The sequence below is a fragment of the Nelumbo nucifera genome, chromosome 3, assembly GCF_055504915.1.
Source record: "Nelumbo nucifera cultivar China Antique chromosome 3, China Antique-T2T, whole genome shotgun sequence".
Lineage (NCBI taxonomy): Eukaryota > Viridiplantae > Streptophyta > Magnoliopsida > Proteales > Nelumbonaceae > Nelumbo > Nelumbo nucifera.
The window spans coordinates 37,311,219-37,365,064 of record NC_142651.1 but is presented as its reverse complement, the minus strand read 5'-3'; the positions used below and the strand labels follow the sequence as shown (position 1 = coordinate 37,365,064).

Sequence of the window (53,846 nt, the reverse complement as noted above, 5' to 3'; positions counted from 1 at the left end):
GATTCAAAGAACAGGGCGGAACACCAACTTCCTTCGAGCACTGATTCCTTTTACATTGCCTCCAAGGTATGTTCTCTGACCATCGAGTTCTTCCGCACAATTGTTTCTATGCTGTTTCAATGTCATGTCATTTTTTCTAACATTGTAAACTGTTTCCCAAAACATGGGAGAATGCTATTCTAGCGATATAGACCTTGATTACATTGTTCAAGAGGAATGTGGAGAATGCTTATTCTGATGTCATTTTTTTTTTCCTGAAAGATATTGGACACCTAGTTGTTAATAGCTCTCTTTCTTATAGTCCTATAAAGGGGTGGCTCACAGACTTGCTCAATGGGATCTCTTGGATCAAGGGACCTTTTTCTGAAATTATTGTAATGGTCATGCGATAGGTATTAGTGATAGATCACTTTTCGTGGTAATTGCTTTTTGGATTTTGAGAGGGGGAAAGTTGGCCAATGGGATTTTAGTTCTCATTCCCATGTTCTTTTTTAATACTAGTAAGTGTGCATGTGTAAGTCAATTCTATATGATGATAATGATAGGAATAGTGTATCCAAAATTTTCTATAAAATTCATGTATTTTTTTTTTATTTTTTGTTTTTCACTATTAATCGGATGCAGACCCAAAATCTTAATATGATTACACAAGCACCTTATATTTGGCTACAAAGTTTTGGGTATCCTTGGCAGGCCTACCTATTTGATTAAACTCTTCTTTTTTTAATGTTTTATTTTCTTAGTGTACACTTTTTTGTTTATTTATAAAAAAATGTAAGATTTAAAGAGAGGAAATTGAATGAGGTGAAAATTGTAGTTCAAACTACATTTTAAACCTCACAGTTAAATAGGGATTAAATTAAAAAAATGGGTATTTTAGTCAAAAGAAAGCTCCACAACTTTATTCATATTTTTAATAGTAGTGTAAATATGGAGTTATAGATGTGTTCAATTTTTTTTATAATTTTTTGTTTCCACGTTTGTAAAAATAATACTGTTATTTACACTTATTTTTTGTTTAATATGTTAAATATATGATATTATACATGTGTCCAAATGTTTTTTTTTTTGTAAAATTTATGTATTTGTTTATTTTATTTATTTATTTTTTATTTTATTATTTAATTATGACATTCGAGATTGAAAATTTGACCTAAAAGTTGAACTATTGATCTCTGCCAAATAGAAAAAGAATTTTATTTTTTGTTAGTTTTAGATTATGTATTTCATTTTCATCATCAATAAAAATAATTCTTGTTTATTACACTTATTTTTTTAATTTGATTAATAAAAAATATCATTAGTGTGTCTATTTTTCTACATTTTTGTAATTTTCTATATTTATTTTTATTTAAAAATTTTATTGTCTAACTATGATTTCATTGGTTGGCCAATTTGAGTTAGATAGTTGAATTGTTTAGTCATCTCTTGGATAAAGAATCATTAGTTTTTGAGTAAGTTTTAAAATATATGGGTTTATATTTTTAAAAGTATTGGACATGGATCTAATTAGTAGCACTTATTAGTGAAAAATTAACTTAAATATGGGATTTACTAAGAGAGAATATGAGCTAATACCATAAATACAAGAGTTAATGAGAGGTGATAAGCATTAATTTAAGTTACATTTTCAACCTTCATAATCAAAGATGGACTAAATAACAAATGAGGGCATTTTAGTCAAGAAAAAATTTACACCCTCATTTGTACTTTTTATAATAGTATAGATATATGTGGGGTTCATGAAAAGTTTATTTTCCTTGGTATCACTTACCTGGGCAAGTGATACCCATCTCCCAAGTGGGTAACTTTCTTGAGGGGTTGGGGAAAAGTTGACAACAATTGGATGGGACAAAATTGCCCCTTTTAATGATAGCTTTTTATGGCTAAAATGATCATTCTCTTATTTACTTGGGAAATAAAACATTATGGATAAATACACTTACCTAGATAAGTATTTCCGTAAATGCATTTACTCAAATAACTTCCTAAAAAGCCAACAGGGTCTTGGTATTAGAAATTTTATTACACTTGTTTTCATTACCATGTAACAACCAAATGGATCACTTTTGGTATAAATAATAGTTGTCGGTGATAAATAAATCGAATTTGGGTTTTCCACAATAAAAAACCAAGCAAAATCTATCTGTTTCGCTACTATGGTCACTATGAGTGCCTTGCGGAGAACACATTTCCTGCGTCCCCCAGTTCAGAACAAGCCTGAGACCCCAAAGTGAGTTTTGAACACACCAATGCTTTAATCAGACATCGGCTTGATGTGATATTTTGCCTTTTTTGCCCAACACTGGCGTGTTTAAAAGTCACTAGGGATTTCTGGTTTATCCTGTGATCCTATCGCATGAAATGTGTTCTCTGCCTTGGGTTGGATTTGTGGATATTTTGACCCAAATCCTTTTCCCCATCTACATGTTTTCTACAATTTCTATTTTATTAAATAATAATATTTTTCTTGCTAATAATAATTACACATAATTATTTCTGTTTTATTAAAGAATAATAATTACACTAATATTAATTATTATTGCTAATAATGATTACGCTAATAATTATTGTTTATAATAATAATGTTATTACACTAATATTAAGTTTTTTTGTTAATAATAAATAAAAATTATTGTTATTATTTATAATAAATTTATTCCTAATAATAATTTTAGTGTAATAATTACACTTTTTTCAACTAATTTTACCAAACTAATAATTATTGTTGCTAACAATAATTCTAGTGGAATAATAATAATTACACTTTTTCAAATTAATTTTACTACATTATTATTAGAATTTTGGTGTAATAATTAAATTACAATTATTATTGTAGTAAATGATTTACTATAATTAGAGTTTCTTCAAATTAGTTTTACTACACTAATAAAAATATTATTGTAATTTCTATTGCACCAATAATTATTTGTGTAATATTCATTTAAATAAAATTATTAGTTTAATTTACACAAATAATTTTTTCATGATTTCATAATTTTTAAGAAATTAATAATTGTTCAAAATTTCTAGTCATTTATTTCTTTAATTTGATAAAACTGTAATTACAATAATTTACTAATTATTGGCATACTTATTATTTTAATTATTATTATTAGTGTAATATTAATTATTAAATTAGTTTAATTTATAGATAGTTAATATTTATTTTATTATTGTAATTTAATGCTAATTTATGATTTTAATCATTATTTATTGAAAACTATAAAAAAATAATGGAATTTATTGTTATTCAATATTTAATTTTTATTTTTAATTTACTTTCATTTTCTGATTTTTAATCAGTAATTAATGAAAGTTATATGAAATTATTATAACTTTTTATTATATACTATTTATTTTTTATTATAATTTACTGTTGTTTTCTGATTTTTTACAATTAATTAGTGTAAAATTATCAAAAATTAGTGTAATTTATTTTTATTTAATACTTAATTATTTTATTAATTTTTAATTTATACAAGTTTTATTTAAAAATGAATTTAATACAAATTAATACATGTTTATTAATAAAACAACAAAAAATAAGAAAATTTAGTTTGCAATGATACTACATTAAAAGTTATTAATTTTAAGCTTAATTATTATTAACTTAAAACCTCCTAATCCATTTAAAAATAACTAAAATAAAAATATTTTTTTGTAAATTTTAAAACAATTTAGAAGAAAATAAAAACTAATACAATTAGGAATGTCACAATGCTCCTTCTTACGTGCAATTTGGGTGGGTTGGGTTGGGTTGAGGGTCAATCCAAGACCAACCCTAACCCTCAAATCTCAAGCTTAGGCTTAAGCTTGAGTTTACCAACCCAGGCCCAATTCAAACTTAACCTAACATTTTCAGTTTGGGCATGGGTGTGTTGAGCTTTGTAGTCTAATTTACAGGTGGAATAGATTGATAATATGTAGATATGTATATCATAAAATGTTGGATGGGCTCAGATTGGATTGAATCAGTCTCAGGCTACTCGAGGCTTCAATTCAAGCCCAACCTAAGTTTAGATTAGGCATGAGCTTTTTGGCCCAATCCCGACTTGATGTTCGAAAAGTCAAGCCCAAATGTGCAAAAGCTTTAGTTGAACTGGGTCGAACATGGGTTGGGCCCACCTAAATTGCACCCCCTAACTTCTATTTATGATGGGTTTGACGAGTCAGGATCTGCTATATATGCATAGGACACTACAACTAGGGGTGCTCACGGTTTGGTTAACTGAACTGTGGGGTAATTTTCTAGACCGAACCGATATGTTCGGTTTTTATATTTAACTGAATCGATGCAATTGGTTAACCGGTCGATCGGTTAACCATAGTTCGGTTTTTTTATGCCCTTAAAATTAGAAAAAAAGGAAAAACACTGTCGAAGAGAACTGGGATTGTCACTTCACTAGTTTCGCCGAGATGCAGTAGAGCCTCTGACCCGCAGCTAGGCCTCTAGTGTTGCCGAAATAGGAGGGATCACCAATGTCGGAGGCCGTTGGTGAATCAGTTGGAGGGCGAAGCGCCGAAGGCCAGAACTCAGAACTGGGAGAGTGGGAGTTTGAAAGGGTGAGAGTTCAAAAGAGAGAGAGTCCGAGAGGCGAGATAGAGAGAGAGCTCAAAGAGAGAGTTCAAGAGGCAAGAGAGAGAGAGAGAGAGAGAGAGAGAGAGGGAAAGAAAGGGATCCCTGCACAGCGGGTGTCAGACAACTCAGACTGTTAGACAGGTTGTTCACTAGTCTGGCTGCTAGTCTGCCAGACTGGTGAACCTGAAAGTCTTAGACTCTTAGTCCGGCAGTCTAAACACCCTCAGACTATTGATGTTTTTGTTAGATTTAAAAAAATAAAATATAATATATATATATTATATAAAAATATATTACTGTATATATATATATCGGTCGATTCAGTTAACTACTGGTTTTTTTAAATAGTTAACCGAAACCGAACCAAAGCTATTGGTTTTTTGAAAACATTGAATCGAAACTAAACCGACTATTTCGATTAACTGATTTTTCGGTTCAGTTTCAGTCGATTTTTTCGATCAGTTCGATTTTTTGGTTTTTTTTGCTCACCCCTAACTATAGCCACACGAGCAACAAATCGGCTCCTCAACTCTACTGATTATTTTCAATCTACAAATATAGGCATAAGTGAGTATGGTTCTGTTGCATTTGAAAGACTGTTTTACTTTCTCCATCAAGTGCCAAGTATGAATTCAAATCTCCTGCGTGGCTGTATCCTCTTCTGGTCTCTCATGGATATGGTGTGGCTTGTGAAGGGGCTAGTGATGTTTCAAAGCCCCCTTGACAGGCTTAACTACTGTAGTTTTCTGTGTTAGGTTTAGTTTCTTTTCTGTGTTTATAGTTTCTTTATCCATAGTTTTCTATCTGTTTTTCTTTCTTGTTGTTGCAATAAAATGTTTCTTCACAAAAAAAAAAAAAAAATTTAGGGTCTGTTTAATTTGCAGTTGGAATCAGAATTAAAATATTTCAAAATCGGAATATAATCTGTTTGGTTGAGAATGAGAGTTAAAATCAGTACGAATGAGATTTCATTTCCAAATAAGGGGCAGAGAATGACCATTCCCACAAATGAGAATTTGATTCCACTCAACCAAATAGTCGAAATTAGAATAACCTACCTACAATTCCAAACCCCTGTTGTGTTTATTGTGTTTAGTTATACACTAACCAATGAGAGAATTCCATCAAAATTTATGGGAGTAATTTTGATTGGACAAACTCTCAAAAGTGGAGTGACAATATTTGAGAAAATATTGGCTATTTGGGAAAAATAGATTCAACTGTTTGGGGGGTTTTCTATGCATGACACGTTACCATGAATGAATGAATGAATGGGATAACATTTATGCGGAGAAAGCTCCAACACATTGGCCCAAGCTGTTTTTTCTCAAACAAACAAAGTTTTTTCTATTATATGCACTTGATGGACCACTCAAGTAAAGTCTGTTCATAGGTGGGATCAACGTGTTTTATTCTGGTTGGTTAAACAGAGCATAGAATAGCCTGTGAAAGGGCTAAGAGCATAGTTGTAATGGCCAAAAAGGTCAGGTTTGAGCCTCAAAAAATTTATAACTAGATCAACTAAAATTTATAAATAATAAAAACCAATATGACAAACGAAGATAGAATGTCCAAGCGTCAATAAGATTTAAGTCTATAATCAACAAATTCTAGGATTTTTAGCATTCAATAAAATAACTACTAATCAACTAACAACCATAAATCCTTTATATTTCAAGATTCAAATCCAAATTTGTTTAATTGTTCAAATGACCAATAATAATGTTTTTTTATATATATAATAAGGAAATCAAACACGACTCCTACTACACACAGGCTGTGAAGTGGTTACAGCTGTAAAGTGAGTTGTGCTGCCCATGGGCCAGCATAGCTTGGCATGATATGGACCATGCCAAACATGGCCTGATCATTGTTGCAAAAAATAAAAAATAAAAAATATTATACATAACATTTTTATTTTTATTTTTATTTTTAGAGTAAAATACAAAAACCTCTCTTGAAGTTTCTGACAATCATAAAAACCTTCCTTATAGTTTTATTTTAATAAATACCTCCCCTAAACTTTTCAAAAACTCGACAAAAGCCTCCCTTCCGTCACCGTCCTAGATGGAAAACGTTAGACTGATGCACCAGTTTTTTCCAAATATCCATTCTACCCTTTTATAAATTATTTTACATACAAAATTACTGAAATAATCCCATTTTAACTCAACAAAAATACATATTTCAGTAATTTTGTATGTAAAATTATTGAGATGATCATTAAAGGAGGTTTTTGTTGAGTTAAAATGGGGTTATTTCAGTAATTTTGTATGTAAAATAATTTATAAAAGGGTAGAATGGGTATTTGGAAAAAAACTGGTGCATCAATCTAACGTTTTCCATCTGAGACAGTGACAGAAGGGAGGTTTTTGTAGAGTTTTTCAAAAGTTCAGGAGAGACATTTGTTAAAATGAAACTATAGGGGAGGGTTTTATGATTGCCAAAAACTTTAGGAGAGGTTTTTGTATTTTACCCTTATTTATATATTATTTTTTATATATAATATTTTTATTTATTATTTTTTATATCTATAATATATAATTTGTTATATCTATAATATATGTATGTAAAAACTCGATTAGGCTAATGAGCCGAGCTTTATTGGGCTCGAGCTCAGATCAAAGCTTGGTTTAAACCAAACCAAATCAAGACAGCTTGTGAAAAGCTTGGCTCGTGGCCACCCCTAAATAATACCCACCTACCATTCAATGACTGATTGGTTTTAATCAACCTCTGGCCTAGGAATTTGCTAATTTCATCTTCCACTAAGGACCATACTTGAGAAGCCATTTGGCAATAAATGAATATGTGGTCCCCATCCTCTAGGTTTCCACAAACTTGATAGTTTGAGTCACAATTGAGACCTCTTCGAATTAAGTTTTCCTTTGTTGTGAGCTTATTGTTCCTAATTAAAAGCCACAAAAAAGCTTTTATTTTCAGGGAGCATGTTATCTTGCTTATTCTTCTATACAATTTCCTTACATCTTGGTTTACTTCCCTTTTATTATTAATGACCAATCAAAATGTTTTAGATTATAAAAAATTCCTCATCATCAAACTTTGTTTCATTAGTGGGATCATATGATGAATCGTTCACATAGTTGATATTAGATCTAGTTGCCCAACAGTTAAGAAGAAGGTAAACAACTTAGTTGATTTATTCTGTGAAAACAAAACAGTAAAAATTGGGTAGATAGTATTTTCTTGTGGAGAAATTAGAGAAAAAATCTCACTTGATTTGACCAAGAATGAAGAGAGGATAGTGAAGGTTCTTTGGGCCCTTGTTGCATTGAATTCTTCTAAAATCCTAAGGTCTCATTCGTTTGTTGGAAAATTGTTTACTTCAATAAATAACACTTTCCCATGCAAAGACATTTACCTTTGTTCTTTTGCCAGGAAATGTTAGTAGGGTAAGTGAAGCAATTTCTCAAAAGACCCCTAACTTTTATGTATTGGTAAAGACATTTTAGTCCCACATAGTTTGACCAATTTTCCTTCTTTATGCATAAGTGATTTACCCACATGAGAGAATGGTAAAACTTATCTAGGAGAGTAACCAAAAAATTTATCAGAGAGAAAGTTCACTTTCTATGGGCCTTAAAGTTTCTGGCAAAAGAACATAAGGCCCTGTGACCAACTTCCCATTTCCCACCCCTAACTTACCAGCAAATGAATGGGCCCTAAGAGAAACTAATAAGAACACCATTTGCTTTATTGGCTTCTCATTTTGTTGTTTTTATTTGACCCATAACCTCATAATTGCCAATGTGTTCTCCTCTCATATGTTTTAAATTTAAAAAGAACATAATATATATAAAAACATTTTTTGTATTAATAACTCAATTGTCACTAGTTTTTTGGAGATAACGTTACTTACTGTAGTTACGAAATAATTCAGGAACCTTTAGTGAAACACGAACACGCCGAGATCACATCTTTGCCCCACAATGCCCCACAACACATCCTTGTTGTCTATTGAGAACATCTCCTGATGATGACATCATTGATTCTGTTATTATTATCGGGGATGTTTCCAATACATGGCGGGAATGTGCTGTGGGGCGTTGTGGGGCGGAGATGTGAACTCGAACACGCCATAGTTAAATACAAAATGATGCATTGAATTTATTGCAAACAATGGCGCATTCATTTTTTATTGGGGGTCGCTGAATTGTTTTGCAGTCACATTCGCAAGTCCAATGCCAACTTTTTTAACGCTTACCACTTTTTACTCCGCATACCTAGAGGTTAGGGTTGAAAAAAGGGGTCCGGATCACTTGCCCATGAGAACTCTGCCCACGCCTATCCACAATACACTACCCCCATGAATTGGGAACATCTCCCCTGCATAATACTATGTAGGGGATGAGATGTTCTCCACGAGATGTTCTCGTGGGCAAGAGATCCGAACTCTGAAAAAATTCCAATCCGATTGGAATCCAAATTCGATTTGGTAAGAGTCTTAATCTTAATAAATCGGGTTGAATGGAAAAATTGATACATTTAGTTAATGGATTGAATTTGAATATATCTGGATTCGATATTTCATGAAATATTATATTATATATTATTTATATAATTATATATTCTAATATATTAATGTATTATATAAATGATGAGAGGTAATTTGGTAATCCAAATCGCCTTGCGACACGTGGACTTCAAACGACACCTCAACATTGACTAAGCAAACCAGTTTGGCAAGTTAGCATAAAGCACCTCGTCTCGGCCAACATCCACCTCGGTCGGGCTGAGCTAGTAGGCCTCCTAGTTCACAATGACCTACCTTGAAAGACCGGCCGAGTTGTAGGAATATATGATGACCTGTGAGCAAGCTTGTTGACTTGTCTTGAAGAAACGTTACCAGCCCATGATCTCCAGAACATTAATGCCTTGACTGTTAGACCAGCTTACTGCACCGCACGCCTCAGAGTTACTCAGGCAGATCATAACCTCCGCGCTGATCTCATAACCGACATAATAATTCACTCGATTAAGCGGAAACGGTTCTACGAGAAGATGAAACCTGTTGTAAGAGGGCTAAGACCATTGATATAAGACACTCATTTCTACATGTGAAGGTATGCACGATTACATACTCTCGAGCTCTCTCATTCTCTCAAAGACTCTCGAAACACTCTTTGACTTAAGCATCGGAGTGCCCACCTCGGGTAAAGACAACCCGAGCACTCTAATCATTCTTCTTGCAAAACATATCAGCTCAACCACCTCCATCTCGGCCTAGCATAGCTTGGCCCTGACCAGGAACTATTCGAATAAGCATCCGAGTCATCTAATACGAGGGAGCAATCAGATCACGCTACATCAATAAATAATATAATATATTATTTATATTATATCATCATGTTTTTATTACAATTTAAATCGAATTGGATTCAAATCAGATATTTGATAAGATATTCGAATTCAAATTCAAATCATAATATTGAAAATATGACATATTCTCATTGGATCAATTGGATTTCTTATTGAATTAGATTGGATATCCCTTTACGGAATCTGATCCAATCCGTTCTCAGCTCTATTAGAGGCTTGTGCCTCTTTCTCGTAAAGCCTAAGCCTCAAACCAAGATTGAAGCCACCAACTAATGGTGGTCCATTTGATAGGATCTTTGATTCATTTTAATAAAGACCTAGGATTAAATCTTGTTGTTGCCAGTAGGATTGGGAGGTTAATTAAGGTGATGTTTGGCATCAATGTTGTTTTTTGAGAAAATGGTGCCATGTAGGTGCCATATCAGAGGAAGCGGTGCTTCAAACAATGCCCTCTTGTTTGGTACCATTTTTCTAGAAAAAACATTGCTCTAGACCATGCCTTGGAAATCAGGAAAGTGTGGTCTAGAGCAACGGAAAATTCAATGTTTTCTAAGAAAATGACATGTTGCCAGCATTGCAATGATGTGGCATCATCTTGGACATTGGATAATATAGATGAATGTTGAAAACGTTGCTACTAGTACTAGTACCAAACAAAACCAATGTTGTTTTCTCAGAAAACGCCTATGTGGCAGCACCGGTTCCAAACAAAAAATAAGCACCGTTTTCTAAGAAAATGGTGCTTACAACTCCTCATGCCCAACACCGTTTTTATGAGAAAATGGTTCGATGTTCTCAGCACCGATGCCAAACACCTACTAAGGGAATGATGAGTGGTGGGATATCCCCTCACATTGTGTAGCCACCACTTCTCTTGAAGAGCATCCCTAACTACTTAGTGTCATGGACTCCTAGAGTGGGTAATAAGGCTTCTCATAGAATTGCTAAATTTTGTTCTTACAATTTCATCTACTAATACTTGGTCCTCTATCCTTGAGTTTCTTTGTAATATTATCTATGAGGATTATAACATTGAGTTTTTGAATAAAAACCATTGCCTTATGGCATTTCAAAAAGGAAAAGAAAGAAGAAAAAAGACAAGACTTAAGCCTTGAGGTACTGGGGGTTAGTCACTTTTGTTAATAGACTTTATTATTATTATTATTATTATTTTGAAAAGAGAAAGAAGTGTACTACACAACCAAAAATTTGCAAAACAAATAAGAAGAAGGGATGGAGGAAGGGAATTGATACAAAAATCTAGGGAAGGGGTAGAAGAAGAAAGAGCTTCATGAGCAAGCCAATCTGCTGCCTTGGTTAGCTTCTCTGAAAATATGCTGGTACCGAAGACCTCCCTCGAACAGAACTCTCTTCCTCAAGCAGCAAGAGATGATTTCTTTCAAATTCCAAGGAACTTCCACCTTTTTGTTGAGGCATGAGATAACCGATAATGAATCACCCTCAATTATAATAGGATGCTCCCTATAGTTTGTTGCTTGAGTATGAGCTTCCCATGCAGCCCATGCTTCCGCTTGGTTGATGGTACAGGTGCCAAGTTTATATGGCATCAAAATTGGTCATGAACAATACTAGCCACAGAACATTTTCCATCATTGTTATGAGAGGCATCAAAATTTATTTTAATAGTGCCAAATTTTGAAGCACTCCAAAAAATTGGTTTCCACACTTTGTCTGATGATGCACGATCTAGAAGCTCCTACCTAGAGAACTGCCTGGACGTACTCATGTGGCTAGCTGGATCAATTTGCTAAGTAGTGCTTAGAGGGACCGGGGTGGAAGACCCGGTGAGGTCGCTCTGATGCTTAAGTCGGTATTTTGTGTGTTTGCGAGCTAGTATGGATGCTAGAGAGCTTGAATGTGAGTAATCGCTCGTACCTGGACCCTAGGGGTTGATGCCCTTATATAGCTGAGCTATCATGGATCTCGCGAAACGGTTCCGAGATCTTCGGCCTGAGTGGATGATATCCGTTTCTGCTTTAGTCGGGGAGTAACTTATCAGTCAATGAAGTTTATCATTGCCGTCCGATCCAGGCGGGGAGAGGATAAGGCCTGCCGTTACGCGGCGTGATCCCATGATGTTCGGAGTCTGCTGGGAAGCTTCTAGAGTCGATTATGTGTCACTTCGGTTCCTGGGCCCCGAGTTGGCTTAGGCTCTGAGGTGTCTTTATGCTGAGGTGACTTTATGCCGAGGTGGCTGAACATCCGAACTCTGAAAACTGCTGACTAGGCTCCCCTTGCTGAGTTGTCGTTCTACGGGCAGATCACGTCCACGTGACCTTTACTTATTAGGTCGTGCCAAATTACCCCTCATCATTGTCCATTCGAGCAATGTCTTTATCTTTGCTCCCATTAAGAAACTCCAAAAACATATCAAGAGCCCATTCCAAAATAATTGGAATTGGAGTTGAAACATTATTGGAAGTTTTTGAGTTCCTATTTTTCCAGACAGCCCAAAGAACAAAAGCTAGTTTTTCGTTACTAAAAGAATTTTGTTTTCCTTTTTATTGCCAGCCCTTGTCCACCAATCACTTAAATTTTCATTCTCATTTGGTCCCTTGAGGGGAATGTTTAAGATAAGCCACATTTGCTTTGTGTGGGCACAATTTTTAAAAATATGATCAGTATCCTCCTCATCCCCACAAAAACTACAAGAGTCATCAACGTTATATCCTCTTTTCTTTATATGGCTTTTAGTAGGAAGCCTATTGTTGAGAAGGAAAAAGAGAAAAGTCTTTATCTTTGGGGGGGGGGATTTGATGTTCCAAATATTAGCCAGCCAATTAAAGGTACCGTTTGGGTTAAGAACAGAAGAGCATTTCAACAAATAAGTTGTTTTTATAGAGAACATCCCCTTAGGGTTGCACCCCCAAATAATTTTGTCCTACATAGAGTTAGGATCAATAAAAATTGTCTTAATATCTTGCCAAATTTGGTCAGATACCTCTGCCTTTATTTTGTCTTCATTCTAGCATTCTTTTCCAAAATCAATCATGTCCGAGACTTTAATGTTATGATTTGTCATAATCTCATAGTTAATGGTTTCAGATAGAGGTCTGTCATAAACCCAATTATCATGCCAAAGGCTAATAAACCTACCATTTCCTACTTGCTAATGAGTTCCTTTCTTAATGAGATCTCTGGCCAGGAGAATACCCCTCTAGGCCCAAGAGATACTCTTTTTAATTTTACAATTCCAGAAAATTTTCCTCCTCAAATATTTGCTTTTGATAACTTTCACCCATAGGTTGTCCTCCTCTTTTATGATCCTCCACCCTAACTTTGCCAAGCTGGCCTCATTAACCCAGTGGAGCTTTCTTATTCCCATACCACCCCACCTTTTAGGGGTGCATGTTTTTTCCCAATTCAGCAAATGAAGAGATTTATTCCCATTTGAATTGTCCCATAGGAAATCCCCTTGGATCTTGTCCAATTCATCTATAGAATTTTTTGGGATTCTAAAAGAACTCGCTATATATTGTTGCACCATATTAGTTGAAGAAATAATTGATAGGGAATGTTTTTTCCAATTTGCTAAATTTTGAACCATTTTCTCTTTGATTTTTCCAAAAGTACTCTTTGTAACTCTTCCAATGATTAGGGGAGCCCCAAGATAGGATTTGGAGTTAGTTTCCAATGGGATTCTAAGCATTTTGGATATTATCTTTTGAAACCTATGGGGCGTGTTTTTTGAGAAAAGTACCAAAGATTTATTGAAATTTGGGCATTGGCCCGAGGCCTTTGCATAGTTTGATAAGATTTTCTTGATTTTCAAGCAGGCTGGGATAGAAGTATTTGCAAATATAAAACAGTCGTCGGCAAATTGCAGGATTGAGATCTTTGGTCCCCTTCTTGAAATTCTACAGCCAATATGCTTTTCACTATCCATTGCTTTTTTTTTTCCAATTTCTTGAACAAAGACGATATATATCAGGAAAGAAGATCAATTCTCAAGAATGGGGATGTTTGGTAAGTCTTTTCGTGTGTTCTTTTGGGCTTTTCCAAGCTTGAAATAAGTTTGATCTTTCTCCATTTGACAATGAAAGACAAAGGCGTAAAGACCTATACTCTAAAAAGCTATGAAGCTTCTGTCTTTATTTGCCTAAAATCTTTTATTTGAGAACTTGGTAGATCAATAAGAAGTTGCCAAAGGACACCAAGTCCAACCAATGAGGTCCATGAGGTATTGGATTAATGACTTATGTGAATAGACAAGAAACCAAACTACCAAATGAGGGCTGGCTCGTTGGTGTACAAACTGGTTTGTTCCAAATCCTGCAACCAGCACTTTGGGGAAAAGCGGTGAAAGGGGAAATTACTAATGGTGCATGGCACCGAATACTAAGAAGAAAAAAAAGACAAGAAACCGAGCTTTTTTTTTTTTTTTCCTTTTGTTTATTTTTTTTCAAAACGAAAAACTCCAGTACTAATTCATTAAATTCAAGAAAGTATTTAATGAACAACACCTTCGAAACATTTTTTACAAGCCTTATATGCTTTATATTATGAGCTATATTATTTTTTTGTTATTCTATTTATATACACCACCCATAACATTTATCAAACCAGTTCAGCAGATTCAAAACATTAGCATACAGAACTTTGTGAGACCATCCTTCAACTGTTTTTAATTCATCCTTGGCCTGGTTGAACTCTTAGATAACACCCATATTTGATTATCATATTGGATTTTACTTGTTTGACCGTGTTGGGCCTCTTTGTGTGCATGTCAGTGTATTTGAGCGGAAGAGAGAGAAATTCGATTTCTGTTGGAAAGGTAATGGAATTTATACGAACAGCGAACCCTTGCCCGGGGCTGGAGGAAATCACAATGCACAATTTCACATCATCTAAAGACCAATTATATATATATATATAAGAAATAGTAATAATTTGGTGTGCAGAGGAAAGCGAAGCTCCACACATCACCCACCTCGTGTATTTTGTCCACTAGGGCGACGACACCTGGCTAAAAGTCAGCAAGCTGGAACCTTGACAGGGTACCGATCAACCACATCAGCCCATGGGTTGGCTTGGCACTCGCCAACCCGAACCGCTCTGAGCGCTTTCCAAACCGCGCTGTTACACTTGAAACCGGACCCAAACGCTATCTGCCAGATTCGGTCCCCACTGGAAACTCGTCCCTTGGCCTCAGTGTAGGCCAATTCGTACCAAAGCGAGCTGCTTGAGGTGTTTCCGAAGCGGTGAAGCGTCATCCTCGAAGGCTCCATATGCCAGTCACTGAGTTGTAAGTTCTTCTGCAGCTCGTCCAACACCGCCCGGCCTCCGGCATGTATACAGAAGTGTTCGAATGCCAGCTTGAAGTCTGGTATATAGGGTTTTACCCTTGACTTGAGGACCTTCTTTCGAACCAGAGTGATGAAGAACATTAATTGCTCGGAGAGGGGCAACACTAGAGGACCAAGCGTGGTTATGTTTGTTTTTAAAGCGTCGCCAGCAACTGCCATTAGTTCTCGAGCAAGAGATACTCCAATGGTCCCTTTATGGTCTTCTCTTTGGTACACACAGTTATAGCTATTGTCGTCAGCTCCTTTATGGGTTCGCACCGTGTGGATGAGCTGATACTTTGACCTTGAGCGGTCTCGACCCCTGTTCGATAAGAGAACGGCGGCTCCGCCCATGCGGAAGATACAATTGCAGAGAAGCATGGAGCGGTCGTTGCCGAAGTACCAGTTGAGAGTGATGTTCTCCGTGCTCACCACCACGGCATATGTGTTTGGGTTGGCTCTGAGTAGGTCCTTGGCGAGGTCGACAGATATAAGGCCAGCGCTGCAGCCCATCCCACCTAGGTTGAAGCTCTTGATGCCGCCTCCCATCTTGTAGTGATTAACGATCATAGAGGAGAGAGAGGGAGTTGGGTTGAATAAGCTGCAGTTCACGATTAGGATGCCGACTTCACTGGGTTTAACGCCGGTTTTGCTGAAGAGAGAGTCGAGAGCGCCGAACATGACAGCCTCCGCCTCGGCCCGGGCCTCCTTCATGCATAAATTGGGAGGGCTGGCGGTAATCCCTCTGGGAAAGTAGGTCTCGTTACCCAGGCCGGAACGGGTGCAGATCCGTCTTTGAAACTGAACCGACTCATCCTCGAACGCTCCGTTGTCTTCCGTCATCTTCAAGAACGATTCAACCGACATCTTCCGCTCATCTTCGGGCTTGTAGCAAGCAAAGTCTACTAGGTAAATCGGGCGGGGCCGTTTGACCCAGTAGAGCCCCAAGAGGAAGAGCGAGATGGCTACACCAGACCACCCAGTTGCCGAATCGACTTGAAGAACAGTAGGATTTATCCATATGTCGGAAACCCGGTCGAACCTGAGACCAGAGAGCTGAACCGACATGGCTACGAACAATGGAAGAACAAGAATAAACATCAGAAGGGTTGCGTAATTGCAAGTATACCCGTAACCCAACTTCACGTATTTGAGCTTGACGGACTGTAAGAAATCCGGCAACCTTCGCCGGATTTTTATCACGACAGACGACGAGTCTTCCCTAAACGCCATCTCTGCCGTTAGTCTCTCCTTATCCATCTCTATACTCCCCATCTCTCTCACTCTCTATAAGTCGTCTCGTTTGTTCTGCGTGGACAAAATGATTTGGGTTTTTCTTCAAGGATTTATAAAGACTAGAACTCAAGTAGCGGAAGGGATATCTGACGCTGTGACGCACTTAGTTGAGCGCACAGGGTCAGGGTGTAAACTACCAGGAGGAAAACGAGAGGTTCTCCAAGTAGAGAGTAATAAGAAAATTGGAGGGACCCGAGATGAGAGAGAGAGAGAGAGAGAGAGAGAGAAGAATGGGTGAAGAAGCGGGTGACGGGGCCGTTGTGTATTAGCTGCAGGAAAGCTGGATTTGCTGTGGAATTTAATGGGAGTGGTTCGGAGAAGGATGGATAGCTCAACAACCAAAGAATAAAAATATTAATATGATTTTTCTGAGATTTGATACAGGCACAGTTTTTTGTAGTTGCAGTGTAGTTGATTATAGGTGGGGACGATTGACTGATGACGGCCATGTGAGACGGTTTGAGTTTTCGTTCAAGTAAGATTGACCACAGCCTCACATAGGTATGGTACAAGTATATCCGCATATGCAACTAGACAATATCATCCCAGAAGCAGATAATTTCTTTTTTTTTTTCACTCATACATAAAAGGGAAATTTTCTGAGATTTTTTTTTAAACAAGAAAAAAAAAAAACAGTAAGGATGCATTCCTCTTAGTGAAATAAAACGAGGCCGGTGTGTGTAGGTGATTTGTGGTTAGGAATCATGAATGAAAGGATTGAAGTCAACGCGTCAAAACTCAAAAAGCAGACAGATTTAAGGCCCAAGCACGCAAGCAGGGGCACCGTCCTGCTCTAGTGCTCTCTCTCTCTCTCTATATATATAGATGAAACTCCAAATAACTTTGTGAGAGGAAATAGAATTCTCCCTTTGGTAATAGTTTATAGTTTATAAAAATCACATCTTTTTTACTAAAAAAAAGGGAAGCTGCTTTGCTTTTACACGTGTCCATGTCAGTGGTGTTACAAAACTCCCTCACGTGAAAAACACAAATTCTCATCACGGGAGTAGGGTTGGTACTGCAAACAGAGTTTTAATTTTTAACCGGGTCGGGTCTATTCAATATAATCAAATCTATCAACCAATAACCAATTTTATTGATTCTGGTCATGTCACTTGCATCTCAATTAATAATTGGGTTATGGGTCAGAATCAGTTCTGCTGTTCTGCTGTTCCAAACTGATTAGGACCGGAATGTATTATATAGGGTGCCGTTTGTCAAGTTTGTTTAAGAGGAAGATCTTCCAACAGCTTAGATAGCCAAATGTAATGAGTTTTTAGGGTATTATCTTTAAAAATGCAGATTGTTTGGTAAGCATCTTTGTTTATCATATATAGTTGTTAAATAAAAAATTTTAGGTGCATAGAAACAAAAAAAAAAAGCTTCATTTGAAGTTTTCAGATTTTAGGTCATTTTGGTGCTTCTGTGAATTTTTTAGAGCATACGTCTTTCTATGAGCTTTTTAGGGCATTTGTCAAGTTTCATGCAGCTTACAAAAATTATACTCAAATATATAGCACCTGATATAAAGGTTTCTTTTAAAATTTGCTATATTTTATATTTAAAAGGATAATTTCATTGGAAATATAGAAAATAATTTTGGTTAAAAATATTTGTGCCTTATTCATTTTCGAGAAGTGGGGATGGATAAGTTGATGAGTCTCACGGAAAAGAAATCAATTTACATTCATATTTTAGTATTAGTGGACAAAAAAGAATGATTCCCGAACAATTCATTTATCTATGCAAATAATACACTTTTTAGACTTGGATAAGTCACTTACCCATCCGTGTAAAAATTGTGAATACATGATGATATAATATTGTTTCTTCAATAATATCATTCTTTTTACATAAAATGGTAAATTTACAATCTTACATGGAGAATAAAAAAACATGAATAAATACAATTATCAAAAATCACTTGCTGGAATAAATGCATTTACCTATATAAATGTTTCATTAAGATACATGCAAGAACTTATTCGGACGTATAAACAATTTATCATTTAACAATTGTCATTTTATCAAAGTTAATAGTATTATACTATCAAAAATAAAGTTTTTTATTTTTTTTATCAAAGTTAATAGTATTATACTATCTAAAATAAAGTTCCAAGCTGTTGTGTAGCTGGGGTTTGACGAACACAAGAGACTTTACCAAATACCGACTAGCTAGTCGGCACCTTGCAATTAATAATTGGTTACATTCTGGGTTTATGGAAATTCAAATAAAATTAATAAATCGGCGGGTTCGGGACGGATACATCCCATCCCGACCCAGACCCGACACAAATGGAATCTCCAACTAAAAACCTACACTCCTGGGCCATGGGCCCAACGCGCTTGTCAACTAGTTATCATCTTCTGTGAACGACAAACGTGCGATGGACTTGTCAAAGCCACGTACATATAATAGTTTTTGTTTATTTGTTCCTGTTGTAGCCAATTGGTGGGACACCCCATCATCCAACGGTAGTAAGGAGGAGAGACTGTGGGAAGCACCGTCACAGGGTGGAACAACTACCACCTAAAATAAATATCTGCTAACCAATGAATCAATTCAGTTTAACACGTATGGACCATGGAGATCGACTGGTCCTTGTATCATAATTTTTTCCTAACTGTTCCAAGCTAACTGCCACCGACTGATTTCGGTGGTTTGTGACTTCTGATCGTTTCTGACAGCACTATTGGCATGATGTATAGTCCATCCATGGCCCTGTCATGTAGCGAAATAGAAGTATAAAACATGTGAGTTCGGATCTCTTGCCCACATCTACTCACATAACATCGCATCCATATATGAAGAATATTTTATTCTCCTATATAGTATTATGTAGAGAGATGTTTCTAATTTACGGACAGTGTTATGGGTAGACGTGGGCAGAGAGATCCGGAGTCAAAACATGTAATTGTTTCATCGGACCTAACGGATCAGATGTGGTCCTCCCATTATTAAGGTTGTGTTTGGAAATGGTTTTGGCTTAAACGGGTTTCTAAAAAAAATTACTTTTTGAAAGAGTGCGTTTTTAAGTATTTGACTGCTTACGAGTTTTTTTAGTTGAAAAAAAGTTAAATAAAGTTTTTTTTTTTACGGTTTTATTAATCACATTCTTTTTTTTTTTTGGTTTATGTAAAGCTTCTTCACCAAATGATTTTTTATTGGGTTTTGGCCTGTCCAACATAAAAAGCAGAAAAAGCCCATTAGGCAAACACTCACAAAGCCAGAAAGGCGATCTAACTAGCTCCCTTCTGTTCTCAAACCTTTAATTTCAAAATATTTTTAATTTTGTGTTACTTTAAAAATTGAAGTTATGGTAAATTATAAGGACCCCATACTATGGCGTTAGTGACAAATATCATTATACTTTCATTAACAAAGACCCTTTTGGCCGTTAAATCAGCTAATGAAAGGCGCTAAATTATTAAAATATCCCATTAAATTCTCTTTATTTTATTTTTATTAGCCATTTTCTCTTAAATAAAAAACACCTCCATTACTTCTTGCTTGAAAATACTTCTATAGTTATATAGCTATCATAAAGATAAAAAATACTAGACAATTTTGACAAAGTTGAGAACCTTCTTGTTAGATACCCAATTAACCTTAAACTCGCAGTGAATGGGAAAAGTAGAGTTACTTCAGTCCATTTGGACACCCACTCAAGCTTCGTTTTAGAACCTTATTGAAGGTTATAATCCCAAAATAGAGGAAGACGATGTTGTAAGGTTTGCAAGATTTGTAAGAGTAATGGTGTATACGGTTGGTGCTGCTGGTTCACGGGGGACACTCGAGAGTAGACCTGTTCATAGGCCTGGCTCAGGCTTGGATTTTGCCAAAATTTTAATGAGCCCGAGATGCTGAAAGTTGATCTTGAAGTGTGGCCTATGAACATGTCTACGAGTAGTTCCCAAACCGTGGGCCTTTTTTGTGAATCGAACTGGTAGTATCGGTTTTTGGAAAACTGGTAACTGGAACCAAACCAAAACTAATCAGTTAACCGATTGATCGGTTCGATTAGTCAGTTTTTCGGTTTTTTTGACTTTATAATATTTATTCTTGATTTCCAAAACTTATTTCCACTGTTTCTGTATTTAAAAATACCCCTTCTAAGTTCCACTGTAATCTTTGAGCAAAAAAAGTTCTACTATAATCCTCTAAGACAGTTCCACTTCCATTAATTCAAAAAATTATATAAAATATTATATTTTAAATAATAAATAATATATTATAAATATATATTTATATATATAATACGTATTTATTAATTTAGAAAAACATGTATACCGATCAGTTGATTAATCGCTGATTTTTTGAATTGGTTAATCGAAACCGAACCGACCAATTCAATTAACTGATTTTTCGGTTCGATTTCAATCGGTTTTTTGGTTTTTTTTTGCTCACCCCTATCTACGAGAGTATCCTTTCATTCATTAATTACAACAACCCACTGGAAGTATGTGTTGGTGGAACTGTGTATTGGATTGCAACAAGTGATTTGTATGGATTGATGATATCATTTCTTTTGACATTGAAGACGAACAATTCATTGATTCAAAGATATCCCAATTACCAATCTTCATCCTTCTAACCAAAGCAATTGTTTTCATGTTGGAAAAGTTAGTTCGAGTCTGATGTTGAGTCAATGCACAAAAGAGGAAGCATGATTTTTAAGCTAGAAGAATTGGGTGATTTTATTTTAAACAGCCAAATAAGATTTTATTTTAAATTAATTTTGTAAGCTAGAAGAATTGTCTTTCTTTAATTCAAATTTTGTAGAAAACTTTAAACAGCCAAATAAGATTTTATTTTAAATTAATTGATAGAACGCTAACAAAATGGGTCTTTGTCGCAAATGAAATTAATTACAAGGGTATTTGTCACTGTCTCCGGTCCTAATTTATCTTTAAAATTATTAGCTTTTGACTTTTGAGTGTCCTTTCTAAACTTCAAATCTAAATTAAAAATGAAAAAAATTGGCTAATATACAAAAATCTCTCCTAAAGTTTTTTAAAATCATAAAACCTCTTCTACTTCACTGTAAGAAATTCGACAAAAAACCTCTCTTTCGACTCAAACAAAAAACTTTAGTTGATGCATTAATTTTTTAAATACCAAATTTATCCTTTTACCATTGATTGAGACGGACAACCATAATTTCCATTTAATAGCCTACCACCATGACTGAAACAAAGCCTGTAAAGTCAAATTGAGCTCCGCTCTTGGCCTTCAATTCAACGCAAAGTAAGCCAAGTGCTTGAATTCTGGTTTTCTCTTCTTTTGTATGCTCTACAACTCCAATCATCCCATGGCAGGCGGAATTGTTTTTTGTTTTAGTTCCTTTTATAAATATCTAGGTGACTTGACAGAAGATGAAGAAAAATAAAAGAGATACCAGTCATCTCTGTTTTGGGGCACGCCTGAGCCATTTATCAAGACCCAAGATTGGCACTCAGCGTTGTGGTTGCCTGAGAGGCTGAGAATATTTGACAATGGCCAATTCCAAGTCGCCAGCATTACATGTTTTTCGACGTCGTTGTGCTGTCTAGTTGTATCCTCCCTCCTCCTCATAAATGCCAAGCATTCTCACTAGAAGCTTCGATTTCAAGCTCCTAAAGTCTAAACTCTAGCTATTTTGTGCAGTCCACAAACTTCGTAATAGGGCTATCAGAAGCCACTTTAGCTAGTGTGAGTTTAGTGCAGAAATTTCAATTAATGTTGAGTTATCAAAACTATTGAAGTTAAAACCATAGGCTATATGCAGAAATTAAACCTACAATTAATTAGGATATGGGTTTCTTCTCTTGTAGTTGTACTTAAAAATTTATTCTTTTTGAAATGATATTGAGCGAAGGAAAAAAAAGGTTATATTTAGTTGTTAAGTGGAACAAAAGAGTTTGGTTGAGTTGGGAGTAGAGCCACGCAGATAACAGATAACAAACAAATTGCTCCAGTATGATGGGCGCTTTCAAATTTGATAGTAATATCTTTGTCAACATTAGTGCTCTCCATTCCATATTTCCATCCCAGAAACAACATGGCTTGCCAGAGAACATGGGAGGTGGTGTGGGAATGGAGTAGGAGGGGTGGTAGAAGCCTAGAAGGTGTTTGTGGGTTTGTGCAGAAGCGTTGGTGAACCTAATAACCTAATGTCTTGGACTCTTTAGATCCAACTTTGTGGGTTTGTATATGCGAGAGGAGGAAGAAGAAGAAGAGAAATGAAGCAGTTCACAACTTCAACACATCGTCTTTCTCCCAGGAACCACTACAAAACTTAGAACAATCTTGCAAAATCATCTCCTTCGATTTCTACATATCACTTTCAAAGAAAGCCCATGATGAATTGGAACTCGATTTTGCTTCAAATCATCGCTTGCAATAGCTTCTCTGAAACACCAGCCATCACAAAGGATTTCTCTATAAGCCAGCACGATTATCTTTCGGTGGTGGTTCTATTTCCTCAACACTCTGAACCCTCCCTAGGAACCGGAGGATACAAGGTCAATCATGTCACTCCATGTCTGTTTGATATGTGGCGTCCATGTGTATGGACCAGACTACTTGTCCGGTACTATGAGTAGAAATGTAGACGATGGCAGTTCGCGTAGTAATGGTTAATGTACATTGAATTTGACTTTATAGGTTCTGTTTTAGGGCCTGTTCGTTTGCTCTGAAATCTGATATATGAAAGTATAATAATTACATTATGAGGCATATTGGTATTGGTGAATTTTTCTTTCCTCTAAACTCTAAATGTAGAGGATATCATTTTGACTCCATATATGAGAGTTATTGTTTGTCTTTTTGAGGGTATCATTGAAAAACAAAAAAATTGCATGATTGCACTCTAAAAGATAAGAAATAAGAGGAAACAAACAAACCCTTAGTCATGGTGGTAGGTTATTGAATGGAACTTATCGCTGTTTGTTTGTGTCCGTGGTAGAAGTGTAAAATCAGTATTTAAAAAAAAAATGGATGCATCAACTAGTGTTTTCTGTTTGGATCAATGATGGGAGGGAGGTTTTTGTCAAGTTTCTCAAAAGTTTAAGAGAGATATTTGTTACAATAAAACTATAGAGGAGGTTTTCATGATTGTCAGAAACTTAAGGAGAAATTTTTGTATTTTACCCTAAAAAATATATACTGATCAAATCATATGGCTCATGTCACTAAAAATGACCTACCAAATTCCCATTCCTAGGCTCCTTTTCAACTTAAAATAGGTCCAAATTATTTACAACTTTTAACTAGTCATAGGAAATTCCAAATATATTTATATCAAACTTGTTTCTTTTCAAATCTCATCGTCATCATCAATCATCATATCTTCTCTGTTGCAATATAGAGGTATTTTGCATCAATATAACATCTACATCTTTCTTTCCACTAAACTCCTTTCAACCAAACCGTACAAAAAAATTGTTAAAAATATCAGTAGAAGTAGAAGGCACCGGAGTCTGAACTTCATCAATCCTATCTAGGTTAGTAGGAGTTTGATATTTTCCTTTCAAGGGAGAGATAGAACGAGTCTTTCGGGACTCTTATACTAATCCATTTAGAGAAATTCTCTCGTCCTAGCACAACTCATGTAATGTTCTCTGTGTTCGATCCTCTCGTTGTCATGGATCCTAAAGCCCAAGGACGTTGCACCTGCTACCACGGTTCGTACAACACCTCACAGCCTTCTTAACAACTTATTAAAGGACTCTAGTTAAGTGTAAGGTTTGAATTTACAAATCATGAAGCTTCCCCAATTAAGAGAAGTGTACAAGTGCAGCTTACAACCCAATTACTTCTCATGAAAGCATTCTTTTAATTTCCCTCATACGTCGGAATAGCTGAAATCAGAGAAAAGATGGCAGGGGAATATGATAGGGATATTACGAAGAAGGAAGTCCGATCATCAGCAACTGTCACTTTTAAAATGCCTTAATTGTTTACGTAAAGATCACTATCAATTGGATATGCATGCCTTAGAGGAAAAAAAAAAAAAAGATGCACGATCTTTTTAAGATACCTTTTGATCGTGAAACCCACAAGGAGATTAAAGAAAACAAAAAGAACTGATTGCAATAACAATAATAACATGCAAATAGTAGCTAGATAGAACTTTAATTTCAAACTGACTTTTCTCGGCATAACTTAATTTCCTAACACGAAAGCACCCACCAGGGATCTTGTTTGTTGGTATAAGGGCAGATCCTATCATTCACATCCAACTTGACTGCAGCTCATTGATTTAGCTTTAGTTGTTATCCACTACCAGAAAGAATGCAATTAGTCAGAGGTTACCATCCAAGATGGAGAGCATTATGTTATGTGGGGTTTTTCAATTTGAACTTAAGGCCTCTTAGTTACATAGCTTTCAACCATTACCCATCATGCATGTCATGACTATTCATCTATTCATCAATTATTCTAAAAACAACATCTTAACCATATGTAACCATAGGGGTGTTCATCAAAAACCGATAAATCTGGTTAACCAAATTGACCTAATCGGTTTTGGTTAACCAAACCAGTGGTTAATTGAACAAATTGGTATTTATATATATTATAAATAATCTATATATTAATAATATATTATATATTATGTATAATATATTTATATTTATTTATTTATAATATATATTATAAATATAAAAACAAAAAAACAAAGAATCTGTTAGCGTATTCTATCAAAATTAGTTTCATTATCTCCTTCCTTCTAAGAGATAGCTGTACATATCTTATCTTCTCTTCTTTCCTTATTGTATCCTCTTTAGGTCACCGACCTTGTCTCCCTATTGTATCCCTATTATAATTAGCTCTATTATAAATAGAGCTGTAGCCTATTGAATAAATATATAAAAGATAAACTATTATCTTCTCCATCCATCCTTCTTGGTTCGTATCATGGTATCAAAGCCTGTGATAGTTTATCGGATCCGTCCCTCCACTTGAGCTTCGCCGGTGCCCTCTCATGAGTGCACACTGTCATTGCACCGGTTATCGTAGCACCTCGGGTTGAAGGCTAGCTCCCTCGCATAACCGCCCGTCGTGATCGTCGTCCTGTACATGACTTCTGGTGCACATAGAAAACTGAGATTCTTATTTGCTTCTTCTTCTTCAAGCCCGAAAGCAGAAGCAGGGTAATCTGGAGGTTGCCATATGGTGCACGGAAGCTTGTCGATCTAGCTTCGAGGATAATCACGAAAAGCGCCCAGTTGTTATTCTCGTCTGTGTTTTGCAAGGGTCTTCCTGCTCCACCGCCCGGTACAGAGGTGAACAGAGAACTCGACCGAACCGACGACTGAAGTTTGGATCCTCCGTCTTCCAAGTCTGCGACCAGAGCGACGGAACCGACGACTCCTCTGCTCCGGTTGGTTGCGGAACAAGCTTGGATCCTCAGTCCTCCGTCTTCCAAGTCTGCGACCAAACCAACGATTCCTCTGCTCTGCTCCGTTCAGAACCAACGACTCCTCTACTCCGGTTGGCTGCGGAACAAGCTTGGATCCTCTGTTCTCCATCTTCCAAGCCTATGACCAGACCAACGATTCCTCTGCTCTGCTCCGGTTGGCTACAAGCTTGGATCCTCTGCGACCAGACCAATGGCCGGCGAACGAGATCTTACCGGAAGTAGGGTCATCGAGGTAGATATCCCAGAGGGTGACCCAACCCGAATCAGGAGCTCCTTACTCTTGATGCCGATCAGCTTCTTCATCTGGTGGTTCTCCACTAAGGCGATAATGTGTTGCGTTATTCCTCCTTAAGCCAGATGAACCCGGCTTCCCTGTTGTAGCCCACCTCCTCCGTGCCGTCCAGTGGCAACAAACTCTGGGGCAGTAATAACCCCAGGCTGGCTGCATCACAAGCCCGACCTGAACAAGAGGTCACTCATCAGTGGGTCTCGTAGTAAGCCACTGTTTCAAAAGACAGTCGAATTTGAACCGACCCGGGCATTAAGCGTAAGACCCCAGGCAGCGACATCTCCTCCAGAAGCTCCAGTGATTTCTTCTTGCAGAGAGCATCTCCGCCTTCTCTCTGTAATTCTCAATTGCTTGACTTGCCATTGCTGTTGTCTGAGCTGGTCTTTAAGGCTTAGTTGGGGGAAGACAGAAACAAAATTAACTGAAGAAAGCACGAAAAGGAACACGGGTCTGAGCCTGAGCAAGAGCCCCGGGTCTACTTTGTTTCTTTTCCCGTGATTTGCGTTGCTCCAGAGTTTTGTGTTTCTCCTCATGGATTCGTCTGAAGTTGCTCAACATATCTCTCATCCCATCACTATTACCTTCGATGGCTCAAATTATGATTTATGGTCTCAGGAGATGTGCAGTTTTCTCAAGGGACATCTTCTATGGCGATATGTGACAGGTGAGATTCCCAAACCTACTAAAATTGCTGATGAAAAATGGGATGGAAAAAATCATCAAATATTGACCGGGTTTCGCAATACTTGTATTGCAAGCATCAAGTTGGAATTTTGCAGATATGACTCTCCTAAAGAGGTATGAGATTTCTTACAAGATCGTTATTCTATTTCTGATGATATGCATCAATTTCAACTCTATAGGTGTCTTCACCATATGAAGTAGCAACCTGAACAGACCATTCAGAGCTATGTCTCTGAATTACAAGTTCTTTGGGATCAGTTAGCACAGCGTGAACCTGAATGGGATAGTACCTCTACAGCTACTACTTATTCCAAGCTTCGCGATTGCAAACGTGTTTGGTATCTTCTCATGACTCTCAGGGATGAGTATGAACCTATTAGCGGTACTCTACTTCATCATAGCCCATTGCCTTCTCTTGAAGTTGTGATCAAAGATTTGCTCTCTGAAGAAACTCGTCTAAAAACACTCCGAGATGAGCGATCCTTATTATCTACTGATGTTGTTCTTGCTACTCTAGGTACGTCTGCTACTTCTTCAACTAAATCTTCTAAACGGACTTTCTGCAATTACTGCAAGAAGACTGGTCACACTATTTCTGAGTGCCGCCACTTGCAAGCCAAAAAGGCGTCTGGACAGAAGTCCTCATCCATGGGTTCTCAGGCTTCGAGTTCTACTGCAGTTGCTGCCATAGAGAATTCTTCTGATAACACTTCTCCAAAATTTTCTCTTAGAGAACTCCAAACTCTTCTTCACCAGCTCCAACTTGATTCTGGTATGCCTTCTAATTCAGTCTTGTCCGTCACTCCAGGTACTACCTCATCATGGTATTTTGATTATGCCTGTTGCAATCATATGACATCCAATTCATCACTGTTTACTTCCAAGTCACATCCTTCTATTGCACCAATCGTTCATACTGCCGATAGTTCCACCTTAACTGTCAAAAGTGTAGGCACTGTTTTAACATCTTGTTTGTCACTTCCTAACACTTTTTTGGTACCTAAATTATCTCTAAATCTTATATCTGTTAGACAATTATGTGGACTTGGTTTTGAACTACATTTCTCAAGTCGTAGTTGTACTGTGCAGGATCCACGGACAGGGAAGATCATTGGAACAGGCCGTAAGGTTGGGAGATTGTTTGAGCTATCATCTTTTCAATTACCATCTCTTGCTGCACAACCTGCAACCTCTCCTAATGCATCTACCTTGGCTATGGATCCCCCAGCTCTGCCTTCTTCTGAGCTCTTGATTCCTCTTGATGAATTTGACCCTGCTCATTCTAATGCTTCACTCCGTCACTCTGGTAGGGTCACTAAACTTCCATTCTTCTTCGTGATTTTCATTGTTATTCTACCATTGTATCTTTATATGAGCCTTGTACCTATCGCGAGGCTAGTACTGACCCTCTATGGCAGAAAGCAATGGCAGGAGAAATTCAAGCTCTTACAAGCACTCATACTTGGGATTTAGTTGACCTGCTTCCAGATAAATCCGTGATTGGTTGCAAATGGGTCTACAAAATCAAGACTCGGGCAGATGGTTCAGTTGAAAGGTATAAAGTTAAATTGGTAGCTAAAGGGTTCACACAGGAGTATGGCATTGATTATGAGGAGACTTTTGCTCCAGTAGCCCATCTCACTTCTGTTCGCAGTCTTATTGCGATTGCTGCAGCTAAGCACTGACAGTTATTTCAGATGGATGTTAAGAATGCTTTTCTCAATGGTGATATTTCTGAAGAGATTTATTTGTAGCTCCCTCCTGGTTATGATCATCTCCCTAATCAGGTTTGTTGTCTCCGTAAAGATCTATATGGACTTAAGCAGGTGCCTCGAGCATGGTTCTCCAAATTCAGCTCTACTGTTTGTTAGTTTGGCTTTCAATCTAGCACTTATGATCATGCCTTGTTCATCCGAAAGACCTCTCAGGGTTGTGTACTTCTCCTCCTTTATGTGGATGACATGATCATTACTGGCGATGATTTGCAAGGCATTTCCGCTCTTAAGACCTTTTTTAGCAAATAGTTTGAAATGAAAGATCTTGGTCGACTAACTTATTTCTTAGGCATTGAGGTTTCCTCTGACCAAACGAGATATTATCTGTCTCAGGCCAAGTATGCCACTGATCTTGTTTCTCGTGCAAGACTCACTGATACTAAGACTGTTACCACTCCAATTGAGCCTAGTGCCCATTTGACAGCCACTGATGGTACTCCTCTTAGTGATTGCACCTTATATCGGCAACTATTTGGCAGTCTTGTATACCTTACTGTTACTCGTCCTGATATTGCGTATGCTGTCCATATTGTGAGTTAGTTCATGTCAGCCCCTCGCCTTACTCATTATGCTACTGTGCTTCGGATCATCCGTTATGTCAAGGGCACTTTGTTTCATGGACTTCACTACTCCAGTTCTTCCTCTCTTCATTTGATCGCATATTCTGATGCTGATTGAGCCAGTGATCCTACTGATAGACGCTCCACTACTGGTTATTGCTTCTTTCTTGGAGATTCCCTTATATCTTGGCGTAGTAAGAAGCAAACGGTTGTCTCTCGTTCTAGTACTGAAGCTGAATATCGAGCTCTTGCTGACACTACCTCCGAGCTACTATGGTTACGATGGTTACTCCGTGACATGGGAGTTACTCATTCATCTGCAACCCCTCTTCACTGTGACAATTGTAACGCCATACAGATTGCCCACAATGACGTATTTCATGAGCGCACTAAGCATATTGAGACTGATTGTCACTTTATTCGTCATCATGTGCTCGAGGATACCGTTCGCCTTATTCCTGTCCCTTCCCAGGATCAGTCTGCAAATATATTTACCAAAGCTCACTCTCCTCTTCGCTTTCGTGCTCTCGTTGGCAAACTCCAGATGATTGATACATTACCATCTTGAGTTTGAGGGGGGATGTTAGCGTATTCTATCAAAATTAGTTTCATTATCTCCCTTCTAGGAGATAGCTGTACATATCTTATCTTCTCTTCTTTCCTTATTGTATCCTCTTTAGGTCACCGACCTTGTCTCCCTATTGTATCCCTATTATAATTAGCTCTATTATAAATAGAGCTGTAGCCTATTGAATAAATATATAAAAGAAAAACTATTATCTTCTCCATCCATCCTTCTTGGTTCGTATCAGAATCAAATTGGTCAACTGGTTAACAAATTGATTCGATTTAGTTTCGGTTTGGGATATTGCATAAACCATAAGGAGTGGTTTGGTTTGATTATACCCACGGTTTAGTGAGCACCTCTATCTAAGTGCCACCTATATATATATAATGTGACTTGCGATCAACTATTTAACCCATGACCTAACTAAGCACAACTTTTGTGTTCAATTTGAGTATTAAAACATTGGCAATAACTCAAGAATTATATAAGCATCTACTACAGATTACATAGCATTGCCTCATATCTTAAACCCTAAGGACAATAAATTGGTGGAATGTTTATTCCATTGAGGAAAAAAGAAAAGATCTCCCCATCTCACAATACATATACACAACACATTTGTCATCACATAGCTCACAGGTACCTCTTCCTCCTCCTCCTCTCCTTTCTGACATATGCGCATATTTTTTTTTTAAATTAAATCATTAAAAACATAACAACGTCAAAATTAAAACTCTCATGGGTATTCATTATCTCCATTAAATCCCTCTTTTCTTCTCAAATCTCTCTTAATACCTTTGCGCTCTCTCCCTAATAAAGTAGGGGTGTAAATTAGATGGATTAGATTATGAACCCTAGCTTGTACCCAAACTAATGTCAAAACCCATATTTGCCCACCCAGTACATGGAATGAAAGAATCTTCTTCTATAAAAATCTAAAGAAGTCATTGTTCCTTTCCGTGGATTGTTCTTTTTATTAGTGTGGATTCGTTTCATGGATTGTTTTTTTATTAATTTAATGTAGTCATTTCATCTGTTCAATTTTGAAATTGTTTTCTTTCTTTTTTTTTTTTTATTTTGTTATTGATCTCATGCCAAACACATTATTTTGGCTTTATAGGGGCTTTACAATGGGGGGTATCCCATCCCCCAAACCCCCCAACCCTAAGGGCAGTGGGATTTGACCCCAGTTCTTTGCTACAAGTAGCCAAAGAACCTATCAACTAAGCCATCATTAGATGCTTCTCATGATAAGCAGTTAACTTATGTGCTTTTCATAATATATAAGCTATATAAAAAGGAATAAGTTTGAAACTCAATAACAAAAAACAAAAAACAAGAAAAGAAGATCATTTTCTACTAGAAATATATAAAAAACTTTGGTAAATCACTATTACTTCGTTTTTCTTTGAAAATACATTTTTAAATAGTAGCTTGTGCATTGCAGGGATCACTGCTAGTTGAATTGGAAATTTGTAACATCTATATCCCAGAGGAAAAGAAGAAAAAAAAGCCACTTTAAAGGCCCTACAAGAAAAATTACTTCTTTCTTCTCACTCATCAAATATCCAGCTAAGCCATACCAAGAATTATACATTTTCCCCTTGTTATCTCAATCTTAACACATTATTTCTTTAGTAACATTACAGTAATTAGATTGGTTTGACACTTAGAAATACTCTAGATATCCATGCCTTCCATGGACTGCTACATAACTTGTGGAAAAAAATGACTAGACAATAAAGAAAAACAAACGCAATGAATTAGAAAAGTAGACATCTTCAATCTGGTTTTGGTTATGACCTACAGAAGCAATGTTAGAATATAGTGCATGTTCTCCAACAGCACCGATGCAAAATATTTGACAAATTACCTTGCGTCTTCTGTGATTGCTTCAGATTTCCAGACTACATCTTTTAATCCTGATGAGAAGCTTTTGTAGAACTGTTATTTGATCAAAGAGTTGTTGAAGAGATGTCAATTTGCTATTTCATTCAGGGCTAGCAAATGTTTTTCATGAAAAATTAGAAAGCTTGAATCTCTACATGCCTTATAAAACTCCAAGGTATCACCTCCGGTCTTTCGGAGCTCCACAAGATGCAGTGAAGGAGCCACTTCAAATACCTGAATAGGAAATATGAATACATTCTATTTAGCATGATCTACCTAAGAAGACTCCTTTTATTTCCATAAAAGCAATAAGCAATCAGCAGCATAATTAAATGGTGTCCACTCTAGCAAACCCTCTTTAGGTGTGCTACAAGTATTGGATGCTTACATGGGTCCAAGCAATGGACTTTCTTGACATCTAAATTTCAATGTGCACAATCAATGTTATTACATATTAGAGCTTGGGTAGCAAGCACACAAAGACATCTAATAAATGGTGTAGAAGTTATAAAAGAGATATCTCCATCAATTTATAGATCATCATATAAATAACTTAGATTCTTCCATTAATTTTAGCCATTCCATAGGTTCAAGTATTAAAAGATGTCTTCTATAAAATATTCAAGCACCATTATCTTGTTGATATGGCTACCCCTGGGGGACTAGGGCTGCAAATAGATTGGATTGAATTTGGATAGAGATATATCCAAATCTGATCCAATAAAAATCCTAGAGATCCAAACTTGAATTGATGTCTGATGGATATGTAAAACATTGATTTGGATTGGATTCGTTTACATATACAGTTAGCTGATTTGATTCGAATATCAGCAAATCTATAGAAAATTAGCATAAATTTACAAAAGTAATATAAAACGAAAAATATATACTATCAATATAAGATAGGTTTATCTGAATCCTAAATCCCTCTTATTCTAAAGAATTTTAATACTAAAAATTAAAAACGGGATTTATATTCGGATCAAGAAGCATCCATATGGTCGTTTTGTGTTGGAATAGATGCCTTTAGAATGGGCCGAGTTTTGTGGGTTTGTTATTCTATTGTTCGTATGGTTTGTAGTTTTGGGCCGAGATAGTTTGGGATTGGACCCGATCTCTTGGTGGTGGCATCACATGTTTAGAAGTTTTGTGACCTGGAGCATGGTTGATTTCAGGTTTGGTCTTAGGGCTTGTTTGTTTAGTGGTGTTTTGTCCCTCTCCATAGGCCTTGTATAAATACATAGACTTAGCTAGGCACCATAAGAATTGTGTTGGACACTCAAACAGTGACCAAAGCGTGCTTAGGTCACAGCACAAGCCCATAGTGCAATTCCGCAAGGCGACAGCCCTCAAATCACAATAGACACCCTACAATATGAAACAACAAATCGCCTCCATGACGCAGAACATAACTAGCTTTAGCATACGATTTGATACCAGTGATCCCCTGTGCTGTGATGACATTTAGTCTAAGCGCTGCGTTGCAACAGCACAGCCTTCCCATACTTGATTTGCAAAGATAAAATAGCACATGAAGGACCACAAAATCTTTAAGTCACAAAACAGGCTTTAAAAGGGGGTAATAGCTATATCATATGCGAATCCCGAGGGGAAGAGCAAGAACCCAAACCCTAGGATTTCATACGTGATTTAGGTATATAAATAGAGCAAACCCGAAGCCTTCCTCACGACAATCTTACAGTTTCCTTGCGTAAGCTTTGCCGGTTTAAACCCTTAACCTCCCTAAGCTCCCTTTACAGCTCTTCTTCCTCACTCTTCCATAGAGCCATCTACAGTCTTTTAGGTAGACCCAATTGTTGTCTTACCTGCTTTTCCCACACCTTGTATACAACTTATATTATTATATACTCTTTTTTCTAAAAAAATTCTACCTTTTCTTTTTCAAAAAAAAAAAAATCAAGAAGCACTCAAATACGATCCAATTGATAGACGGATCGTATTTTCAAATCCGATCCGACTATGGAGAAACGGTATATCTGAATGAACAAATCAGAACTCAAATTTGAATCGGATTAAATCCAATCCATTTCCAGTCCTATGGGGGACTTGAGGAAATGGGGTACCATAGTCAGATCTAGCCTATGGTAATTTATATAAATACCTGAAAATCCATAAATATCTATTCCTCTCTTCTCGAAAAACCAACCGAAATTATTTTTAGGAAAGAACTACAAGAAAATCTCTTATTTATAAGGAATAATACCTCTGTAGCAACTGAGAGACGGCCCTTTCTTCCAGTTTTGTCACCTCGCAACTTTATCTAGAAACGATTGACGTATAAAGAGAAATTCCACAAAAAATTATAATTGTAAACCTATAATGTTCTTTGCGTCTTTACTAGGAAATATAAAAAAGGAAAGCAAACCATGATATGAAGCTTGTAAAGAAGTTGCAGTTTTACCTTGTAGTTTTGCTTGTGCACATTGAAACCAAGAGGCTTTGCAGTTTCCTCAATTTTGGACATGATTTCATTTGCCGGGAATTGAGATGTAAACTGCGTTTCTCGCTTCACAAGACCCTACAATTAGAAAAGTAAATAAACAATGGAGTGTTTAGAATCTTCAGAAGAATATCAGTGTTGCAGCTAAACAAAAACGGGAGGTTTTGTTGAATGATATCATTGGATATGAAGACTTGTTTTTTTCCCCAACTTAATGATATCATTGGATATGGAGACTTTTATTTATTTTTTCATTATTTTGATAAATCTTTTGTTGAAGTAAGCTAGAATCAAATCTGCCACGACAGCTCATTACAGAGTTCTTTCCAACAATCCAGTTGAACTACAGGTTGCATGTGAGGTACAGTTTTAAGCTTAATTGTCTAATGGTTGTGAAGAACAACTTCACAACTTATGACTTGGTCACTGATATAAACGTTCCTGTTCATATGGCATCAATACTCTATTTGTTTTTGGTTGAAAACACCAATAATCTTTATAGAGCAAAACGAACATGGAATATAATTAGTCATTTTTAGGAACATACCATTTGTTTCTCAAATAAATTCTCAAGACTAAAACCCCGTGACCTAGAGATAAGCTCAAAAGCATTCATAGATACTGGTTTTTCTTTCTTTTCTGTTACAAGGTATTCCTGAAAAAAAAAAAGAAAAAAGAATAAGTAATAAAGAACTTTCAGGTGACACTTTCAATCTGGAGGATTAATAATCTATTGGGTTAAGTTATTATAAGACAAAATAAAATTCAAGCAAAACTTAGAATCGACTTGATTATTTTTGTGAATCTGACTATAGTTAAGAACTAGACTGAAGCATGATATGTAATAGGGCATGAATGCCAGAAAATAGACATTCTAATGTCAGAGATGCTACTAAAACATGTGTCTCACTTTTTTTGTTGAAAAGATGGCATCATGCCAATAGCTAAGCCAAGGTTAAAGCAAAGGGTGAATGAGAAACCTTACCTCGGATTCATTAAAAACAGCATTAACATCATCAAGGTTCACATCTTCCTCACTTTCAAAATCTGGTGGCCTGTACCCTTTCTTAAACCATTCATTTTCTAAAATTTCTGGAATTGTTATCCTCTGCAAACAAATGAATTGAAGATTAGATTTCAAAATCAAGTCCTAGAATGTTTGAGCAATAGCATGTCTGAGCCCATATTACAACTCTTCATACTTGAGCACACATTTCATAATGGTAATTATATTGTGAGAAGAATAACTAGTTGATCTAGGAAACTTACTGTGAGAGGATTTGGGTCAAGAATACGTTTGATCAGTTTCTTTGCACTGGAAGAAAACCATGAAGGACATGTAAAATCAGCCCTAAAAATCTGCAATTTGAACGAATCTCATAAGTTCTTTCACTAATGAGATTAATTAAGAGTATGAAACTATCAAACAAAACTACTGAAATTTTTACCTTTTCATACAAAGCTATAAGGTTTGACTCATCAAAAGGCAAGTAACCAGCCATAAGAACAAAAAGAATGACACCACATGACCATATATCAGCTGTTGTACCATCATAACCTTTATCCTTAAGCACCTGTAATAAGTATCAAACAAAAGGAATCCAATGGGTACAAAATTCAGCATTGCAACAAATCATTTTAACCACCAATACAAGACATATGTAAGTACCTCAGGAGCAACATAATTTGGGGTTCCGCAGGCAGTGTGTAGCAGCCCATCTTCCTACATGATAGTTAGAATGTTTAGCATCTTATTATATAATACTTGGAAATTACCTATAGCATAGAGAAGTCTTCCTAGTGGTAAGCTAGCCTGCATATTATGCAAGACAATCTGAAGTCAAACTCACACAAGAAGCAAAACTAAATACATGTGAGGTTGTTGGATCTTTGAACACTCTCCACGTTAAAATTATTGTGTGCTGCATTATCTCAAGACAAAGAACACATATCTTATTTGCAAGTTAATTATCGTTAATAACATTTTCAAACTAGGGCTGTAAACAATATCATATTGTTTGAATGAGGCATAAGCCTTAAGGAGTCGCACCATTAAGGAAAGCATATCATAAAGAGGGAAACTATATAAAAATTATGCAGAATTGAAAGGGTATATTTTTATATAGGAAGAGCATAAATGAAGAAATGATCATCAAGGACAAATAAAGGTTATTATCCTCAATACTCTTCTTTAGAGTCTTGGACATTGGATATGAGTTAGAGTCTTTATCCTTGTATTTGCTGCTTTTGAGGGGTCAGGTCACATCCTCCCACCCCTCTAGGTATTTTTGTGAGTATTAATAAATTTTTATCTTTTAAAAAGCAAAAACGAAAACAAATGATCATACAAACAATGCCTAGAAGAACAGTATATAGGAGCTCTAGAGAAAGTCATCCCACAGGAATCATTTTTAGTAACTTCTAAAACAGTCTAAATGGTAAGTAAAGAATAGATGCAAATGCACATATATAAGCATGCACACACACACAAAGGAACCTCAAGGTGAAAAAGATGTTACGCTTTTTACATGAACTTATGTGGTTGAGCCTTTTCCCTTGTGCACATTTAAAACAATGCTCTGAATAAGCTGAGTTTGAAGGTAGAGTCCAGATTGCTGATGAAGTCTCTAGCTGGTCATAGCAGAGACATATATAGGATCGAGTCCCACCTTCACCCGGGTTGGGGGGGGGGGGTCTAGACTATGGGGATGACTACCCTAAAAAAGCTATTTTCCAATATTGACTATACCTAAGAAAACATATCCAACGAAAAACACAAACTTACCCGTACTTGTTGTGACAGTGCACTCAATCCAAAGTCTGATACTTTAAGAACACCATATGAATCCAGAAGTAAATTCTCAGGCTGCAAATCAAGCAAACCTAATGAATGAATATGTGGTGATAATTGTATAGCATAGAGACATTAAATGCCCAATATAAACGAAGTAAAAATTTTAACATATTAAAATCTAGTCAAACCTTCAAATCTCTATGGTAAACCCCCCTACTATGGCAGTAATCCACAGCATTAATGAGCTGTTGGAAGTATCTCCTAGCTTCATCCTCCTTAAGTCTCCCATTATTGACCTAAGTATCAAAGAGCTGATAAGGAAATTTTTACCAAGCCAAACTTAAACAAATGCAAAACTCTAGATACCCTACCTTGACATGCAAGAACCAATTGCATTCACAGCAAGCAAACAAACACATGATTAATGCTAAATTTAAACAATTGCCACCCAATTATATCACCCCTTTAGGCCATGATATGGAAGAATGGAATCGATGTTCAAATATAGTAATCCTACTCAAAAAAGTGCACATGCATGGAGAAAAAACTGGACAAGTCGACGGTTGTACAGGCTAATATGGTAGGTGGTATGTTACACAATTTAGAGCTTGAATGAGTGAAATATTTTCTCTGACCATATAAAACCAAACAACAAAGTCTTACTATTTTGTCAAACAGCTCGCCTCCATCAACAAATTCAAGCACAATGTATATCTTGGTCTTGCTTGCCATCACCTACAGGCAAAAATAGACAGATACAAGCTGAGACTTATGAAGCAATTTACGGTATATAATATATAAACATCAGCTACAACACAGTTTATATCGGTTAAGTTATCTAACCATTCAATGAACTAATATACCCCTTGTCCAGCACAATTGTCGCTGGTCGTTGTCAAATAGTATGAGTAGAAGCATGGACAAAATTGCACTGGAATCCCATCGAGAGGAGGTAGTTAACTCTATTGTTGGTATTGTTTAATTGAATTGGGGAACTACTTATGCAATCATATCCTTGCTCGATAAACAGCAGGAACATGTATCTGTTACGAACATACAACATTTCCTAGCGACTTTCTAATAAAATGTGATGCACTAGCAATAATTTTAAAATAAAAAATCAAATAATTTATTATTAGATCCTTTATATGTCCGCTTGAGTTGGGATCTCCTACCAAAAATAAATAAATAAATAAACAAAAGGGAACGTTCCTACATGATCTGTGGCTGCAAATCTCATCATAGGAAGGAAATCTACCATGTATGAGATGTGCAGGTACATGTCACGTTAGAACGTTTTGGAGGAGATCCGGACTCTGTCTGCTCCATCGATTTCTGATTGCTGCAACTGACTTTCTTACAATCCCATTAAAAAGAACACGCGCCATATATGGAGGAACAAGATGATGTTAGGAAAGTCTTGCATTCACACTTTGGCTTCTGAAAATGGGGTGCCTTGAATATCTGCTCACTTATTTGAAACTAGGGAAAATCTATGATCCCAGAAGGATATAATACGAAAAGGCTTTGACCAAGTACAACCTTCCATGAATTTTGATGAAAACTCACAGAGTGGTTACAATTTTTATGATGCCGGTTGATTGGTTATAATTTTTTTTTGGTATCATGTTTTTTTTGGCGTCATAGTGGAACCTTTGCAACTATTATATTATTGTATAATGCATTTTGTACCAAAAGGCCCAAAACATTTTACCTCCATTTCCATGTTTTTAGGGTCCAGTCCACTCTAGCCCAAGCTTGCATCAGGCCCAGAAATTAGGGGCACGCTTATCTATCTATCTATCTAACTAAGTTGAGGGACTAAGTGCCATGCATTGGGATGAGATCTGCTGCTGTTGAGCTATCTAACCAATCATGCTAATGGGTCATCTAACCAATCACAAGTGAATACACCAGTGTTTCATAGGGTTTTTGTTTTGCCTGTAATTCACTCGCATCTTTAGAGCAGATCCGGGTTTGAGTGTCACTACCCCCTAAGTACAGTGATTTACCCCCACAAAATCAAAAAAAAAGAAAACCCACTAAGAAAAGCAGATGCAGAACAGAATAACTGTCTTAAGTCGTATAACATATATGAGCTCAGTCCATCCTCCCAATGCCCACCTCCTTACTGATATTGATTCTTCAAAACACCTTTTAATTGAAATGAAACACAGGCACAGCAATGAAAACAAAATAACAAAGCAGTTGGCTGATATTTTGAATTTGTTTCCATCCTTGGTATATTTGTGTTCATTGGAGGGTCACTAAATGGCTAGCTAGAGACAAAATCATAAACAGTGGGCTGGGTAATATCACAGATGAACACAGCAACACGCTAGTATTTCATACATATAGGATCACATTTTATGCCTACAGAACACTAGTATATTCTCTCACAAGGTTTTAAAAATTGGATCAGACGTAAAACCATTTTGGCCACTGGTTCTTGGGTCAAACGGTCTGGTCATTCAGTTGGAATGGACAGCCTGTTTTGATTGAAAAATTAAAAATAAAAGAGGCCAAAAATTATTGTCTGGGTCTATAGGTCAAGATTGACCAAATCAATGATTTTTGGCCCAAAAACTGTTTTAAGGTGAATGGAACCAATTGTTTAACAGGTTCCCGGGTCAACCGGTCAATCCAGTTTTCAAAACCATGTTCTCTTATGATAGATTGTCTAACTAGTAACCAGATGGATTGAATACAAAATCATATACACTAAACACATTAGTATTCTATACACACAGGATTCACATAGAACTCACACATTATCATTATGCATATGGTACACTAGCATGCTCACTGGTAATAGGTTGTTTAGCCCAGTCTGCATAATATTGTCTCCACCCAATCGAACTCCGCAAAGAAATGCTGTCGCAAGAGATGGAGAATCGGAGATGCACGTAAAACCACAAATTCCAGTGGGCCTCAAACTTTTTTGTTTGTTTCATATGAAACCACAAAACGCATTTATTTTACAATTTATGGTGTCCGTACTCCCTGAACTTTTTTCTTTTAATTTTCTCTTAAGTTTTAATTTTGTAAACACTTCATGCATACACTATGATTCAAACATGATGATGGGACACTATAATAGATTGAATGCCGGTGGAAGACGCATGCTCGTGCAGGAGAAAGAGTACTTTATTGTATAGTACCTCGTAAAGCTTGATTACATTTGGATGCTTGATCAACTTCATGGTTGAAATTTCTCTTTTAATCTGCAAATAAGATCCAAAAAGAGAAAAAAAAAGCACACTAACAAGTAAGTTCTCAAAAAGAGACAGAATAGTTTATAAATAGTTATGTTAGCTGGAACAAAACAACAAAAATATGTACAAACTACAAAGTGTTATTAAAAAAATAAAAAATTTTATATGATTTCAAATTAAAAAGTAAAATAAATCTCGCCCGAACAGTACTAATAAGTTCCTCACATGTCACCCAGTCACTGTTCCTAAATTTACAGGTGTGCTAATCTAGAACGACCTTTAAAAAACAATTGATAATTATAGATAAAGAAACCATGGCAAAGTCTAAACGATGATTATTGTTTGCCTTATTCTACAGTAATAAAAGTTCATTAACTCAGAATTGAGAGAGAGAGAGAGACCTGTTCGACCATCTTATGGCGGAGGACCTGAACCTTGTCGAGGACCTTGATTGCAACGCTATCGCCAGTGTCGACATTTTTGGCAAACTTCACCTTGGCGAAGCTGCCCTCCCCAAGCGTTTTCCCGATCTCGTATTTTCCTATCCGCGTGTGGCTTCCGTGGACCTTCCTGCTCATTTCGCTCTCTATGCTGTATTGTATCGCTGTTTCTCTCTCGCCTCCGATCAACAACGTTCCGTCACACTTCGGTAGTTCTCCTATACTACTTCTGCCGTTCTGCGTCTCTTCTTCTCTCTCTCTCTCTCTTTCCAATTGAGTTAACTATCTCAGTATCTCTGTGTATTTGTACGAATGACTGATTATTAGAAGGGACTATGATGGAATCAAGAAAGAATCAGGTATGCAGAATGCGGGATGGATGTACACGGAGGTGGGTGGGACCAGCATTCCAACGTACACATCCATCAGGAGAGGATTTTCGATTCATTTTGCGTGTTCTCTCACCCTCTCTCCTCTCCTTTCCGTGTTAATTCCGTGGGTGTTTGTCTTTATGTGTGTCAACGAAAATCAAATTTGTTTCCCAAAATACCCTTCCTCTTCCGTGGTGGTTATTGAACAGAGCCGTGTTAAGTGGCCAAGTGCCCATTTACGAGAGCCATCAGTTAATCGTTTGAAGCATGGTTTTCAAAACCGGATCGAACTGAAAAACCGGGATTTGGTTAGATGATCGGTTTCGTTTTACTTTAGAATCATTATTTCTATCAAAACCATTGAGCAATTGAACCGTTCAATGGTTTGACCGATTTTTATTTATTTACTTATTTTTGTTAAAATAGGCCATTCATTCAGTTCGAATGATCAAGCCATTCAACTCGAGATTCGAATCCTTAACTGATTTGTTGTCTGAGTCAATTTTAAAAACCTTGATTTGAAGAACCATCTGCTTCAGTCTCTTCTAATAACTTATTTGAAGCGCTTGAAAAAAACTCAATTAACATCGCTGAATCTTCAGCTCAGCCCTCCAAACAGGTCCTAAATAGATCTTAAACTTCAGGGGAGGTGGCTTTATTATATGGATCGGAGCAATCGAAGCTACTCATCGCCTGTTACATGAGCTAGGCCACCCCATAAATCCCTCTCTAGACAAACCATTATTCAGTTCCACCAGTGGTCGTGTAATGCAACCGATATGAAAATTAAAGATTCTCTCAAGAGTCATGACACTGATGGTGTGGCTTATGTTCAATTTGATTGGCCTATACATGGGAACCTAGGGGTAGGCTTATGTCATATATTATAGTGAATAAAGAGTTCAATCACTTATGCACTAGTGACCGAACAAAAGAAAAAATAAGTTTGTTCAGTGATAGCACTCAGATCTAATTTGAATCAGAATTGGTTTGAATATATCCCAATCCGATCTACTATACATTATATATTATTAATTTTTTTACTATAATCAGATTCTAATCGGCTATTCAATAAGATGTTTGAATTAAGTCAAATTTGAGCCATAATTTTGGAAATCTGATAATTTTTACTGAATTCGGATTTCTTATTAAATTGGATTGGATATACTCTTTACTGAATCTAATTCGATTCATTTGCAGCCCTACTCAGTCGGTTCATTTTTGGGATGACTGTGTGGTTAAAGAAAATGTTGTGGCCTAGGATAACCACCAGACCGCAACACACTGATTACTGGCTTGTTCACTCTTGGTTAGAAGATGATTTCAAGTTTGAGATTGGTTGTATCCAATGAAAGCATCATATCTATTATTGATGCAGGGTGCTTTATTTTGCTCCCTAGGTATTTTTGCCTTTTCAAATGTTTGGAAATGGTGTAAAACATCATCGATGGAGTTTCACTTTTACACCAAACGTAAAAAGGTTCTGACCATTGAGCTTTGACAAATGTGGCATCTTTTATTAATTTGATCAATATAGTATTTACATCGTTAATTGATGTAAAATTTTACTTTAGATGAGGTTTTACAATGTAAAACTCTACTCCATTCAAAGGCTGATAAATCTAAATCATAAGTAGGGTTATACATTAATCTTGATTTACACTCCATCCAAATACCAATAAAACCGAAACCGACATAAATTTTTACATCGCTTCCAAATGCAGCCTTCATGGTGGATGTTAAAGCTACAAACACAATGCTCAATATTCAAAAGTTTTCAACAAAACAAGAGGCGTTGCTTTGTCATCAGTGGTGAAAAAAAACGAGGAAATGCTATTTTTAACATCAGAAAAACTTTTGTATAATATTATTGATCTTCTTTTTCATTGAAGGCAAAATATATATATATATATATATATAATTATCAAACCTTATGAAATAACTGTCCATCTAGCCCAAAATATACTAGCATCATCTAGAGTGAAATTTAAGACTTAAAATCTGTGTTCCAAATAAAGGCTTAAAATCAATGAAGGTCTGCTTCCTTTGTTTGAAGTTTGGCTATGATGAGAGAGTGCATTCCGCTTGATTTTATTTAGAGAGGGATATAAAAGTAAAACAAAAAGAAGACCAAGTGGAAGAGAATGGGTTACTCAAGTAAATTGTGGAGCCTGGTCCCTAAACCATAATCAATCTATTGCGAAAATATCCAAACACCAGAAAAGGGTGATTTCGAAATTTCAAATGATATCCCAAGCCGTGCATCGGTACGGTAAATGCAATTATTTGAAACGTCTCAATAAATGGAGTCAGCTTCATGACTCGGAGGTGGGGATGGTTGGCGATGAGGTTGTTCTTATCCTCTTAATACCTTCCATGACGTGGAGGCGGAAGACTGTGGAATGTTGTCTCATTCCGCCACCCTCACGTTCTTGAGTGGCCCTCTTTTTCTCTCCACATGTAGTCTAACCTTAAAAGCAGTGGTTCTATATCCCGGAAGGTGTTATGTGAGTGTGATTGTGATTGTGTTTGTATGTGAGAGAAAGATAAGAGTATGATGTATAAGAGACAATGTTGTATTTCATTCATTCAAATAAAATAAATTGAAAAATAATGTTCAATTCCTATCCAATAATGCTTGCGATTAACTAAGAGTCATTATTGCTCTTGGCCTAAATGTTTTCTTGGCTAAGCCTAAATTGTAGTGGGTATCTCTTCAAAATTCAAATACAGATGTAACAAAGATGAGATGCATCATCAACTTATTCATATGGACAACTTGGATTTACCTATTCTAGGAGAAAATATATAGTTTGATTAATTTCGTTTTGTTTCTATGTGTCTGAGTTGGTGATGAAATGTACTGTATGTTAGGAATTTGGGACAAGATAAGCTATGTCCCCCTTTTAATTTATATTTTTCTTTTTGATAATGGTTAATAAAATTTTAATGTTGACCCCGGTTTTTCTTTTTTTTTTTTTTCATTCATAAGCTGGAAAAAATTACTGGAACAAAATTAGTATAAATAAATTCCAAAATGCAGTTGTCCATGTCATCAGCCTACTTTTTCTTGCTTCTTTACTCCCTTAGAAATACAATATGGACTACTCACAATTGATTCAGTTTCGTTTTTATTAAGATACCTATAAATACCTAAAATATGGTCATCTATATCTATAGAATCATTCTTCATTAGACCTGTGTCCAACCATTCTTAAAAAAGTGAGACTAGTTAACCCTACTCTCAAAAAAAAAAAAAAAAGAAAAAAACTAAATTTAGATATATGGTTATTTATAAAAAAAAGGTACCCATTTCAAAAGGAAAGACTTAGTAATATACAAAGATTTTCAATAGTGTGGGTTCCATTCTTTTAGATGAAAACATTTATCAATTATAAATCTGATTTAACTTTTAAAATTAAATAAGTCAATAAAATAAAATAAATAATGAGTCTCAAATAAAGTGAGTCATTGTTTATTACAAATACAACTCCATTTAATCTCTTAAATCAAATAAAGAAACAACGCAAATTGATAATGGGTGTCAAACATAATAAGTCATAATAGATTGTCAATTGCAAAGATGGAGGGTCCATATTAATCTATAATTTAATTTCCTAATTCAAATAAAAATCATTACAAAGACTCGATGGTGTGGTTTTTTCTTTTAACCGAAGTAGGGTGTCAATTACAAATTAAACCTCATTTGAATATTTTAATTAAAACAAGAAACTCAAATAAGACATACTGGATATATAGTAAGTCTCAAACAAAATGATATATTATAGTTGCCCATACATAGTATAGGGTCATTCTATAGTTTTTATAACAAAGAAAGAGAAAAGAATTAAATATAAGATGATGACTTGGTCTTAAAGCTGTGATGTGGCCCATGCTTAACCTACAAGTTTGGACAATTTAATCTCCTAAAAAGATTAGGTGATGAAAATTATCTAGGTAATCAACCATACTAATTAATTGTGAGGCAATTATGTACACTCACCATTTTGTTTGAGATTTATTATTTATCTAGTAAATCTAATTTGAATTCCTTATTTGATTTAAAAATTAAATCAAGTTTAATTTGTAACTAACGATTTATTTCATCAAAAAGAATGAGACTCACAATATGGATGGTCTCTGTAATGAGCTTTTTATTTGAACTAGTAAGTGTGTATGTACTTTACATGTGGAAAATTTTGATGATGATAATAATGATAGTAAATAATATGTTTTAAAACTTTTTACAATTTGTTTATATTTATATACCTATAAAAATTATTCTTATTTGTCACATTTATTTTTGTTTAATTAATATGATGAATATACAATGTTAGAGATGTACCCATATGTTATATACACATTTTTTTGTATTTTTTTTATATTTTTGTGTGTTTTTATATTTTTAATCCTTATTATTATTTAATTATAACATCAAGGATTGAAACATTTGGCCCAAAAGGTTGAATTGTTGACTCACCACTAAACAAAACAAGAAAATAACTTCATTTTTTTGGTTGATTTTAAATTTATATTTTATTTATATCATCAACAAAAGCAATTATTCTTTACCTTATTATTTTTCTTTAATATGGTTAATTAATATAGGATACAATGAAATAATGGGGGTTAAAACTATAAATATAAAGCTTGAGAGGGAATTAAATCAGAAGAAAAATAGTAGTTTAAAAATTACAATTTGTGTCATCACAGTTATAGAGAAACCAAATTCAAAAATATGGGTATTCTAGTCAAGAATAGAATTCGATGAATGTTAATGAGAGTTAATACCTTACAACTAAAGAGGGATAAAATTAAAAAATTAGGGTATTTTAATCAAACAAAAGTTTCACACTCTCGTTCGCATTTTTAGTAGTAGTATAGATTAGTAATTGAATTAGATTAATATTGGTCTCATCGGTACTTCATTTAGGGTTATTTACTTAGACACCCCTATGGTTTCAAATATTCACTAAAGCATACCCTCTATATAAAGCCTGAAGCTCAAGCCCGAAGCCCGATCTATACACAAAATGTCTTATTTTCAGTATATATTTATAAACTAATATTATATTAATTTAGTAATATTTTAATAAATTAATAAACTAATTTATATTTCCTAATAATAAATTGATATTCATTAATATATATATATATATTATTTATTATATATAGCATAAGCTCGAGTCCATGGGCCATGGGCCAAAAATTTTGTCCAAGTTTGAAAAATAATGGGTTAGGTCGGGTCGGGTCGTCAGGCTACCCAGCCCATGAATAGGTCCAATTGTATACATAAAATATCATATGAAATAAAAATTTAAACATTTTTTTTTTTTAAATGGACCTCTCATAGCTTGGCCCGGTTTGCAACTTGGCCTGGCCCAAGGCCATGGAACAACCCAACCCACGACACGGTGCGGGCCCATGCGGGCTCGAGCCATGGGCCGTGCCGAACCGACCTCCTAAATCATCCCAAGGGAGGGAGGCATAGACCGAGACGCTTCGTGGTCTGGCATGGGGCATGCAGGTCGTGTCGTGTCAGCCCAACACTATCCAATTTACAACTCTACTTGAACCTGCCCAATATTGGGGACAATGGGGGAAATTCAAGGATTCCCCATCCTTGATAAGGAGTGGGGTGCCTTGCCCTTGAACTCGCCTGGCATTGAGGAGTGGTTGTCTTGCCCTAAACCCGCCTGACACCAGGGATGGGGCGGGGATGGGGTAAAGTCTCTTGACTATGGGGTAGAGAAAAGGATGGGGTGCCTCGCCCTGAACCCACCCCGTTGTCATTCTTATATAATTGTTAATTATTAGTGAAATTAATAAAATATTAGCTTTTGTAATTATTTTTATTTATTTAAAGTTAATCAAAATTTCATTTAAAAATAATAACAATTATTAAAATTACTACAAATTATTGATATTAAATTAACAATAATTATTTTCTATAAATCAACATTAAGTGAAAAATATAATTATTAAAATTTTAGATATTAACAATAAATTTTGATTATTAATTTAATATTAATTAATAGTAAATAAAATTATTATATCTTTCATATTTTCCCGCTAATATAGATAATAATTAAAGGTCCCTTGAATTGACATAATTAGACATAACCCTACTTATTTAAGTTGAAAGATTGATTAGATAATCACACTTAATGATTTAATGGATATTGACTTGATATCTTATGCAAAATTCACTAGATTGGAATCTTTAAGATCATGACAGAATTAACCAAAAAGGATAGTTTGTCTCACTAAAATGAGACAAACTATTTTATTTCTAACATTACTTTGTTTTTATGTATTTGCAGTATAAATGAAATAAAATAAAACTTAAAAACAAAATGAACAAATAAACCAACATTATTCTGATTTCTACAACATAGGGGTAGTAGAAACCTATTTAGCCTTTGGTGCTCAAAAGTCTAAAGTGTACCGATGAATTATCTCATACTTCATACCATAGATATTATACCAAGTTAATTTTCATGTGAATTCTAGACATAACACATCCATTGTGTACATCAGCAAACTATCATACCAATTTTGGGTAAAGGTATAATCTATCATACTAGTGGATACTGCGGTCTGCCGTTACTTTCATTTAAAATTATTAATTGAAAAAGTAAATTATTGGAGCGTGGTGGCATGAACCAACCTTCGGAGTCCGGATTCAGTAGATCCTTAGGTAGGGGTGTTCACGGTTAGATTAAATTAAAATTATTAATTGATCAGTTCGGTTCTTTGATTTTTTGGTTTTTTATATTTATAATATATATTTTATAAACATATATATAATATTATATTATAAATAATAAATGATATATAATATATTATAAAAATATATATTTATATATAATATATAAAAAATATGTGACATATATTAAATATATATATATATATCGGTCGGTTCAATTAATTGTCGGTTTTTTGTAGACTAACCAAAAATCGAATCGGTCCTTTGGTTTTTCAAAAATACCAAACTGATCGGTTCGGTTAACCACATTTTTCGATTCAGTTTTCTCAGTTTGGTTTGGTTTTTCATAGACACCCTTACCCTTAGGTTCACGGGGCGCATGGACCCTCCAATAGGAAGCGTGCACGTCAACTCTTTTAAATTAGGGTAAATTACAAAGACCCCCCCCCACCCGTACTGTGGTCTGTGACAAAGACCCCCCTGTACAATGACAATGAGACAAATGCCCCCTTCCGTTAGCTTTTCGTTGAAATCCATTGTTGCAATATTTTTTAATCCTTATACTATCCTGACCTGAGACAAAAACACTGTTCATCTTTCCTGACCTCATGATACATGGACAGTAGAGGTGATAATCCCTTCTACCTCAGATTACTTAACATTTATCTCTCTCCCTCTCTCTCTTCTTCCCCTTCTTTCTCTCATCCCATTTCTTCTTCCCGCTTTCCTCTCTTTTGTGTTCCTTTCGGCCATAGTTGCGCAGTTTGATAGGTCTCAATCAGATTCAATGCAAACCAGTAATAAAAGACTTTCTTTTGGTGAAAGATAGACCAGTTGAAAAAAATAATTCAGCTTGCTCTATTCCAGACTAAAGTGATTATATAAATAATAGCCCACGTAACAATTTATTCCTGAATACTAGCTAACTGATGCTATCCAAGTCAATCCAGGAACTTGGGATTCTTCTTAGGAACACGCAAAGACCTTCTGGGTCTATTACAGTTTCTAAGCTTCAGTAATTATAACAAGAGTTACGAGTAGTGAGTGAAAATTGTAAAGTTCACGGCCGTTTGATTTTGGCGGCTTCTTTTAACATTTTTGAGATGGATCCAGTGAGTGCTGAGTTGAGATTCTCGAGATTTTTCATTAAGCAGGCGAAATTAGATGGTTTTTTTTTTAGCTCTTGCCAACACGATAGTAGGGTCATACAGAAGGTCACCGCAGTTCCTAACATTCAGAACTTGAACTAGATCTTGGTTCGTGGCCGTCGAGAGGGGGAATTTTGATTTTATTGTTGAGATTCTTAGATATAATCCTGGAATAGGTCGACTGAGAAACAAGGATGGCATGGCCCTGTTTCATGCTGCAATTATCTAGCGTCAAGATAAGATATTCCAACTCATCCACAATTTTGATATGCCAAAGAATATAATAAGTAGTTACGTTGATAAGAAGACCGGAAACAGCACATTACATCTTGTAGCAGAATTACCACTTGTTCATCGACTTATTCAAATCAATGGTGCAGCTCTTCAATTGCAAAGTGAGCTCATGTGGTTTATGGTGAGTTTTCTTCTTGCAATTGCTTCATACTTCTGCTGCCTGTATATTTCTAATATATAGTTGTTTGATATCATCATCACACAGGAAGTGCAAGCCATTCTCACACCTCTCCACCAACAAGAATGTAACAAGGACGGTAAAACTCCTAAGATGTTATTCACTGAAACACACGGTAGCTTGTTCAAAGAAGGAGAGGAATGGATGAAACGAACCATAGATTCATGTATGGTGGTGGCCACACTTGTCGCTTCAGTTATGCTTTCAGCAATTTTGCAATTACCTGGTGCAACTAGAACCGACACAGGCATCTCCATTTTCATCAAACACAGCTATTACTACACTTTCATTGTCTCAAATATGATATCGCTTCTCTTCTCCTCTGCTTTCATGATTGCCTTGCTCTCCATTTATTTTTCATGCTTCGCAGTAACATATTTCTTAGTGAAAAATCTCTCTTTGAATTCGCCTGAACAGTTAAGTAGAAGGGATTACCGTTACTGTTTGTGCATCATGAGGTTAGAAAAGATGAACAGTGTTTTTCTCCCAATTGAACGTTACAAAGGTAGTAATGGGATTAAAAATATTGCAACAGTTTCAACGGAAAGCTAACAAAAGGGGTATTTGCCTCACAGTCATAGCACAAAGGGGTCTTTGTTGCAAAACAAAGTACAGGGGTGTCTTTGTCATCGACTTCATAATACAAGGGTTTTTGTAACTTACCCTTTAAACTAATCTCAACATAATGGGCATTTGCAGTTAACTTCTATTCGTCCGATTGAATTGGACAAAAGACAAAAAAAATAAAAGGGAAAAATTCTCGTTTTAAAATTTAGAATTTCATTCGTACTTCCCTCCCATTTTTGTGAAAAAAATAAATAAAACCCTATCATTCGAGCCCTAGCCCTAACCAGTGAGCAGGCCACCGCTGGTGTACACATCTGACTCATTCTAAATTCGGAACTAGAAACCATTACTGTTATTACCTGGAGTTGGGATTATCATGTCTGCAGGTTTTTCATATAAAATTTGTAATCCTTTCAACCCCCTCTATCCACCACCAGGTCTATAAGATGTAAATCCCAATTTCTTCACTTCATTCAGTAACGCAGATATCGCCCGGGTGTTCTTGATGGATTCAGTTGCAGATCTATCATCTAACCCTGATATCTTCTCAGATTTCTTGATAGTTGTAATTGCAAATTCTTCATCTTTAAATCCGAATGTTCCCTCTTTTCCAGTCCGATCGACAGTTTTTCTGGTTAAGAAACCTAGTTTTCTATGATATTTTCGATCTTCAAGTAAGCAAAGATAGAATGAAGAGAAGGAAAAGCTCTGTAAAATATTATTCCAGAAGCTAATCGAAAACAAAGGTCATTCTCTCTACATATATATACAAGCTGACAAAAAAGAATGATATAGAAAATAACAAACTCTTTAATGAACTTGCCACCTCACCCTATAAAATAAAAGAATAATATAAATCTAATAACTAACTAAATGATGAGCTGTAATGAGTTGTGAGCGGCACTGGATATGTAGGAAGAATATACAGGTATTGTACACCCCCCCCCCCCCCCCTCAAGTTGGACTGTGATGGAAATCCATCATGCCCAATTTGGATAGCATCAAATGAAATTGAGGAGGAGCTAAAGCTTTGGTAAATATATCTGCCACTTGCTGTTTAGTAGAGATGTGCTGAGGTCGAGCAAATCCTTGTTTGAATTGATTGCGAACCAAGTGGCAGTCAATCTCCAAATGTTTGGTTCTCTCATAGAAAACGGGGTTGACAGTGATATGAAGGGCGGTTTGATTGTCACACCACAAAAGAATGGGAAGGTGCAATGGAATTTGCAAATCTTTTAGAATATAAGTTATCCATTGCAACTCATAGACTGTGGAAGCCATGCTACGGTATTCAGCCTCTGCTGAAGAATGTGACACCGTGGTTTGTTTTTTTGTTTTCCATGAGATAAGAGAGTGACCAAGATAAATACATAATCCAGTGAGTGAATGATGAGTGTCAATGCAGGAAGCACAGTCAGCATCACTGAATGCTTGTAACTTGAAAGAATTCTGGACAGGAAAATAAAGACCTTTACTGAGTGTGCTCTTTAAGTATTTAACAACGTGTAGAGCTGCTTTCCAATGGCTTTTGTAGGGTAAATTAACGGATTGACTTAATTGCTGAACTGCATAAGTCAAATCCGGTTGAGTAAAATTCAAATACAATAATCTTTCCACCAATCTGCGATATTTGTGAAGGGATGAGAGATCCATCAGATGGATGCCCAAAGATTGCGGAAAAAGGGGGCGAATTTCAAAATTTTTCTCTCCCTTCAACTGGGAATCGCATTCCCTATTTAGAAAATCATATTTTCAATGATCATTCTTGAACCTTAAACTGGATCAGATCTGAACTAAAAGGAGAAGGAGAGAATTATACCTGATACAGAGAAGTAATATCTCCCAACGAAGGTGTTCGCGCCCAAGGAAGGATCCAAAGACTGCTCCCACTGAAGATGGCGCAATGCAGGATGGAGCAGAATCAGCAGTGTTCTTCCCCAAGAACTCTGTCCTTTGCAAGAATCAGTAGTATGGTACGTGAGCACAACTTCCTTTCAATCCTTTCTCAAAGAACTGATGTCAAGATCCAATCTTGACTTCTCCCATAACTGGAGATCGAACTGGCAAACAGGGCGGCAAGAACAGGGAGGCGACAAGAGAGTATTCGCAGGGTGCAGAATTCTCTCTTCTTGATTTCAGCACTAAAGAAAATCTGATGTGTTGTCTCTTTTGATGCCGCCCCCTCCTTTTGTTAACCTAAAAGATCAGCTCCCAATCCAATTAGGAGCAGCTTATCCAAATCATATTTGGATAAGACTTCTCTTTAGGTGATAGGGATAAACCCTTGTCTTATCTGCAGAATGATGTACTTTATGAGTTTATTGTAAATGAATAAAGATACATATTTGATTCATGTTCCCTTGCTATGTTTCTGTGTAATACCCTTAAACTGGACACTTAATGAGACTCGTGTTAGTTTAGAATGTTTACAGCCGGTGGGTCGGTCTGGGGAGACCTATCCTGACAAGGCTGACACTGTGGTGCCACCAAATCGGTTGGGGTGGCCTGTCTCAGCTGCCAGGGTGAGACCCTAGGCACATACAGTGTAGGATTAATTGATTCTTTGAACTGGACCAGATTTCCAGTATTGCCCTAGACCTTGGAGATTGATGGGCAAAACTGGAAAGTTACACCCGACCCCTAGACTCGATTATGATACTGCACTAGGTGTCGGATTGGGCTATCTTTGATGTACCAATCAGTGAGATCCTTAGCGGGGGTCAAAACCTGGGTATGTTGGGACAGTCCGAGAATTCATCTGAGTGGGTGATCGTAGTGACAGGATCAGCCCCTTTGTCGGACAAAGGTAATGATTGGGGATGCACTCTCACTGATGGAAACCAAGACTGCCGGCAGCCGATTTCAACCGTTGAGATTTGTTTTGCAAAATATATTTTATATAAGATATAAAAGTATATATGTATGGTTTCTAAATTGTTTGCAAGAAGGTTTTAATTCCCGGGATCCATATAAGTGGAGAGTGCAACACTGTTCCTTGTAGCCGAGGGAGAGGTCCTCTCTTGTCGGGCAGTGTATGATCATTATGGGCTGAGAGGTTAAGTGTAAGACCATTGAGGATAACACCTGATGGGCTAATCTTGCATCTGCCCACAGTCCCTGGGTGTTACAAGGTGGCTTGGCCCAGGGACCACTTAGTGTAAGTGTTGGGCCCATAGAGCTCATTTGATGGGTTTCAGGGGGTACACTGTCTTCAGCAGTGCATTCGGCCAGGCCTTGTAACAAAGGCTGGGTTGAACCCATGTGGCTGATGTGTAGATCAATGCTTGGGTCCCACGCCATACAAGGAAGCCCAACTGGGCAGCAATTTGGAAGGTTTTTTGAGTACATAACCTTAATGGGCCTTAAGCCCATTTCGAACTGGGCTGATTTGATCAGTCATCTAAAGGGGGCGAATTCTGAAGTGGGTCAGCTAAAAGGATTGGGCTTAGACCCTATCCACTCAGAGAGTCCAAGATCTAAATAAGATTTAGATATGGAAACCTCCTAATTAGACTAGGAGACAGCTGATCTGATCTGCAGATAAGATAAGGATTATCCCTTATCACTAAGGGACTTCTAACCCAAATATGATTTGGAATTAGCAACTCCTAATCTGATTAGGAGCTGATCCCTTTAAGATTATAAAAGGGGAAAGGGGAGGCAGCCTTGAAGAACACAACAACATCAATAGAGAGATATTCACCACCTCGATCGGATCGAAGGGCTTTAATTTCTCTCCCTAACTGTTTCTCGACCTCTTGTCTAAACTCTTTGGACTTTTCAAAGGATTCAGACTTGTGTCTCATTAGGTACACGTAACCATATCGTGAAAAATCATCTGTGAAGGTGATGAAATACACGTGTTGATTTCGTGTCCTAACACTCAGGGGACCACATACATCAGTATGTATTAGGTCAAGTGTGCCTATACATCTTTTAGGCTTACCGTTAAATGGCCGTTTCGTCATCTTGCCT

The 53,846-nt window shown here is 36.2% G+C and overlaps 2 protein-coding genes across 5 annotated transcripts; both read right to left on the bottom strand.

Moving 5' to 3' along the window:
* Nucleotides 1-14,703: 14,703 nt before the first annotated feature.
* On the bottom strand, nucleotides 14,704-16,922 carry KCS1 (3-ketoacyl-CoA synthase 1). Its single transcript, XM_010253576.3, has one exon. The coding sequence runs from the start codon at nucleotides 16,501-16,503 to the stop codon at nucleotides 14,917-14,919; it is 1,587 nt and encodes a 528-aa protein (XP_010251878.1). The 5' UTR covers nucleotides 16,504-16,922; the 3' UTR covers nucleotides 14,704-14,916.
* Nucleotides 16,923-24,335: 7,413 nt separating this feature from the next.
* Nucleotides 24,336-41,088, bottom strand: CIPK9 (CBL-interacting protein kinase 9). Of its 4 annotated transcripts, none has more exons than XM_088901440.1 (15): nucleotides 40,566-41,088; nucleotides 40,111-40,173; nucleotides 37,613-37,684; nucleotides 37,138-37,245; nucleotides 36,941-37,021; nucleotides 35,825-35,878; nucleotides 35,604-35,729; nucleotides 35,425-35,514; nucleotides 35,141-35,263; nucleotides 34,703-34,810; nucleotides 34,117-34,233; nucleotides 33,919-33,975; nucleotides 31,854-31,928; nucleotides 31,678-31,748; nucleotides 24,336-24,366 (listed from the first exon to the last, which is right to left on the bottom strand). In XM_088901440.1, exons 1-15 carry the CDS (start codon nucleotides 40,740-40,742, stop codon nucleotides 24,351-24,353), a joined length of 1,338 nt encoding a protein of 445 aa, XP_088757566.1. In that variant the 5' UTR covers nucleotides 40,743-41,088; the 3' UTR covers nucleotides 24,336-24,350. The 4 variants fall into 4 exon arrangements, with proteins under 4 accessions (XP_088757566.1, XP_088757568.1, XP_010251862.1 ...); XM_010253560.3 differs by lacking the exon at nucleotides 24,336-24,366 and adding an exon at nucleotides 24,650-24,787; XM_088901442.1 differs by lacking the exon at nucleotides 34,703-34,810.
* Between the last annotated feature and the right edge of the window lie 12,758 nt (nucleotides 41,089-53,846).

Bases quoted from the DNA above. Each gene is read 5' to 3' on its own strand.
- CIPK9 (XM_088901440.1), bottom strand. From the start codon at position 40,742: ATGAGCAGGAAGGTCCACGGAAGCCACACGCGGATAGGAAAATACGAG. The intron at 37,246-37,612 runs GTAAGACTTTGT...TTTGATACTTAG, and splicing joins GCGAGCTGTTTGACAAAATA to GTCAATAATGGGAGACTTAA. The intron at 31,929-33,918 runs GTATTATTCCTT...TTTCCTATTCAG, and splicing joins GTCTCTCAGTTGCTACAGAG to GTATTTGAAGTGGCTCCTTC.
- KCS1 (XM_010253576.3), bottom strand. From the start codon at position 16,503: ATGGGGAGTATAGAGATGGATAAGGAGAGACTAACGGCAGAGATGGCG.